Genomic DNA, 72,089 nt, shown 5'->3' on the forward strand with positions numbered 1-72,089 from the left:
CACTTGCCTTTTCTGACTGCACTTGGCTGTATTACTTTCTTTTCAAGCCAGTCTTGATATCTGGCCAAAGATCAAATTTGAGTCCTCTGAAAGGCAAGGGGGAAAAGTCTGCCACTAAACGATCAGTTAGCAGAACACAGGCCATTTCATACAGTCTGAAAACATGAATATTTGACCCTTCATAACTTCAGAAATACAAAAATTCAGCACTGAAAGACACATTTAGCCTCTTAAAAAAGGCAACAAAATAAATGTTACAATGTTACCCACTTTAACTGTGACAGTCATCCAAAGTCCAAATCTTGGAGGGCTTAGGGGGATATTAAGAAAAAAAAACCCATTGTTGATTATTTTGAGAATAAAGTTGAAATTTTGAGATTAAAGTCCAAAATGTATTTTGGACATTTCCTTTTGGGCAAATCCACTCTTCCACATTTATGTGTATTTTCGTCTTACCAGATGCCGCTTCGGTCACCATCTTTTCAATGTCCGTATACTGATCAACACACTGTGTTTATCTGCTAAAAGACAAACTATTCCCTTCCTTGTTACTGAAACTGATTCTGAAGTACGCTGAGGATATAGCAGCCGTGGCAGTTTGTCTTGAAACAACAACTGTAATCTCCACAAAGGTACTGTTTATAAGGTTGGGCAACCTGCAGTCAGCTGAGACTGAAGAAGTCTCAATGTTTTACCGCATTGGCAGCAAAAGCCTTTAGAAAGACACGTTAGATCATTAAGAAGGACCATCAACTTCTACCATGATGGGGAATTATTTCATGTGACACCTTTTCATGTGAAACCTTTTCTCCTCTTCCCAAAGAATTTGAAGATTTGCTACCAAAATGTAACTGAGCAGCTTAGTAGAAGAACAGGGATTACAATGGGAAACCCGCCTAGTACATTGTTTTACTTATTAGACTTTAATTTTGTCAGTAAGTGTATGCAATATAATGCATTAATTTTTGCATGATAGCTTTGGAACATGACAATGAACAATGACACTGGAGCACAACTTCAGTCCTCCTGCTGCTGTGAAGTAAAGAAAATGTCTTTAGAAATTGGGATGGCTATAACTAAGGAGGTAGTGCAAGTCACCTAGAAATCGGAAGGGTGGTGCTCTAGTCTGTATGCCAAATATCTTTGGCAAAATACTAATGCTAACATTATATAAGCGCTCTATAACAACCAGTCCAAATTTATTGGGCCAAATGGCTTATTCTGTTTCATCAAATTTCACGCTCTCTGTAAATACTAAATGTAAAATGCCAATTCTGTTTATATATATGTATATATATATATATGTGTGTGTGTGTGTGTGTGTGTAGCACTTAATCACAATATATAAAAAAATCTAATATTTGCTTTTATGTTTAGATTTTAATCTGTGCTGATTTCTCATTAAGCCTAGAAGCTTCATTTCCTGTCTGCCATCTCACTAACACAATTTCAAAGCACTGCAGGTAACTGGAGGCCCATTACACAAAACAACCAATGCCAATAAATAAATGACGTAGTTGGTCACAGCTGAAAGATCCATCTGTGATAATTAGACGGGCATTACAAACAGGGATGTGTCTGTGAGCCTTGCTGTGCTGCTTCCACTTTCTCCAAATGACTGATTGGAGTTGTTTAGCTCCTGAATCACACAGACTTTACATTTGTGGGGGGTTTTTTTTGGGGTATTTTTGTTTTTATTCATTATCTTTTTTTTCTTTTTTTTTGCGAATGCAATTCCCCGCCATCAGACATAAATATATTTTGAATGACCATAAACATACAGGCCTTCATTAAGAACTACACTTGTGTTAAAAGTAGCACAATACAATCAAAACTTTTTGTAATTAAATAGTTGCTCTTGTCTGATGTGGTGCCAGCAGATAGATCGTGTACTTGAACAAGAAGTAATTCTTAATTTTGTTTTGTTTTTTGGGAAAGGTACACAGCACTAAAAATTAAGTGACATAAAACTAAAATTAGAGTTCACACATAAATATAAATTCGAGTCTGTAATTTGGGATGCAGCTGGTTCGGTTTATTTATTTATTTTTTAAAATTTGTATATATATTTATTTATTGCCTCACAAAAACAGCATGAGAATATGGAAAATAGACTGTAATTATGTCTACTCAATCTTCCTCTAACAGGACTGGATGCCAATTTATAATAGCTGTTTATTGGAAGAGCCTTTTAAGAGTAAACCAATTAGGCGAAAATGAATGAAATCCCCCCTCCAGGAAGACACAAAGAAATTTGTCTCTATAGCCAACACAGATAAGAGAATTAATGGTTCTTTACAATGAAAAGTATGGGGTTTGTTTGTGCCATGCAATGCTACAGGTCATGTAATAGAGTATATTGTCTCCTAATCAGCGTTTAGCAATCTGATCTCCTGGTTCATCCACAAGGCTAAGCATAACATGTGAAGTTGCTCCTAATGCTTGCCTTGCATGGCTGCTCCGTGTCTTTTTGGGTGTGAGTTAAGTGGACATATAAGGCAACACAGTAAAGCAAATTCGAAAAGCTAAGGTGAATAAATCAAAAATGCTTTAAAGATACTTTTTTACTATTTAGATTTTCGACTACCACAGTTTATATTGCACAGCAGTGCAGAAACTCCCAATGTAGTTGTTTGCTAAAAAGCATCACACCTGGTGGACTGTTTTGCGATGAAGTGGTGCCAAAATGGGAGCGAGTTTCACATCCCGAGTGATGGGATGCATCTCATCCAGATGACAGTTTTTAGTTTCCTCAACAGCTGAAAAAAAAATTTGAGATTTTATCAGATGAAAATTTACATCATTGAAATGTAAAGGACATTAAGAGACAATTTATGTCATTGAATCCAAAGAAGGAGTACAACTTAAACTCAAACAGAATATATATTTTAAGTTTCTAAATGTTTACACACATTAAAAAAAATTAAACATGTGAGTCTGCCCCTGTCCCCCAACTTGTTGTAAAGCAGATTGTACCATTTCCAAGTGAAATTGACAACCATAAATAATTATTATTCATACTTGCCAGGAATTCTACTGAGCTCACACATGCACTTTCACAAGTAAGTTAGACTTTCTGTAGGGTTTGTCACTGTACCTGCTCGTACTCCTCCTCCTCTGAGATGTTATTAATTATTCCATCATAAAGGTTTCCTTCCCCTGGCTGCTTTATTTTAAAGTAAAGATTCAAACTCTGATTCTGCTCTTTGGTCATATGAACTAACACAGACCCATCATCCACCACCCTTTTTTAATTTCTATCTGGTAAGGCACAGCTGTATTTGATGCTTACGTTGTAGCACTGCGAGAGCTGAACACAACGCCAGTCAGAGTTGACTGAGGAAGTTATTGATCAATCTGAAGCCACATCTGATTTGATTTCTCTCTGGAGGTTGCAGCAGACTTGAACGTATTTGATTTATAAATAAAACCAGTGGTTTACACAGCTTGTAAGGTTTTGACCATCATGTGCCAGCTGTCCAGTCTGGCAGGTTGCCTGTGACAGCAGCTCCGCAGCAACAGCAGGTGAGAAATTAAATTTAAAAAGTAGACAAAGGGTGGGTCAGCTGTAAATGTTTTAATATGGTGAAAATTTACTTGTGGTAAGAGTAACATTTTTTTAAACTGGTGATGCTACACGCCAGTGCCGTGATACAGTTTTACAGTCATGGTTTCAATTTATGCTACATGAGCAGCTGCCTCGTAGCAAAATAAAACTTTCTGATTTAGAAATCAACACATTATAATTAGCATCTTTATCAATGCGGGATTGCTGATGTTTTGCAGAGATATAATGGTGTGAACATAATGAAAGAAAAACAAAAACAAAAAAAGAAGAAAAAAACAATAGAAAAACGATATTAATTAAGCAAAATTACAAGAAAAAAACGAAATTATATATTTGGAAAATCACCGTTTCCAAATGAATTTGACTGTGGTATTCTTTTTTTCACATTAGGCTCTACCAGGCTCGCAAATGCACAAAAAAGGGGAAAATACAAAAAGGGATTATACTTTCCCTTAAAAACAAAATCATACATTATCATCATGGTCCCAAAGTAATGATGGTTTTCTTATTCAGACACAAATCTTATTAGGATGTGCTCAGGCCCCCGACATGCTAAGAATAAAATAATCACAATCTGCCTTTGCCTTTTGATAAATGCAATTATGTGTCCTTCACATCCATGTGATTGAAAATGTGATTTAAGCTATTATACAATAAATCACTACAAGGCAATTGGTGGAGACAGATTGGAGTGGTGTTATTGTATCCTTTATTCAATAGCACATGGATTAGACCAGACAGAAAAGAGTAGGGTAAGACACGCAGCAAGGGACCCCTCTAATTTATTGACACTGCATTTAGCCTTACGGCACACGGTCACCTGATCATCTTCTGAGTTAAACCAGCACTTTTCATAAAGTATATCTTTTCCTTTCTTTTAAAAAAAGACAATATTTGCATTACCTCTAAACTGGAGTGATTGTTGCTGAAAACCTGCACAGACAGTATGAAAAGAGATTATGTGACAATTCAAATTCTAGATTTATTTTTTACTCATTTTTCACTCAATAATATTGTGCAAGAGCACAAAGCCACTGGCTGCGAGCACAGCTGCAGCTGCTCCACCAGTTCCGTTTGAACTGGTTGTGGATTGTTGTGGATGAAGGTATTCCTATACCACAAGCTGTTTTATTGTTACATCTGTAGACTACTGTGACTGTATTTACTGCTAAAATAAGCACCACTGTAAAAGGCCCTGTTAAACCCCACAGTGTTTAAATATGTAGTTTTCATATCAGAATTATTTTACTGATACAACACATGAAGAATATTGTAGCTTGTCTAGTATGGTTTATCCTGATCAAATGTGAGTTTAGATTAGATTAGATTAGATTAGATAGAACTTTATTAATCCCTCGGGTGGGTTCCTCTGGGAAATTCGATTTCCAAAAAAGCACAGCACCGACAGAAGTTACAGAGTTACAGAATATTATATATATATATATAATACACACACACACACACACACACATATATATATATATAAATACAGAGACAATATAAATAAAATATACGAAGGGGATAAATAGAATAAATAGGAATAAAAATAAAAATACAAGTGAATTGCACATTTCAAGTATTGAGTCTATTGCACCGTTGACTATTTACAAAAGTATTGCACAAAAGGTATTGCACAGTGAGGTGAAGAGGCACTACAGCTTAGTTGTTCCCCCCTCCTTTGTCCTCCTGTTTCCCCTCCCTCTCCCCTCCAGAGAGGAGTTAAACAGTCTGATGGCGTGTGGGACAAAGGAGTTTTTAAGTCTGTTAGTTCTTGTCTTTGGGAGAAGCAACCTGTCACTGAACAGACTCTTCTGGTTGTTTATGGCCGTGTGCAGAGGATGTCTGGCATTGTCCATAATGTCCATCAGTTTCTTTAATGTCCTTTTCTCTGCCACTGTCACCAGAGTGTCCAGCTTCATGCCGACCACAGAGCTAGCCCTCCTGATCAGTTTCTCCAGCCTGGATGAGTCCTTCTTTGCTGTGCTGCTCCCCCAGCACACCACAGCATAGAAAAGTACTCCAGCAACCACCGACTGGTAAAACATCCTCAGGAGCTTCCTGCAGATGTTAAAAGACCTCAGCCTCCTGAGGAAGTACAGTCTGCTTTGGGCTTTTTTATACAGGTGCTCTGTGTTGCATGACCAGTCCAGTTTATTGTCCACCCACAGCCCGAGGTACTTGTACTTGTTGACCACCTCCACCTCCTCCCCTTTACTGTTTATAGGAAAGTAATACTAATCAAAGCACACCACGTTATTATTTTTGTGTTATAATAAGATCCACATCAGCACTGGCAACAGTCCATAACTAGTTAAACTTTGAGGTTGTGCCGACTGGAACAAAACTGAAAAGAAAAGTATGTACGTAAGGCACTGTTTAGACATTTTTTATTCTTATATTCTTTTATTCTTATTCTTTTTATTCTTATTCTTTTTAGTATACTTCTTCTGACAAAATGTGATTGATTAAATATCTGATTGCTGATGTTATACACCAATAAATTTCATTTTAAGGCTGGAAATCCAGAAAAAAAGTCTGTGTAAGTGCTGAAGGTTAGATGGATGTGGTCTTCATGTTGACTCAGCTACTGTCAAAACCCCCCCCACAAAAAAAAAGTTATTTTCTGTTTTGAGAAATGGATTCAATTGGAAATAAAGATTTGTTTTCAATTCAGACTGTCTCTTACACTCATTTTCACTCATACACACAAACACACCCATGCACCACAGTAGGATTGCCCTGTTGGAGATCAAACCGTTGGGACATGCATGTTCCATGCTGCCAAATGAGCTCTCATAAAGCAGTAAGTGTTCTGGGCTGTAGACCACATAGAGCTCCAATTTCAAAGCGAGCATAGATCAGTAATGCCTTTCATTCAGAGAATGACAGACATGCAGAGCTGCAAATTTAGTTAGGTAGATTATGTTAAATTAGTGTTTCCTCCAATACACACACACACACACACACACACACACACATATATATATATATATATATATATATATATATTAGGGGTGCAACGATACACAAAATTCACGGTTCGGTTCGGTTCGATACTTTGGTGTCACGGTTCGATATTTTTTCGATACAAAAAAAATGTTCATGCCTTTTTAATTTGTCATTTATTAAAATTATAGATATATATTTTAACTCAAAAGTACAGTTTTTAAATTTAACCCTAACCCTTGTGCGTGTTTTTTATTTTGACAGCGAATGCGCACCTGCGGACCACTTATGTGCAGCCCTGGTTATTTAGCTCGTCATATTGCAGCCACAGAAATTCTTTTGTCCATGAAACCATAAAGCTGCACTTTCTTTTTGCCTTATAGTCTGATTTGTCATAACTTCTCCGTTTTGTGGTAAGCTTTTCTTTGGCTGTCACTTCTTCACCCTGACCTGTCTTATCTGGCTCAGCAGAACTAAAATATATATATCCTGCTGCTTTTACACACGCACTCACATAAGCTCAGCGATTCTCTGCGCGATCAACCTCTCACATGTTTAAGCTGCGGGAGATTTCACTTGTCATGTTTGCATAGTAATCTAACGATTAATAAGACGATGTCAGAGGAATTGGTGCACAAATTATCATCACTCACAGATCAGTGCTGTCGCTCTCTATACACAGTTCGCACGATTGCAAAGTGAAAGCAAAAAAACAAGCGCAAATTCAAACGCGATTGCAATATGTCACATATTGACAGTGGCTCATCGATGCCAATGACATAATTACCCAGCTACATTTCTGAAAGAATGCAAAAGCATTGACATATATTTTTCCTTCCTACAATAGCCCGACGGGCAGGGTAGCCCGTCTGAAAAAAATCGCTAGCCCCGGGACGTCGGGCTAGCGATTTTGCGAGCCCTGTATCTGATTGAGGAATCACTCATCTTTGGAAAAGAGAGTTTATTACAGAAAAATGTCTCTTTCCAAAATAAAAGCTATACTATCCGCTTCTTCTGGGCTATATTCTCAGCAGCATAAGGAGAATCATGTGCTAACAGCTGTCTAAATGACTCGGCTAAAGTTAGTAGCATGCTTGCTTGTTTTTTTTCTGCTTCCACTTGTCTTTGCACTAGGATGATGTCGGCGTAAATGTGCAGTCATATTCGTTGTGTTCCCTGCTTTCAGGTTAATCTCGTTGAAATGACCTTAACGCCACAACACGGCAAATCTCCGTTAACGAGCTACCGCCGATCGCTCCGTGCATGGGGCTAGACGGCCAACACGTTAACGAGCTAACTGCGCTAACACACTAGTTCCCACCCATGTCATTGAGCATTGCATGGCACATCCAACATACTGTTTTACTTTAGTCCATGACTCGCTTACCTTCAGGGTCATACGTCACATGAAAACCAAAATAATTCCAAACGCCAGATCTGAATGAGAGTGGGGGAGGTCCATGTTGCAAGGAGAGCTTAACTTCTGTCTTGCTAGCTTGCCCTGCGCTCTTCCTTCTGACTATGCTGTCTGTGTTGAGCGCTCAGTGAATCTGCGCTCCACAGTGCAGCCTAGGCGGAGTAGTCGAACACAGATTCACTGAGCGCTCAACACACACAGCATCGTCAGAAGGAAAGTTGATAAAATAAATTACAAATGTTGTATTGTTCGATACATATGCGTACCGAACCGAAAGCACTGTATCGAACGGTTCAATATCGATACGAATATCGTTGAACCCCTAATATATATATATATATATATATATATATATATATATATATATATAGAGAGAGAGAGAGAGAGAGAGAGAGTACGAGAAGAACTTTATTTTTAGAAAAGAAGGCAAGAAAAAAAAAGATTGTGAGAGGCAATATGGTGATCTGCTGGTTAGCACCATCATCTCCAAGTGACACACTTCAGCGTGCGAGTGTGACTGGTTGTTTCCATGCGTATGTCCTGGAACTGACAGTCAACGGTTCAGATTGATGATGCATGGATCCATCCATCATGAGGGCAGCAGAGTTGCACAGTTCTCCTTGTCACCTGCAGCTCCTGTGAGAGGCATTTCCAAGTCAGTTGAGAAACAGATCCTCCCTGGGGCCTCTTCCCCACTGAACATGCCCGAAACACCTCCTAATCGCATCCTAATCAGATACTAGAATCATCTGGTAGCTGAATCAGCTGACTCCTTTCAATGTGGTAGAGAAGCAGTTTTATAGTTTTAACTGAATGGCTGAGCTCCTTACTCTCTTTATTGTCAGACACCCTTAGAGGAAGCTCATTTGAATTATTTCTATCCATGATTTCAATCTTTCAGTCATTACTCATTATTTCTTTACTTGGGACAGCAACTCATTCACAACAGCAAGTGGGCACTCCACCTGTTTCAGAGGTGAAGAGATTTGGAGTTGCTATTTCTCATCTCATTCAACTGAAGATTGCCCCAGTATATCTACCAGTTATCACTTAAATAAAAAGAATACAATCACAATTTTTCTTAAATATTCTGATTTTTTTCCATGTTAAACAGTTAGAAAGAGGGACAGAGACAGACAGCTTATAAATAAAAGCACACAAATACAAAGAAATGTAGGAATGACAGTGACTTGCATGTGAGAAATGGATACACCCACAGCCCACAACAACCTGACAGAAGCTAACAGAGAGCCTTGTCCTCGTTGTGTCATGCAACCTTGAGTCAGTGTTATTGGGCTTTTTATTTCTTTATATATCATATATATATTAATTATAGTTTCTGCTTTTGATACCCTGATATATCCTCTTACTGCACTTGAACATTAGTGATACTCACAATACTTATTCTCACGTTATCTTTCTTAAAACATCTTAAGGTTATAGTGTAATTTCAGTATGAAAAAATAGAGGGGAGAAGAGATTGTGAGAAAGGGGGGAAGAAAAAACAGAAGAGAAAACAAACAAAAAAGAGCAACATAACAAATACAACACAATCACAATAAACTAGCTAACAGTAGATAACAGTAGATACTAATATTACATGTTATTGTGCAGCACGCAAGATCGACAGCGCACAAAGTGCTTTGAGGTAGCAGCCAAGAAAGGTGTAGATTGTGTCTGTGAACACCCATGTGTACACCCGTGTGTACACCTGTGTGGATCAGCACGCTTGTATTCAAAAGGTTTCTCCATGTAACGATATGCTAGGGAGTGTGGGGAGCCATAGCCCGTACCCCAGGGCATGAAGCAGGTATGGAGGAGATCCAGGCCCCAGACATCCAGAGGCCTCAGAGTACGAGGACCCAAGGAGGACCACCACAGGGGGAACCATGCCACCCTCCTGGGAAGAGCTGAGGAGAGCCCCAAACGAGAGGTCACCCAGCAGCCACGGAGCAGAGGCCAGAGGGGGTTGCAGTGACGTGCCCGCGGGCTCTGCCGGCAGCCAGCTGTGCCAGAGAGGACCGAGCCTCAGGCCCAGAGGGCTGAAGGCACCCCATCCCATGGAAGGGGCCCAGCCGGGCCACAGGCGCCAGGCCCCGCCAATTGGCCACCAGGAGTGAGTCGGTGCTTACATGAGCCACCAGCCCCAGACACCAAGAACCACCAACACACCAACGTCTGAGGGCATCAGCCACCGGCAGGGAGTGTGGTGAGGGGAGATAGGCCTCCATACCTCGGAGAGCCTGAAATGTTCCCAGAGAGGTGGTACAGCATTAGTTTCTAAAAACTGGTATTGTGAATTTCAGTTAGTGAAACCAGGGAGATAGGTGTAGTCATAAAATGGACTCTTTCATAGGTCCCAGGAGACAACAGGCCAAACCAGCCCAAAGGTTTAATCGTCAAAATTGGTCTTTTTTGACATTTTCACAAAGAGAGACATTTCTGTGCCTTTTTGTGAAAATTAGTTTGACACATATTAGGGTGAGTAGACAGGTAAATCCAAAAGGACGAGTATTTGAGCAATTTTTGCTAAGGAAAGCGTATCAGCTCAGTAAAAACATGTGAATGACACTGGAAATGAAGCCCCTCTTGAGCCACACATGAATCACTGGAGAAGAGAAACACAAGGAGATTAGTGCAGGAGCTACTCCGGTTAGTCTTAGCACTATAGAGGAGCCTGATTACTGCTCGGGGTATGACAACAATCTGGTGGAGACTGAGTGCTGGAGCTGGGCCTTAAGTACAGCAGGCGATAGAATAGTGAGGCACAGGAGAGCGGGAAACTGGGAGCCCTGCCTCCTAGGTATGCTGAGCTCATTCTCATTGGAGCAGAAAATGTTCCAAGGAAACAACCAAGGGCTGACCAGTACACCCTGTGACAATATTAGTAGTTGAAAAAAAAACATCACTACCATCAGATTCTTCACCCACCAATTTCCCTCTCTCTTCCTTTCTATAAGGCCTCAGGTAATAGGTTCATGACCTCTTCCTGATAACAGAAACATGTCTCTGGGTTATTACTGAGATGGGACTTTATTGTTGAGCTTCAGTTTTATTGTAAAGTCCATGTTGCACATCAGAGGTTTAAATATATTGTTTTGCTGATGCATATTAACTTCTTATCAACTATGAGAATAAATTGTAAATTGGAAAAAAAAAATTGATCTAATGTCAGTAATGCACCACTTGCTAGTTGTCCCTCACGGGGATGTTTCATTTAAATGTTGAATGGTAATGATGATGTAAATATGCACACACTTGTGTGGCTGTCTCACTCTGACACTAATGACTTTGGGACTTAGGTTTCATTCATGTGTGTGTCTCTCCTTAATTAAACACTTTGATGTCCATTTCTAGTGATTCCATCCCACTGGTTCCAATAACATCTGACCCACAGCTGATTAACTGTTGTTCTGCAAAGAGCATTGATATATGGCTGTAATGTTCTTTCTGTACTTGGGCCATTAGGTTATTTGGTCCAGGTCTCTAGTTAGCCAGACTACAATAATTACATTCTATAGTCATCTTTTACATATGTGAAGCTGTAAGTATCAATATTGTATCTTTGAAGATGCAGTTTTAGGATATGCAGAACATTCTTCATGCATCTCTAAAAATAGAGCATTCACTCCACAAGCTGGTTGATAGTACTTTGTTTCCTTTAGCTGTCATTAATGCAACATCCTTATCAACTATGATTAAATGCAATAAACAGTCAGTCATAGTGTATCACTTGGGCACTTTTTCAACACTAGGAGTCTCTAGAGAAGATATTTTATATCTGTAGTTACTCGGGCATTATAAAGTAATAACTTTAGCTTCTAAACATGCTCACAAAAAAATGCTAGCACAATAATGATGTGATTTTGATGGTGTGGTTTTACTATGTTGAAAATGTATAAGTGTTTTCCTGATTTGTTATATGAAATTTATGATTATTCTTGAGGTGAAGTGGCTCATTAAATTCCCATTTAGTATTTCTGAGCATAAGGAAGGTTTTTACCTGTGTTAAAAAAAGAGAAATAGCCATGGTGGAAAATCTTTATTTTATTCCATGAAAGAGTTTCCAAACATTTTCACTGCACTATGAAAGAATTAAATAAAAACAATGGCATTTATATGGCTTTAAGTGTAGTTGCCCTACTAGTGATAGATTTCTAACCCATCAAGGAAGAATGATAGAGGGATATAATAATGCCTATGGAATGAGTAAGAGTTAAGACTGGGAGGGTTAAACAACATTAAATAGATCAGCACTGTCTTTCAGTGGAGTGAAAGAGGCAGGGAGTTATTCAGAATTCAGTGGGCCAGAGCCAGGCCTTTGCATTCCTGCTCTAGATATGCTCCACTGGAATAAGTGGGCAGCTATTGGATCAGTCGCCTCTGGAGGCAAGAGAAGTGAACAGAATAAATGTTAAGTAAAGGCAGTCAGGAAAATGAAATTTAAATTTCAGAATTTGCATATGTTTATTTGCATTTGCATCCTGTTTCCTGTGTTCAATAGAGTGTGTCTTGTTATCACTCGGGATGATGATTTGAGTGTTTTTTCCCATTAAGACTTTAAAAGAAAAACTTTTCTAATATTTAGTAATTAAACTAAACAGAAAGAAGGAAAATCACCTTGTGTCACACACACTAGTGGCTTGATACACAAGCTAGGATTTCTTGTTCCTTGTGATTTATTAATACTCCAACCTGAAAGCTCAACAGGCCATTAATCCATGAATTATAAGAGCCGTAAGGCAAATTTCATTCTTATGGATCTGATCTGGCATTTCTGTGTCACAAACTATTTTCATTAGTCACATTCAGGGTTTACTTTCTTTGTATTTCTACATTTTCCCTTATTCAGCGTTGTATGTGAACGCTAGCTGTTTGTCTTACAGTAACAAAGTCACAAATCCATAATACTAGTACCACATCTATTTTGTTTTTTTCATGTTATGAACCCATATGAAACTGGAATCGTTTGTTACACTTGCTTTTTCACCGGTCAAAATGTCCCTTAACAAAGAAAGAGTCTAAAAGAGACACAAAAAAAATGAAGTCACACCTCTCCTGGCTTTACAAAGGTCTCTTTCTTTGTGAAACATGTTGACATGTCACATTGAAAGAGGTGCAAATTATTAAATACAGCATGGCTAAATCTTTGCTAATTGCCTAAAACTACCGTACTCATGAAGAGTGAAAAAACAGCAAGGAACTGTTAGATATTTTCCAAATGAACAGCTGTACAATATATTTGTCTGTATTCACTCATTAACCACTTGCACATGTAGCACTATGTACCATATAGTCTGTATGTTAGTTAGTGTTGCTACAGGATTAGTGGTCAGTCATTTAACCTACCTAATTAAATGGCATGGGCAAATCACAGAGCAGTGATTTTTGAAGGTAAAAAACTACATTTATAACTCTTCCACTGGACTGTTCCACTACTGAAGTGGCTCATATGCTGATAAAACGATGTAAGTTGATGAAATGATGATGGGTGCTTGATTCATAATATTTGAGGATTCCTCATCATCATGTCTTCTCTGCTTACACCCTCCAGTAGCTGTGTAAATGTCTGAATATTTGTAATAGGAATAGCTCTTTTTTTAAATAGCTTTATGGGAACAATAATGTCATAAAGAGTGGCTGCCATTCAACCACTCATGTCATACTGTAATACAGGCTGCGCATCAAGTTTTTGGAGAGACTGAGTTGGATAGACAGACCATATTTCTAAGTTTTTCAGGGCCGAGTACAATAACCTCAGATTTATCTGAATTAAGGAGCAGAAGGTTAGCGGTCATCCAGGTCTTTATGTCTTTAAGACATTCCTGCAGTTTAACTAATTGGTGTGTGTTATCTGGCTTCATAGGTAGATAGAGCTGGGTGTCATCATTAATTTTAACTTGTATGTCTGATTTTATTGTAAAGCACTTTGTGATTTTTATCTGTGAAATGTGCTATATAAACAAATTTTACTTACTTACTTACTATCAGCATAGCAGTGAAAATGTACACTATGTCTTCTGATGATACTGCCCAAGGGAAGCATGTATAATGTAAACAGAATTGGTCCTAGCACTGAACCCTGTGGAACCAACTAACTAAATTCAGTGTTGTCTTAGTTCAGTCCTCTGAGGCCCTATGGCTCAGTGAGCATGTGGCTTTTAGTGAGGTATTGTTGATCTAATCCGATGACTGTCGGTGAATGTTTAGGATGGAAAGAGTGATTATTTTCCAATATTAACATTTTAGTATGCTTTTTTGTAACTAACTAAATAAATATACTGTTTGATCAGACATAATTTTCTGAATTGTCCTTATGTCCTTAAACCTATGATGCAAAAAATGTGCGTAATTTAAAAATGTACTTTACATTTAAAAAAGGAAACTCTCATTATGAAGGGTGTCTCTCAAGTAATTTGGATTGTTGGCTTTGCAAGTGATGGTGTCGCTGCTGTGCGACATTGAATGACATCACAATGTCATTCAATGCATTGTTAAAGTTCCCGTCCATTTTGCTGTGCCTCTTGGGGGACACTCCCATAGGGCTTAAAATCTGGGACTATCCACCAGCTGCTCTTAGAACTAAAGAAGCTTCTCGGATGCGAGGTGAAACATCTTCAAGAAACTTAAAGAAGATGCTTTTCTTTCCAAGCTCCTTTGACTACGATGACCTGGATGACTGAGAACCTTCACAGACAAGGAAGCGGTAGTCAAAATTGTTACATAATGTATACGCACATATCTCTTATACAACTGCAAGCTTTTAAAAAAATCCACAATTCAAAAACAATAGTATTTATATACACTTTCCTATAAATATATGTTTTATATAATTATTACGTATTTCAAGGTTTCGTTAAATTTTAAAAAAATCCATATCTTATTTATATACCAGAGCTAACCAATCAACATATAACATTTTGCAAAACATTTGCCTCAAGTTATGTCACATTGGCAGTGTTAAAAACAAAAAATACGGAGAGCTATTTTTATTAGAGGCATTTCACATACCAGCGAAATCTCCACCCCTTCATCCACAGAGGATCTCTGCCATCTCTGAACTGAGTGGATAGGCAGCATCAGATTTGAGTGATGTGAAATGACTCCTCCTGCTGGGCCAGAGGCTGATAAGAACAAATAAAACATGCTGTCAGCAGTTCTGTAGCTATAAACTTGTAAAGAGAGAACAATGAGTCAGCAGGACCACCGTCTACTTATTGAAAATACCTGTAGCATTTTTCTGCACTGCTGTGAAGATGTTAGACCATTAAATCAGACGGTAGTTGCTTCTACAATATTGCAAACATTATTTCCAGGAATAATGTAAAAGCTTTATTTATTTTTGTATATTCTGTTGAAATACAAGAGCCTTAAATAGATTCTAATATTACCCTTTTTCATGTTCTGCTGTATTTGCTCTTAATATTTAAAAGCTTTTTAAGCTTTACTGAATCAAAAAAAGGGTAGTACCCCAGTGTAATACATAAGCGATAAGGAGTTTAGAGCTCATATGTAGGTTAGAGGAGGAGATTTTTGACCAAACTGCACAAATAAATTAATGCAGATTTTTTTTAAAAGAGCATCTGTACATTTGTCATGTTTTTTTTTCCTGTTTGTTATATTATCCTGTTTTTGTCAACTGTGCCTAGCCCTTTAGTAACTGGTTTTCAATTTACTTATGATCCAGTGTTTATGTGTAAGAGGAGAGTAACAAACAACATTAAGTTCACTACGTAAATAAATAAATAAACCAGCTTGTCAGTTTCTCTAATTTTGACTCTAGGGTTTTTTGCAGAAGTATTGCATAACTATTCAGGAATTACAGCCATTTTTATACATAGTTAGCTGTTCAGTTCAGAACAAAGTAATAGGCTTAACTTAAAATAAAAAAGTTTAAATTGTTTTTAACAACTGAATTAAAATCCTTTGTAATCAAATGCTGCATTTCTTCCCTGAAGATGCTCTGCCAAGCCTTTACTACTGATGCCTACATTTCATGCTTATTTGTGGGTCGTCTTTTTACTAACTGACAGCCGTGTGCTGCTGGGTTAACATCAGGTGACTGATTTGACCATTAAATAAACACCCAGTGTGTTTGCCTTGGGAAACTCTTGGGTTGCTTTTAATTTATGCATTGGGTTGCTATTAATGTGTACACAGTTTTTTTTTGTTAACTATAGCATCCTAAACACAGATAAATTTCCGGCGTGGTCACTCAGTTTTACGCTTTCATGCTGAACTAAAGCGCTACACTGTGGCCATAAACTTGTTAGAGTTAATAGTCAAATATTTTTAACCGTGAACTATTTTACATTTTTTGCTTATTTTACTTTTTTACTTTTGCATTTGCACTTTATTTATTTTTTTATTTAATACAGTGAAAAGACAGGAAACAGAAGAAGTATTTAGTTGGATCATTGCCATTATTTAGCCTGTGCTGTAACCTTTTGGCTTCTCAGGCACACGTTTTGGATTTTCAATCTTCTGGCAATACTGGGAGGTGAAAATTCATGAGCCTCAGCTCTTTCTTGGCAAATTTAATCTTTTATTCAGTCTTTGCTTTGACATTAAATTTCTTTCTGTCTCAACATCATGATCTGTGCTGGTAAGAAAACAAAACAAAAAAATATATATATATATAAAATAGTTAAATATTGAACGCAATCATTGGCATGGGGCAGTAAATCTGGGCCCAGTGTACAGTGCCTTAGAATTTAAGTGGGCCTTACAGTGTTTAGTGTTTAGAGACAATGCAATTATAAGAACTTGCACAATAAGTGCAAGTACAGAAAAAAATAAATAGGCTAATCTTTCCTCTGTATGGTAGTTGTTATAGTTTTCTGCTTGTAGAGATTAAGTTGAATATCACTGATTAGTGAAAACTGATGCACGATGCAGAAGAAAAATGGCTTGTGTAAAATATTTCCATGGTTTTTGCTTTATTCAACTTAGATTCATTCTATTTTGAAGTTAATGCTCGTGCAGATTCCTTGAAGGTTTCTAGCTGGCCGTTGTTCCAGTTCTGCAAGCTATGCACTTTTTTACAGACATATTCAGTATGCATAATTTCTGCAATAATGAGAGCAGTCCAGCAGATAGTGTTATCATGGGGAAAACTCAGATATTGAATAATCTGAATTATTTAAATTAGCAATGTGACTAAGTAATACTCAGAGACAGTCATCCATTACATGCATTCAGTAAAATTCCCCCAGAGGCAAAATGCAGTTTGACCAATACACTGCACAATTCTTCATGCAGGAAAGAAGCTGTTAAGTTCTTAAAACCAGAACCTGTTAACTATATAGTATAATCCCAATTTACATCAGTAATTTCATGGCTGTAATATTTTCACTGAAAGTAATACGGCTGTCGGTGTACAGGAGAAGCAGAGGTGAACTGGGATTTCTGGCCCCGTGCCTCTTGTGTGGTCACTGTGGTGTGAAATGTTGCTGTGCTCTGCCTCATCTCTTCAAGAGCAATGATGCTTCATAATCAGCAGCGCCCTCAGATATGAGCTGAGCTCCGAGTCACAGAGGATATGATGATATCCACATAAGATGAGGGCATTTATAAGAGACAGATAAAAGAACATAAAACAAAGGGGTGTTATTGTCTTTAATATAAATTTTCTTTCCTACTTTGTTTTTGTTTGTGGTCCTCTCCTTAGAATGACAGTTCTTCCTGTAGCCTCTTGTGAAAGGTCATTTCTATGTAGTATTTAGTATATAGTTATCATTGTAAGTATCAACAAGCAAAATTAATTGGTAGCAATTTTGAATATAGTTTTATGGGGTTTTTAGTGTCTATTTGGTGCAGCATATAAGTCACCTGGTCAACCCAGTGAATCAAACCTGCTCATCGGTAACAATTTCTTTATCAGTAAACATTTTTTTACTGAAACTGGTAACAAGTTGTCACTTCTCGCTGTAGTTGGTGACGGTGTTAGACTTTCTGACGCAACTGTGATCAGGCCACATGACAACCTCCTGATGGGTGATCTGGAATGTTACTGCTCATATTAATAGGACTGCATCAGCAATGGGATAAATGAATCAAGAGGTTTATGGTGAAACAGTGATGTGTACTGAAAAGGGCAAAAATATGTTTTATGATCATAAAACCTCAGAGAAGATCTGAAAATGGCTTTCAGTGAAAGAGGTACAGGAAGGGATAGAGTCTACATTATCCTTTAATGACGGAAGTCATTTGTTTTCAGTGGAGATTATTTTCAGTGAAAGCCTGGCTTCTCTCTGCTCTCATGCTGTGTGTTTGCCAGAGTCATTAGTTGAAAATGACTCGTGTCTTTTGAAACCAGACTCTATTTAGGGTGAGTAACGTCAATATGTTGGTGTTGTTTAGCTTTAGTCAACAAATGTCTGACTTTTAACTAGTCTAGATGGTCTCGAGGTTCACATGCAAAGACGAAGAAATGTTTCTGTACTCTGCACAGCCATGTTAACCTCCAAAATAGCTCTTGCCAATTTCTATTGGTACATGGGCACAGATGACTTGACCTATCTGTTATTTTTGAGGAGAAAAAAAAAGAAGGTATTTAGAAGGTAGTCTAACAGTGTAAGGATAAGACAGATTTATGTTCCAGATTAGAAAATCTCTGGAGGTGGAAAAACTCCTATCTCCTCTTGCTATACAACAAAAAGTATCAATTTCCAAAACTAGTTACAATTACCCATGGGTAATTGTAACTTTCAGTATCCATCCAGTGCTGCCTGGTCCTTGGCATTAGGAATGAGCTCCACTTGACAGATTTCGTTCTTAGTAAAAGGCTTGTACCTCTTCCACACTCGCTCAATTTTTACGAGGGACCACTCCTTGACCTTCAGAGCAGAATTATGGACTTTGATTGGTAGCTAATTCAGTTCATTTTCTTCAATATGGTTTCAGGGTATGCGTATAGGGAAATAAATCATGAAGGATAATAGTTCATCTGTGTTTCCCAGTCAAAGTTAACACCATCAGTGTGTTGTTACCACGAAATGATTAACCCTGTGACTGTGTATCATCAAACTATTTACTCTTAATGCATGTTTGCACTTTGTGCTTCACCTGTTGTACACATAGTGTAACATATGCAGAACAGTGTCTTTACTTGTCTTGGTTATTAATTTCTGTGGCCCAGGATATGTGGCAGTACAGTAGCAGTGTCTTCATAAAACACGTAATATGCCACTCAAGGTGTTTCCTCTGAGCTCATCTGTCTTATTGTCGAAGGACAATCACATTGTCCATGATGACAGCTGGAACAGCCAAGTTCTATTTTCTCCTCTTAACCTTACACTTAAATCTCTTCCTCTAGTCCTTCAAAAATCATTGAGTACTACAGGCCTCACTGTTGAAGGTAGAACTCTAAGCACAATCAATGATGATTTTTCCATTGTAATATAAGATAAAGTCCAAATAAACTTGCAAAACCTGACAAGGCTTTTAAATCACAATGAACAAGGAAAACGTAAAAAGCTGCCAATCAATACGGCTCAGGAAAAAAACCACAAGCTAACATGGATTCAAATTATATTGAAATTATATTTTAGACTGAAAGACACTAAGCATGTCTCTTGAGCTGATCAGTTTGGATAAAGGAACTCTATAACTACCAATTCTAAAGGAAAATAAAACGAGAAAAAGTATTGTTTTTTGGTATCATGGGTAACCTCATTAATGCCAGACAAGATAAAACTTTTATGCTTTGCCAAGGGAGAGGAAATTAAAAGGTCATGGGAGTGTTCCCTGCAAAGCAAGTGTCTCCTGATGTGTGGGACTGGCTGCTTCCTTGTATCTTTGGCCTCTCTCATTGCTCTGTTGTATTGTTTATTCAGAATAATATATGAGCAGGTTAAGCATCAATGTCTGATCAGGAGCAAAATAATTGGCCTCGGACAGCTGTTGTATTGTAGCTGTCTTGTTTCTTGTTAGTTTCAGCTAGTTGGTCCTGTTTTATCTGCTGTATGCTGAAATGTTCACATCATAAACACAGGTGCTGCTGACGGCTGTGTTTATTTATTTATTTCAAGATATTGTTTGTATCTTTCATCATCAACTTTCTTCTCTATCTTTAGTTGGCCTTCTTGAGCTGTACAAATACTTTTAGATTCAGTGGTGTGGGGTTTAGCAGCCACCAACTATGGATGAAGCCAGGATGAACATGGGGGAAAGACAGCTACACCCACTTCCATTCTTACATAACCTACATAGTTTCAGACTGCGGGAGGAACCCAGAGCACCCATAGTAATATCATCAAATCCCATAGAGAAAGGTCCCAGCCAGCTAACCACTGCATCACTGCATAATTTGTCTTGGTTTTTAAAAACAACAGTGATCTGAATTAACTATCTCCTATTTTACCATTTAATTCCTAAAGCGACAATAGACCTCAACCAGACACAATTCTACACGATGACTCAGCAGTGACAGATGGACTGCATGCAGTATTCACATTTTACAGTTTTTCTCTCGCATTAGCCATAGACAGTTCTTTGATTTTCATTTGCTTTAGTGTTGACACATACTGTATCTCACTAAAGATATTTGTTATTGTGTTTATGCATTTCTCATCTGAATCTCAGAACTCTAGATTTTTCACTTTCCTGAATCAATTCCAGCATTGCATTAATTTTTCCAAGCAAATTACTTCGAACTTGTTTTCAAATATGTATGAAAGAGCAAGGCGAGTCACTCAGTGCCAGCGGTAGCAGTGACAGTGTGTTACTATAGCAGAGTGTGCAAACAGTGAGAAAAGTTATAGTTGATGGGGAAATGTGTGACTGATTTAAGAACCGTGTTGACCCAATGCATCACTCTTCCATAAGTGCGTCAAAAACTAAAAATGTTTTTATTTTACCATTGTGGTTAAAAATAACCATTTCTATTATATTTTGGTTCACACAAAGACGATTTAATGTTTAAAATATTTTGGATTTTTTTAAACTTTTTAAAAAAAAATTAAAACATTTAGAAAGTTGGAAAAGAAATAAACAATTACACAACAGTAATAGAAAGATCCAACATTAAATTTTGTGTTTGTGTGTGTGTGGGAGAGAGAGACCCCACACCTTCCCATTGCTTCAGTGATCAGGGTTTGCAGTTGGGGCAACCTTCCAGTCAACTCTTCATATTGTTGAGAGATCAGTGAGGCAGACCTGTCAATCATCGATGATACTATTCTTGAATTCAGGGTGCTGAGCCATGAAAAAGGTGTAGGCATGTAGGCCCAGGAGTGCAACGGCCATTCCTTTCTTGCTGACATAGCTGACCATAGTAAGGCTGCCATTAAATCCAAACTCTGTGCTGTAAACCTCTCATGACTCAGAAGCCTTAATCAGAGGAATGATGTCTGCCTTTTTCTGAAGAGTCCCCAAAATTCTAGAGCGTCTCGTGGAGACACTGTCCAAGAGGCATACTGGAGAAAAAGTTATCTGCTGGACAGATTCTTCACCCACATCCCTTGTTTGTCTCCCTGTGTGAACTATTAGAAATATTGTATAGCTCATGCGGGCGTCACAGGTCATCAGGCCATACTCGACAGGCTTGCTTGAACCTACCCCTAAATGACACAAGCTGCTGGTTTACAGTGACACAATAACTGAGGATGAATCACTGTCTGAATGCTGGATGTATGCTGTCTGTTAGTTATTGCTGTGTAAAATAATTTTCTAAAGGGGTGACATGCTTTTTGGCCCACAGAATTTATTTTCAGGACAGTCACAATTTATAAGAACCAAAAGTTCCCATGAAATTCCATAAGAAATTAATGTGTGTCATTTTTGACCCGCTTATGGAAGTTTAGGGTAGTAATACAAATAGCTCAATGTATAAAAGGTAAGTTAAAGATTTAAATGGCATAATATCAAAAATGTGTTTTTAAGGAATATAAATAATTACAACTTTTATTACTAAGATATTGCAAGAAAACAACCTCACTGGGTCATTGTTGACCTACTTATGCATCTAAGGGTTAAGAACAGTGACAATAAAGTTTCTGATGTAAGAGCTGAACCAAAGCGACTGAGAAAAAACTGTAAAAATAAAGAAAGGGAATTACACTTTGTTCTTGAGGCTATAAAATGATTGTGACTTGATGAGTCATATGATATTAGAGGTTGGTTATCTAGATTGGCTGTTTTACATTGTATCAGTCTTCATTTCTTTTTCATAACTTGTAGGTTGTCAAAAGCATTTTGCTGTTCTCTGGAAGAGACAGGAAGTGGATTAGATAAGCACCATATCTGTATCTGTGAAATTCTTACAGTGACACACACACACACACACACAATCACGTTCCGCCTGCCTAATATAGACTGAAAGTTTCTATTTTATGTTCAAAAGCACAGCAGGCTGAACTTTTTTTTCTTTAGAAGACTAAATATGACTACAGGATTTTCCACTTCTGTTGGTCTTATTTCTCCTTTTTTAAAGTAGTTAGCTGGTTTAATTGCATGTTCCTGCTATCCTTTTTCAGTGATCACAGTGTTTGCATGGGATGTCTGCGAGACTCCTGAGTGCCAACATGTACTGTAAGTGTACTTCTATCAAAGTGTGTGGAATAATTGGTCCCACAGAAATAAGACTATTGTTAACCACTAATAAATCACAGACTGCCAGTGTAGATATTTGTTGGGTTTTGTGTCACATACAGAAGGGTCTTTCTACTGCCTTTTACAGTAGTGGACATAACACATTACAACAATATTTTAGGATTTTACAAACTGTAATTGGTACTGAAAATGTACACAGAGAATTCATATCGCTGAGCTCTTTTGATGGCATGCAAGGGAAAAACATATCCATGTAGACCACAGTGAAGAGAACAGATCTGGCTGCAGAGCTGTGATGCAGTGTTTCTGTTCATGGCCCTCACTGGGAGTAAAACAAGCCACTGTATATAATTTCTTAAAGGACTTGACAGACTTATCAACAATTAACATTCTTATCAGTGGTACAAGTCGTGCATGTGACAAAAAGATGCATGATAACATTATTATTTAATCTCTTAGTGCGCTCGACTTGTCACTGGCTTAAAATCAAATTGTGTAATGGCATAGATTCAACTACAGAAATATGAATAAATTGTGTATTTTTGCAACAGGCTGCTAATAATAAAATAGTATAATATCATTTTGCTTCCTTGTTAAGTTGTCTGTAATGTGTAGAAATTACACATGTGAGTCTTGAGTGTTGTGTGTTTAACAAACAAAAGAAAAACATTACACTCTGAAAATGGTCAGGTACAAAGACTGGACTGAAGAAGAAGACAATGCACAAAGAAATATACTCAGAGACCTTCAGAAAGTATGAAGAACTACTGCTCAAGACCACCTTAAAATCTTAAAAATGACAGGTTTGAGCAGAGTATAAAGAAATGAGTGGATGAATGGATGGATGGATTAGCCCTCACAGCATGTGCCATATATTTGAATGTGTTATGAACGTGGGAAAATCACAGCATCTTCATAGTTGGTCGCTGCTGGTTTTCTCTAACAAGGCTGTTTCCTAATTCATCATAACTATTGTTGGTTGGCAGGAAGGCTTTTAATGAGACTGAAAGGAGAGCATGTAATTAAATGGGGCTTTTTTTTAAAGCCCTTGTTTTCCGTAACAAACCGCTGCAAGACTTCTAGTATTTTCATATAAACACATGACTGACAAGTTTATTGGAATTTCGGTGAAGTTTGTGAAAATAGCAGTTACTGTTGCTCCGTTAAATGTTTAAAATGACAACAACAAACGAGCATAACCAAAACATTTTCAGGCAGGAAAAAAAAAGAATAAAACAAAAATGCTTTAGTTATTCGTTCAGCCCTGCAGTTATACAAATTGTTAATCCCAGTGGGAACTCTGCTCAGAAAATCTCACGGAGACAGAGCGATTTTCACTCTTCCAGTGGAAAACAGTACTTAATAGTGCTTAAACATTTGTTATTGCTGTAATCTCATAACTGATATTGTATGTATCTGTATGCATTCATCCAGTATATCTTTATATGCAGTTTGTGCAGCATGTCTGAAATAATCACAGATCATGTCAATGCAATAACTTTCTACCTCTCTTCATTTTTTTTCAATAACATTTATATAATATGCTCACAGTGGGAAGCAATAAGTGGCATTAAAACACTTCTCTGGTGAAGTGATGTATTTATCAATATGCTGGAGTGGCTTGGCTCCTCTGAGGCAGATACATCTGTGTGTCTCTTCTGTGTCATTCTCTAACCTCATCATATCAGATGAGTATAAAAATGCTCTGCAACACAGATGTCAGGTGCACAGCGTGACTGGTCGATGGGTCTTTGTTTCCTAGAGGGGAGGATGAACGCGTATAGTATTCATGCAGTTTGTTCGCCCTCGCAATTGCACTCCTCTCTGTTAAAAACAAGGATAATGATAGGGCACTGCAAAGCAGAAATGTTATAAAAGTTGTTCTACAAAGACTTACTACATGGTGGATTGTGATGTAATCCTCTACACTGAAGGAGACACTGATGTCATACTGTACAAAACACACACATACTGTAACAGTACAAACCGTCAAACCAAGTTAGTTTGAAAGAAAATGTGGCAAAATGTTTGATTTTGATATCAAGTAAAACAACATTTACATATAATACAATTTTCAGACAAATTTCACGGTTCTGTCACGGTTCAGCTACATGGTAGGTAGGGAGTGGATCCAAATGCTGGACTCTGGAGACTAAATGTAACTTAGAAAGGCAGCTTTACTGCTGACTGTCTTACAAACTCATATAATAAAGGGCTTTACCTTCTGAGGTCAGAAGGTAACAAGGCAGAGTGGAGACACCTGGAGAACATAACTGAACAGAATCTAACTCATGAGATCACTGAAGAAAAACTGAACATAACACATACGAGACGAGGGACTACCAAAATAAAACAAGAAACAATACACACACACTGAGACCCAGACTAAGACATACGAAAAGGTAATCAAACCTTGAGATATGACTGACTGGGAAGATAAGACCAACTTCACACAACTAAACGGAGAGACGCCTGGGGAAACGGAAAAAGAATGCAAAAGGTGATGAACAAGAAGATCAACTGGAATGTAAAGAGAGACTACAGAGGCTATAATAAATGCTAAAGGAAACTGTGAAGCATGCTAATATACAGTCCAACAAGAGCTGAACTACAATACAAGGGATCCTCAAAACCACATAACCCTGAGTCGATAACTCTGGGACCCTGACAGCCTCTTTCTAAGTCACAATAATAAAATGGCTGTATTAAGTATTTGTCCTCTATATAAAGTCTTACGATTAAGGATGCCATGCCATATCAAAGCACTGATCTGATGGCTGCCATCCATCAGAACATTTAATGGCTCTGCAGCTGTAAAATACTAAATAGATCAGGTTATGGAGTTGGCTCTTTGAGGCTGTCCTAATAATATGAAGTGGCTGCTTCAATGGCTGAATGCTTTGCTTCCCCCATAAAATGATTCCAGATTCTCTCACTTGGTGGTATCATCCTGATAGAGAGAACTAGGTTAAAAAGCCTAGATATCTGTGTCTCTCTCTATCTCCATACATATGGTTTAAAATGAAGTTTTTAATATTTCAGCAAGGCCATTTCAGTTTAAGATGCACTGAACATCAAGACCTCTGACCAAGACCTCACATCAGATTTTTCCCTTAGATGTAAAGCCCTTTAATCCGAGTCCAGACAATGTTGACAGCATCTCATTTGTACAACAAAGAATAAAAGAATAAAGATTTCAAAGGGAGCTGTTTTTTCTCTACACATAAAGGGCTGTCTGTGTTTTTACAGCTTTGTGTTTTCTCTGTCCTGTCAGAGAGGTGAGGCAAACACTGCTCACTCTTAATGCACCTACATGGTGGATTGTGATGTGATCCTCTACAGTGAAGGACACGCTGAACTCACACTGTACAGAGAACAAAACATGCCGTCCACAGACGTGGGCACTGTCTGCTGTTCTGTTGATAAATGTCAAGCTACAAGATGCTGGTTGTGTCAGGAGAGGCTTCAGGAGTGATGTGATGTAAAAACAACAACAAAAAAAGGCTAAGGCAGACAGATCAGGCAATAAACCAGGACACAGAAAGAGATGGAGCAGAGCACAGATATGATTGAGATTTGAGAAAAATTTCACTCCAAGTGCTGAGAATCAGTGTGCAGTCCAACAATTGATAAACCTTTAAACTTAATTAAATCCAATAAGCTTAATATAGCTTTAGAAATGCATTTGCTGTTCCCTTGAATGGTGTAAAAAACTGTCTAAGCACTATCTGTGTGAACCTGTTTTCAGTTTTTTGGAGTTGTATTTATTTTAATGTTATGCAGTGACATGCTGGCAGTGTCAGGAGAGGCTCCAAGTGTAGATGTGACCCTTGAAAAGGTTAAGAGAGACACAGCAGGAGAGAGCAGTGTAACACAGCCCTGTCTCTGCCAAGGTTACACACCAAAACTGCTTCACTCACTGCTGGTTGATACAGGTTAGTAAACTGGCTCACAGACAGATTTGTTTTTCATCATCGAAACAACTGCCTAGATTTTAAATTCTCTAGTCAAGGCAGGAAATATGTAGCAGTCTGTCGCAGCATAAAATACCATAGCAGGAGCAGTGGGGTACACGCAAAGTCTATCCCAAAGGTACAATAGATGTCTGACACCAGTGATAATGGAGGTTTAAAATGATAACTTGGCACTTTGGATCTGAGTCAGTCAGAGGAGAGAGGCTGGGTAGATGACATGTGGAGACAAAGGAAGATTCAGTCAAACCGTAAAATGAGGGGGAAAAAAAACAACTTAATACACATTTAAAATGAGAAAGCTGATAGAAATGAATCTACACCAATATAAGAATCTGGACAAGGGAGGCTGTGAAACTCCAGAAATTGATGCCCTCGATTATATTTTCCAAAGCAGTCCAGCGGGCCAGATTGGATTCTTTGCTGGGCCAGTTTGCCTCCCCAGGGCTTATGTTTGACACCCCTGATTTAGACCCTTGGATAGGGAAAGGCAACATTCAGCAACATTTTTTGTTAGAATTTGAGCAAATACATTAATTTTGTTGCATTTCTCTAAAATCTAGCTGAATTAAGGTGAAGGTGTAAAAAGTGGTCTTCAGCCAGTAGAACATTCAACAGACTTGAAATTTGGTGCTTACAAACAGCACACTCTCATTCCAATGAAAACAATATTACTGATGTTGCTCTCCCTCTCTGTCACCCTGAGTGACCTGCTGTAACTGATGCTACTCCGTACACATCCATTTTTCTTTAATGCTCTACATGACTTTTTAATTTTTTGGGAAAAAAATATTTCTCCCTATTTTGGGGGAGCTTTAGGGTCCCTAATAATATATATTAGGGACCCTAAAGCGGATGTGGATGCCCCCCCAAAACAGATATTGGTTTGTTGCTTCAAGGCAACACTGTGCGACAAGGGTACACAGCAAAATCCGAAGTGTTGATGTGAGTTAAAATTACTGGTGTTAAAAATTTCGAGTTGAAAAGTGTTGGTTTGAGAGTTACAGTAACACTAACGGTGCTGAAAAAGCTCTGTAGCCGGAGTTATTTCAAAGAGTCAATACTATAACACTCATTTGGAGTTGATTTCCACATCCGGGTTTTTCGCGCTCATGGGCATGAGGAGTCCGCCAGAAGTTTGCTGTCAAGATCGAGGAGGTTGTTCAGGTAAGAACTATACAACAAGACCTATGTTATTTTATCATTATTAAATATTGTAACTAACTAGCCTATAACATTATTTATCAGAAGCATGCAATATTTTCCTAATGTGGAGTGTATTCATCTGCGGTAAGAGATGGGATTCGTTAGCTTAGGTAGCTAAACTATCCTCTATAACAAGTTAATATTGCAGCGAAAATAAATGCGTGCTTAATATAATTCTCAATTCTAGTTAGTTCTAATGTCATAAGAGAAATGCTTTCCAGTGTTCAATGCTTATTAAATGAAACGAGGGAGGAGTTAGCTATCCTCTGGATATGTTAAATGTAATGTTAAAATTTGAATTTGTGGTAGCCTAGCTGGCAGCTAAGACAAATGCGTTTAGCCCACTGCTTTTAAGGGAAGCGAACATTCGCCTCAGAAATATCCTATTTAAAAGTGAACTAAACAATCACATGGAGACGTTCAAGTCAAGTTTTGGAAAGCGTCAAGATAGGCTAATTACACGTGCTACCAGCGAGTTTAGCAGTAGCCTAGCCTACAAATCTTTGAAGTGACAGGGGGTTATGGAATTCTGTTAGATGTTAGTGACCAAGCAAGGCGCGCTGCGTTTGTGCATGGGTTGCTTGCTAACGGTTAGGATATATCATACATGTTGTAGTAGGGCTGCTCAATTAATCGAATTTTAATCACGATTACGATTTGGGCTTTCAACGATCATTAAAAATGACTGAGCCGATTATTAGCCCCTCCCTCGTGCTTTACTCTCGCACTGCTCCGTGTGGCAAATCGAGCGCACCGCTCTGCATTTCGAACACGTGTCACAACAATTAAGAGGACCCGAGGGAAGCTCGGAAAGCTAAGCAGAAGTTATTTGGAGAGGAGAGTGACTGCCGTTGGTTGAAAAGAGAGGTAAAAAAAACTTCAGTGGTGTGGAAACATTATGGGTTCGCAGAGTCAGACGTGGATCAAGTAGACACAGTGTGTAAACTTTGCTACAGTGTTGTAGCTGCACCACAGAGCAACACTGCAACGTTCACTAAACATAGATGTTTACATTTTTCATTTATTTTTTATATTGCAAACATTTGCACTGTTATCAGTATTTGCACACTATTTTATATTATTTTTTGACAATCTTTAAAGTCATTATTCAATACATTGTTATTGTTAAATAAATATCGTCAAATAATCGAGATCTCAATTTCAGTGAAAATAATCGTGATTATCATTTTTGCCATAATCGAGCAGCCCTATGTTGTAGTAGGCCTAATCTAAGGGAACATTTTCCCCTTTTCTACAGTTTTAGTGAAATAGGCTACCATCCAGTGTTTAAGACAAAGCGGTATAACGACTGAGGGTCGTTGACGTCGCCTCCACTGATAATCCTAGCATGTCGTGTCACAAAACAACCACCACAAAGTAGCAACTAGCCAGACGGCTGTGCATGTGTCAGAAACTCCCGATATAAATGTAAGACTTGCACTCATTAATTTACAGTATAAGGGATATTTGTTGTCATAAGTGAAAGCGTGATGAAGGCAGGTGTGCGTTCAACAGGAAATTTTATGTGGATTATCATCCTGACATGGTTTAAACAGAGATGCTTTTCCCCAAGTAGGCTACAGCGATTTACTCGCAACATAGCAGAACTAAGTATCTAGCCTGCGTGCAGACGAGAAGATCGCCGTTGTCGTCTTATAAACATGTGGATGGGTGGATAATTCATTGGATGCTATTTCTGTGTACCCAAGTTCAGCTATTTTAGTGCGCAGGGGGAAGCCAAATTATGTTCCTGAGGTTGAAGTGGTCTGTCACCCCTTCACAGATCATCACACAATGTATAGCCTAATATTTTCTTAAAGTTGTCCGGATTTGTTGCCACTTAAGCTATGGTTTAAATATATGGTAAAAAATATTCTGTGCCCCCTTCTCTCCACCAGGTGCTGTTGTAAGACATGTTGCTGAAAGTGAAATACCTCAATGTAAAGAAGTACATTAAATTGCACGCAGGATTCACTTATCTAGAATTCATCAGTGAAGGTAAGATAACCTGGCAGAACAAAATTTGTTGCACATGTATCAGTTCATCATGTTTGCATCTCATCTATTTAAAAAACGAATTAAATGTTAACACATTTTATTTTAATGTGTGACATTAAAAACAGTACAGAGCAGTAGGCCTAGGCCTATATTGTTGCTGCAGACTTGTCTAATTTAACCATTTTAAAGACAGGTAAAACAGCTGTTAATAAATATTAGCTAAATAAAAAAGTCAAAATTAGTTTTTAAAAAAGTTTTTCAGGCGTTTTAGGTGACATTATGCTTATCTTTTTGTAAAGCCAAAACCAAGTTTGGACTTCCGGATGCTGCTGACCTTGATATTTTCGATGAAACTGACACAGCTGTCGAAGAAGACATTTTTCTGGAGTTACTGGAGGCCCAACCAGACCTATGCCTGACAATACGTGAAAAGATTTCAGATGAAGGTAAATGTTATCATAACTTAAATTTTCAGAGTATAGCCCACTCAATGTAGAGCCAAGTTCTTTTGCTCTTGATGCAGATGACATTGACCTGTCTTCATGCAATATACATGACAGTGGACAGGGCTGGGTCATATTTGTATAGAATGTTGTCTGAACATGAACATTGAAATTGTGTTATTAATGGCATTGTGGAGTAGCCTAAAGAAAGTTAACCAAATCATCTCTCCCAAAGATTTTTGTCCTTTAGCTCATTCCACACCATCCTCCTCGGATACATTATCTTCCCTCACGGACACTATATCACTTTCATCAAGTGACAGTGACCTCAGGGAAAAGGGCATTCCTGCAGGCCGCAGTAGATCCAGCAAAGACAGTTCTGCACCAAATGTTTCTGTGTCAGAGGCTGCAAAAGAGGTAATTGAGAACAGAAAATGTCTTTTGTATTTTTGAGTTGACACCATTTATACTGTAGATTGTTATACAAATTGAAATTCAAAACATGGTGGTTCCCAACTTGCCCTGTATGAAAAAATGTTAGTAGAAGTTAGTGCTTCTTGCTAGATATGTCTTTCACAGGTTTGTTGACATTCCTCTAAACTTTCACCTTTACTGACAAACAAGTTTTTATTGTTATTATTTTCCCTTTTATATGAGCAGATGGTTAAAAATGCCTTGACTAGGAAACCTGGTGGAGAGGAAATTCTTGAAGAATACAATGCCGAAAATTCACTGAGCCACCGCACCCGGCGGCAGCTTGTTAACATATTGGCAAGTGATATGACTGAGAGACATGGGTAAGAGTAATAGTACCTAATAAAAAAGTAAAGATGGGCCATATGGAATATTCTTGTAATGTATACTGCAGTAAAGACACATACTTCTGATTTAACATTGTCAATTGTATTTCCTCTATAGCAGAATTCCCTCCCGTAAGCAAAAGGAGAAATATGCCCTTGGAATAATTACACTCTTTCCCTCATTGAAGGATCCATTTTCTCCAAACGGCTATGTAAGTCATGCAGTGATTGTAAAACAGCACATTATTTAGTTTTCATCATGGAATAATTACATCAGCTAAATGATTTAAAAGAAAAATCTTAATTCCTCTTTCATAATAACTATTGTCATAAAACTGTATTGAAATTGTGGATGTTGTTTAACATGTATTGCACCTGTTACATGATAATAGTCCTTGGGTTTCTTTTTGCTGAATCTGCAAAGTCTGTAAGATCGCATTTGATGTTTATTTTTCATCTATGTTTAAATGTGACAGGAGCATTTCTACGACGGAGTGAAAGGCACTGGATATATAGCGTGGCGCCTCAAAACCATGTCCAGGTCTACAACCAAACGGCCAGTGAAGGAAGTCCCAGTGCATCAAGAACAAGGGCCTAAGCGCAGAAGATTAGCAACCACATTGCCTCAGCAACTTGATGGAGATGCCTGCAAGGAGGCCATCTCATTTCTTGTTCACTCTCCTGATGAAGCAAGTGTATTTCAGAAGATGAAAATGACGTTCCAACATCGCCAGGATCTGGTGCATGATCCACAAAGAACTGCAGATGTCTTCAAAACATTTCCACGCTTTTTGGATGTCAAAGGACTAGTAAGTCAAATCACTTGATATTTTCAACTGTTAATCCTTTTTTTTTTGTTTTGCTGATGTGGATGGCAACAGTAAAAGATGTGATCATTGGTCATCCCAGTCAGGCTATATCCCATATTGGTCAAAATCACATTGCAATGTAAACAATGTTGAGCACTGTCTTTATGTCCTGTGTGTATGATGAACAGGTCAATCAAGACTTCCTGCTGCTGTTTGGTGCTGAAACAGCCACCAAGTTGCTTGAGAAGTGGGACATGTCATTCAAGCCAAAGGTTATTAAAGAAGCCAAACAGCTGATTCAGTCAACTGACCTGTGTCGTTTGATAAAAGCTGCTGAGAAACCAACAGAGAGTGATGTAAATGGTAGGCGTCGCACCATGCTTGTTTGATTTTAATAATATTTATTTTTACCTGTCATTTTGAAATTGTTTTATAAATTCAACCATACACAGACTGGGACAGTGACATGGCCTCTCTGCTGCTACTCCTTCAACTTTTGCCACCCACAGCTGGACGAAAGAGGAGAACCAAAATAAGTCCAACTGATGCAGCACACAAAATGGTGCACTTTCACAAGGTAAATATGTTGTCTCACTTTTTAAAATCCTACAAAACACTTTTTCAGTTTTTGCACTTTTTAGTTTTCCTCTCCATGAAGTATGTGTCTTAGTATTTTGTAATAAGTTAGCAAGGCACATAATGTCAAACTGAATGAATGGTTCATACTCAGCAAGTATAAGCTAGGCCTATATGTCAATATCTCATTTGTTTTTAGTCATGCTGCAGCATTGATGAACACTTGCAAGCAAGAGATGGTAAACAACCATACATCCTCGCTGTTGGTCGAACCCAGAACAGCATTGACACCTTCTACATCGCAGTGGACAAACAGCTCATCCCCTGCCAAGCCACCAGCTCACTCAGTGCTTTTGATGAACTTTTCAAATCCCACTACGTGTTCAACTTATCTTACGACGAGTCACTGGTTCATCTCTACAGTTTTGTGCAGACCACCATATTCAACATTGATGCCACCTCAACAGATGAGTCACCACGTGTTCGTGAGTTGCGTGCCAAAATGTTGAATGAGAACCATGTTTAAATGTTTTATCTGTCAAACTCTGCATAGCACCAGTCAGGCTTTGATAAGTCATTTGCGACTAGGTCACAGTTTTTATCCAAGCACCAAATTTAAGTTGGCTTGTTCACAAGATGGTTGCAGCCGTCAGTTCACTACATATTCTGGTTTAAAAAAACATTTAAATAGTGTTCATGATGAAGATTGTTGTCAAAGTGGTGATGCAGAACCCTCAGAGTCATTTCAAGCTGATTTTGACAGATTACAAGATACAGACATAGCAGTTGCAGGAACAAGTGTTACTCAGAGCCTAGAGGTTGGGTGTTCTGAAAACAATGGGTCAGGTCAAAGAATTAAAAAAAATTCTGAAGCAATTTGCACTAAAATTATTGGTAAACTCAATGGTAGTGGTTTGGCAAATAGTTTTGTGTCATCACTTGTTTGTGATTTGGAAGATTTTGCTGATGGACTGCACTGTGAGTTTAAACATAAAGTACTGAACGTTGTGCCAACAGAAAATCCTGTTAGATCTCCAGTGGAAAAATGTCTTGAGACTTTTGACAATCCAGTTGAGAAGTTCGACACTGAAGCTAAAAGAAAGTCATATTTCCGTGAAAAATGGGGAATTGTGGATCCAGTGGAAAAGACTTTAGGAATACGCTATGATACAAGGTTAAATAAAAAATCAGGCACTTATGACCAGGTACCAGTAAAAGACACTTTTGTGTACATTCCAATTTTGGAAACAATCAAATTTATATGTCGCAATTCTTATATTTGCGAGCTGCTTGCTAAACCATGTGTATCAAAAGAAGACAGATATGAAGACTTTTGTGATGGGAGTTACTATAAGTCTCATCCATTGTTTTCAAAACCACAGACTTCTTTGCAAATTCAGCTTTATTATGATGACTTTGAGACTGCTAATCCACTTGGTTCCAAACGTGGTGTTCACAAAGTTGGTGCAATCTATTTTGTCCTCAGAAATCTGCCTCCAAAGTTAAATTCTGCATTGATGAACATTCATTTGGTTGCATTGTTTCATGCAGAAGATGTGAAAAAATACGGCTTTGATCCTATTTTACAGCCTCTGATTGATGACATAAAGCTTTTGGAGAGCCATGGCATTGATTTACCCTTCTCATCTGAAAAGGTCCATGGCACTATATGTCAGATAACTGGGGACAACTTGGGGATGCACTCAATTTTGGGTTTTGTTGAGTCTTTCAGTGGACGTTACTTTTGTCGTTTGTGTTTAATTGCAAAACAGGATGCACAGAGTGTGTATACTGAGGATGATCCAAAGATCATCTTACGAGGGAAAGAACTTTTTGAAATGCACTGCAGTGAGTTGCAATCTGATCCTCAAAAGCTACATGTGTTTGGCTTAAGAAAGAATTCTACACTGAACACTCTTCAATTCTTTCATGTTTGCCAGAACTTTTCCTTGGACATTATGCATGATATTCTCGAAGGGGTAGCACAATATGAGATAAAGTTACTGTTGGAATATCTGTCAGACAATTTTCTGCCGAAACCTGCTCTTTTGTCACGGATCTATGCTTTTGACTATGGCTACTTGGAGAGCAAAAATCGTCCAACAAGGGTGAACTTAGACAGTAGTGGTAATAGTATAGGTCTTAACTCCATTCAGACTCTTTGTCTGATAAGAAACATTCCTTTAATTTTTGGTGATATTGTGCCAGAAGGAAATCAGAACTGGACTATGCTATTGCTATTGTTGCAAATAATTAACATCATATTCTCTCCATCTGTTACACATGGCATGACTGTGCTTCTAAAACATTTAACAATGGAACATCATGACTTGTTCAAATTGTTGTATCCAGGTAGGAACATGATTCCCAAACACCACTTTATGTTGCACTACCCAACTTGCATCAGAAAAATTGGGCCATTATTGCATGTATGCAGCATGAGAGGTGAGGCTAAACATAGGGTGTTCAAAGACACCCTTAAGAACTTTAAGAACATCACAGTGTCACTTGCCAAAAAACATCAAACATCCATAGCATACAAGTGGGAGACATGTCCTTTAAGCCATGTTGAGTATGGGCCCTTGAAATCATTTGATGTTGATAGTGAGGAAAATAGTGAAATGATCTCCCTAGGCTTGCCTGCTGTTGCAGAAGAGGCTTTCTCTGCTAATTGGGTTAACATTAATGGGACTGAGTACAGAACAGGATTGGTCATTTGTTGTGGTTCTGAACATGAGATGCCGGTGTTTTGCAGAATAAAAACAATAGTTTTGGTCAATAGTCACACCTACTTCATAGTTCAGAAGCTTGTGGTTGAAAATTTCAGTGAACATTGCCATGCTTATAAAGTGTTTGAAACGGATGAAAAAGATGTTGTTAAAGCAGACTGTATTGAAATATACAAGCCCTTTGATTTGCAAAGTGCTTATGGTGATGATGATGGTCTGTACATTGTGCCATTATTTTTGTTGTGAACGTATGCTGTATGGTGCTTGGAATTTAATATTTATTAAAATTCTTATGTGACCAATTTTATGTTTTCTCCTTTTATCCTGTAAAGGGACTTAACAAGGACTTTCACTGAATGTAACACAGTAGTCATACAGTAATTGCACTTTAATGCATTTTTGTATTCAGACAATTAATACAGACTAGTATTTAAAAGCTCATATATGTCACTTTAAAGTGCCAAAATAACACTGTAAAAGTTACAGAATAACACTCTAAGTGAAAACAGTCAACACAATCCAGTGTGAAAATAAACACTTAAAAGTGTCATAAATAACACCATAGTTGTTGTGTAGTAACACCCTCAGTGAAAAGAGTTAACCCAAGCCAGTGTAAAAGTGAACACTTATCAGTGTCCTAAAACAACACTATAAATGTTAGGTAGTTACACTCTGAGTGAAGACACTTCACACCATACAGAGTGAAATTCTAACACTATGGGTGTTATATTTTTAACACTACAATGGAGTTAAAATAATAACACTTTGCAAAGTGTTACTTTAACTCTAAACCAGTGAGAATTATATAAACACTGGAAAAGTGTTAACTTTAACACTATAGGAGTTGAATTAACACTGGAGATTTTGCTGTGTAGTAAAATACCAAGTTATTCTATAATAAGTTGTATTAGTACAAGGATGAACAAATAAATAAACAACAAATAAACAATGCAAACATTTCACAGAACAATAAAACACCAAAATACATCCAACATTTGACCCTAACCCCATGCACGCGTGTACACACACACACACACACACACACACACACACACACACACACACACACACACACACACACACGTTGTGTTTCCATCACTTTTGGGGGACATTACATTAACTTACATTCATTTCCTGGAGACTTATCCTGACTCTACCCATCACAAGTCCCTGCCTGAACCTTACCCTAACCCTGACTCAAGCCTTCACCCTAAAATTAAATGATTTACCTTGCAATTTGTCCCCATAAAGTAGGCGAGACCTCACAATGGGAGTGTGTAAACAAATTTGTGTCCCCAAAACAATAAGTAATACACGTCCACACACACACACACAGCAAAATTGGTATGGCACGGATCTGGCCCACACAATGTGCTTACACATGGCCCACGTGCCGCAAAGAATGACAGCCCTTTGGTGGCCCAGACCTGGTTTGCCAGAGGTGGCCCACACATGGGCCATCACAAGGCCAGTTTCAGACACGCTGGTGGTCCTGTGCTGGCCCATGTGTGGATTACCTCTGGCAAACCTGATCTGAGCCAGCCTAATGTGTACCTTAATCAAGCCATGCAATAACAACATGTGCCAGAACATGCAAAACAGTTTCTTAAGTCAGTGCATAAAACATAATTTAATATCAGGTAATATGGTAGCTTTGTCATGCTGTCATGTACTGTAGTTATGGTTTCTCTTTTGCGACTTTTAGTCAGGCTTTTTGCCTCCACTGGTGTCGTGCTGCATTCCTGTTTTGAACTAAAGATTGAAAAAAAAATGAGGAAATAAGTGATAATGAGCTATCGGAGCGTGAAGTAGGTGTAGAAGAAAAGCAGAGGTGAGTGTGTGGTTGTTACAACCACACACTCACCATCGCAACTCATTAAAATGGTGACATTTCCACTAAATATCTTTATTATGTTCCAGTCTGATGTGTTTAATACAATTATGAAGTCATTTTAATAGCTGATTCTCATGCTAAAATCTGCTTTAGTAACCCACAGCTGTAGTTATTACAGTTGCCAGTGATGCAAATATGAAAAGGGTTATCTGATATTCAGATTGGTCTATTTCTGCACCATTTGGATTAGTTTTGTGTCACAAACTGAAAGCAGTCACGTAATGCAAGTTGCAAATGGAACTAGATGGAATGGTAGATATAAGTGATAAAGAGACTGGCTTTTGTGACTGTTAAGAAAGTGAAAATTAGTGCTAGGGTTTTTTTTTTTCATTTCAGAGTGAAGAGCATGGGATGAGACAGATAGTTGAAGGCACTTAGAAGAGGGAAGATGGGAGAGAGGTGTTTAGCCTAATGTCTCTGCCAGATAATACAATTTTGCTTTCCAGTTTGGTGGGTGACAGGTCTTACTGTGTGCCACACTGATACATTTTCAGTGTGGATAATGGTTACATGGTTTGATACACTGCTTCCCCCCCCCACCCCCAGTTATTTATCTTCCGTCGATACCTCTATTGTTCTTCAGCTTCATTCCCAGAAACAGTGGGATGCATAAAATGTTGAAAAACTGCTGTGATTTGCAAGCAGTTTGTCTCCAAATATTTAACTGAAAACATGTAGTATATCAAATAAACAATTTATTGCAAGAAGTTGAACGTGGGAAATGGTAGTGTTTACCAAAAAAACAAAACAAAAACAGAAGCTAGAAGCTAATTTGAAATGGGCCACTGATACCATATGAAATTGGTGTTGGCTTCTGTTTGTGCTGTTTGTGTTTCTTACGGTGTGAAAAGTAAAAACAAGACTGTTGTGCAGCAGTAAAACAACACTTTTGAGTAATGGATATTAACCACAGATACTCTTCTATCACTTCTTATTGACATAGGAAATTAAACTCTGTGAGAACTGGTTGTGTTGTAGATTGGACTTTGCTGGGGCTAAACTCAGTGGGCCAGATAATGAGAAAATAATACAGATGCGATGTAAAAAATTATGTCTTGTTTCTTATTAGAGGGCATGAACAGGAACACTAGATTTGTGCTTTAAAAGCATGCTTTGAAAATAATTGGTGAAGTTTCAGTGAAAACAAAAGTGCTACCCCTGACACGTTGACCTTGGATGGTGAATATTTGGCTTAAAAATAGATGGGCAGATGGTTGAACTGTAAGAGAGCAATATTACAAAGATGACCATTTAAAATTTTGTGTGACTGCTCTTTTATCCATACAATTGTAGTTTTGGCACATTTGAAACATGCACTCAAAAAAATGAAATTGGGTGGTTGTTACATGCATAAGATCCAAACTTGTAATTTGAACTAAATAATTCCATGTTTCTATGGTGAACGTAATTAAATCATGTAGCATCTGCATGAAATTCAGCAACTTAATTTGTTCTTGTTGAGATGACATCATACAATCTAGTAAGAGTGATCCAGGCAACTAACCGCTCTTACTAGATTGTATGATGTCATCTCAAAAAGAACAAATTAACTTGCTGAATTTCATGCAGATGCTACATGATTTAATTACGTTCACCATAGAAACATGGAATTATTTAGTTCAAATTACAAGTTTGGATCTTATGCATGTAACAACCACCCAATTTCATTTTGGGGGTCGACTCACGAAATTCACAAGATCACATCAGATGTCAAACCACAGGAAAATCAGTGGGGTTACAAGAGGAAGACAACCACACCACGTGTATGCTGTTACTATTTCTTATGGTTTAACTTGTCAAGAACAACAACATAAAGCATCATCAAGCATAGCTTTCCTACTTTTGTTAAGTCTGTATTGACAGATTAATGCCATGGTGGTTCGTGCTGTTGCCTCAGAGCAAGAAGATCCTGGGTTCAAATCCACAATGTGGCGAAGTTTGCAGTGGGTTCTCTCTGCGTACTCTGGTTTCCTCCACAGTTAAAAGTCATGCAGTTGTAAGGGTAACTGGTTATTCTAAATTGCCCAAAGGTGTTAAAGTGCAAATGATTGTTTGTCCCTGTATGATTGACTGGCGACCTGTCCAGGATGTACCCTGTCCCTCTTGCCCTATCACTTCCGCAGCCCAGATAAAGCTAAGAAGATGGGTGGATTGGAAGTTGCTGTAAATCCATTGATTTTTTTTTTTTTGGTTGAACATTACTTAATATGAATACAACATGCACTACAGACATAAGTTACATTTCATTAATTCAACAAGATTATCATTGGTGTAACAAACAAATATTTTACTAGTTCATGTAACAAGACTGATTTTTGATGTGCCAAAGTGTTTAAACAATATAAGATGGATTTAAATAAATTTAATTAGACTAACATGGTGCAAACATGTTGAGTGAACAAAAGTCAAATTAACTGAATGTTAATGTTAATATTATGTTAAACCTACACACATATATCGTGTTGACACAACACAATCAAGATAATATAACATGATTTGTTTAGATGGAATATAAGTGGCAAGATAAAATTACGTTCATCCAATGAATTATTTTTTTGAGTGTGGTCCACGTCCGTAATTACTTCCATGTCCTAATGTTGATAGAAGACGCTTTCAAATGCATACCTCATATATTTATTGTTCACTGGCATTTAATCTTTTGACTGGCCACTGGTATTTCCCCACCCCTGTTTTTTTTTTTTGTTTGTTTTTTTTTTTGGGGGGGGGGGGGGGGGGGGGTAGTGTCTCTACTGGTATCAAGTGATAACTAGACTCTGACTATCATCAGGTATCAGGATGAAATCCTTGGACCCCCTGTGCAACTCTTGTGCAGTGGGTCCTGGGTCCCGGGTCCCTTCTGGTGCACGGTAATGCCTGTCTTCATGTGGCGAGAGTATGCAAACAGTTCCTGGAGGATGAAGGATATGATACCACTTACAGGGCTCCACACACTCACCTGACTTAAAACTTAAATGAGAACATCATATTTGGGACATTATGTTTCAGTTAATCTGATGTCATCAGGTGCACCTCAGATTATCCAGGAGCTCATTAATGCCATAGTCCAGATCTAGGAGTCTCTTCAGGGTCTCTTTGAATTCAGCATTCTGTAATTCAGCCTTCTCTTAATTTCTATAAAATGATGTCCTTATCATTTGTGGATGATCAGTGTTCACTGTTCTAACACTGAAGAAGACGGCTACTATCAAAGTTCAACAGTGTGCACTAAGAGAGCCTGCAATGCAGGAGAATGTTGGAAGCCAACAAATACACCAGAGAAGCTGTAAATTTTCTCCAAAGACTAATCAATGTACTCCCAGCTGCAAGAGAACAACAGCATAAGGACAGACCCACTCAGAGAATATACTGAGGAATACTGGAAAACACTGGGAGAAAGACCTTTCACACAACACCAATGCCATGTGAGTGACAGTCAACACCACAAAGGCATTCATCCATCAGCTCCATAGAGCCAGGAGTCTGCCACGACTGAGCATATAGTAACAGGATATAAGATGCAAGCCAGAACAGCGTGAACTATGAGGGTCAAACAAGTGGTTGGGATAGTGTACAGAAACATCTGTCCTACATATTGACTGAAAGGTATCTCAGAACAATAGAGATAAGGTTCTGTGGATGCCATTAATATATTTGAAAAAAAAATTTTTTGGGAAACACAAAAAATAGAAAGTCATTAGACTCTGTCTATCCAGTTTTCACATTATGTCAGAACTACTGGGACACACCCACCTGGTGGACAAAAACTGTCCTGTGGTCCTTTGCCTTTCCTAACCCTGCATTAAAAGCCACATCACACTAATCCCTGCTTCTCCACACCAACCTAGTCTATCACTGGAGGCTAATTTAAACTCTAGGAACGATTTACTAACATCAGAAACTTTACTGTTATGAAATGCTATTGATTTGACAAATTAACAATACTTCTCTGACCCCACAGTCCAAAAGTCCAAGTCAACAAATCGTAAGCTAGCTATGTAGTAGTTACCTTTGCTTTAACAATGAATACTTTCGTGTTCTTCACCTCCATTATTTACCATTTCAGATTGAAAATACACGTAGCTGTACATATTTTGAAAGGTTTCATCCCGGGAGTAGTGTAAGGTGAGTCATTGTCTACAAGATACTGTACACATAGATGTCACTGAACTGGAGCTCTGTGAGTACTGTTTTGCCTGCCTGGGTAGTAACTTAAGGTTGAAAAGTAAAATTGTGTTTATGCTTGTGTTTTTAAGGCATTAAATATCTTTGAATTATTGTGCCAATTATTGTGTGCATGTCAGTTTAATGTGTACAACAATTATAGATATGTAATGTAAAAAAAGGAAACAAAAAAGATACAAACTTGAAATCCTGTTTTTCACTTTAAAAATATTGATCTCAAATACGATTTCCTGATATCAGAAAACCTGTTAAACTGCTTGTCTGCTTCAGGTGCTATGTGACCACTATAAAGGCAGCATTTACATGAAAGAAATATAATGTATGGCTCCAATACCGTTTGATGAAAATTCCTCTATCAGTCTAATGGCTGTGTCTGCGCATGATATCTGTATCTGGCTGTGTCCTTTGACTCAAAGACAAAGAAATGGATATTTGGAGTCAGAACTGTGAAATTAACACGTTTTCAGTCATTTTCTGTGTGCACCAGGCTGTCTTTAATGGAACACCATACTGAGTTCAGACACTGATATTCAACATTTTTCTTATTCTGGTGATTTTTCGCACTATGAATGTGAAACAGGACTGAGTACAACACATACACGGCTTTAGATTAAAAGATATTATCTGGAGCTGTCTTCTTTTCCAAGCACTAATTACTCACTTACGCTAACTACTAAGTATCTCTGTGGTCTGGGGATAGCTATTATTAAGGTAATCATTTCCATTCTCTGACAGTTATAGGGGTTTTAAACTAAATTGGGGTGTTACCAAGGTCTGGTGTAATTATTGTATTAGGGTGGTGAAAGTAATTCTAAAAATTTAAAATGAGGAATTAAGTGATTTGTTGACACGTGATACAATCTACACGTGCTTGATTTTATGATTTCTGCTTTTATTCTTCAATGTAATTAAATAACTGTTATTATTCAGTTCTAAATTATTTCTAAACATCTGCAAACTATCCAGGAGGATGATAACAGTATGATAACAATACAGGGTTTCTTTAAAGATAACTAGTAATAGTCCATTGTTGCTGGGATTACATTGTGGGATTAGATTAGTACCTTTGTAGAAGGTAACTGAACCTTGGGCTGTGTTAATATAAAAATAAAACAAATAATATTATATATACAAGTGAGTACAGTCAGGGATTACAGTGGGATTGAGCAGTTTGGAGAACCCTAAGATCTGTGCAGTAGCTCTGCATAGGGAAAAGAATCACAACTCACAATCATTTCTAATGTTAGCTTCAGTAGATTTTCTTAGTGCACTGGCTGTGATCAGCTGATCTGCTGCTCTTTGTGGATTTACACAACTGAATTCAATAAGATGTTTGACAAGCTATGCTGGCTGATGTCCATCCCCTACACTGACACTGACAGTAGCACCATCAACTTAAATGTAAATTCATCTCTGCTTCACTTGATGTAACCTAACTCTGACCATAAGCATCACTGTGCACCAGTCCAACCCAATGCTTTACTGTAATTCACCACAGCACTGCAGACTAACCTGTTTATACTGGGCTAAACGACTCAGTATTTTTATGCAACAATTTAATAACACAAAGTTAGTATAGCTCAGCTTTGTTTTGAAGCATGTTTCGAAATATGAAAATACATAATTTATCTAAACACGTCATATAAAAATCCAGTATCTGATTAAAATTATGACATAACATGTAGCTTTAAATTTGCAGTTTATCAAGTGTCACTGAACATCCTTCTCTTTAAACCTCTCCTGTCTGTCTAATCCTTCGTTCTCCATCTCTGAGTAAAATTATCTCACACTCTCTTGTCTTCTTGTGAAATACAGCAGTTGGACCTTTAGCTAGCAATACTGTGTGACAAACTGCACACATGTTATGTTATGATAAAGTGGTGGGTTTTAGCTGTCTACAACTCTCACTTGTTTCCTGAGCGAAGTTCCTGTAGATTCTATCTATCTATCTATCTATCTATCTATCTATCTATCTATCTATCTATCTATCTATCTATCTATCTATCTATCTATCTATCTATCTATCTATCTATCTATATATATATATATATATTAGGGGTGCAACGATACACAAAACTCACGGTTCGGGTCGATACTTTGGTGTCACGGTTCGATATTTTTTGATTTTTTGATACAAAAAATGTTCATGGCTTTTTTAATTTGTCATTTATTAAAATTATAAATATATATTTTAACTCAAAAGTACAGTTTTTTAATTTAATGTTGCTGAAACAACAAAATAATAATAAAAAAAAAAATCTATCTGATAGAGAAATCACTCATCTTTGGAAAAGAGTTTATTACAGAGAAATGGCTCTTTCCAAAATAAAAGCTATACTATATGCTTCTTCTGGGCTATATTCTCAGCAGCATATTAAACATGCATAAGGAGAATCATGTGCTAACGGCTGTCTAAATGACTCGGGTAAAGTTTGTAGCATGTGTGCTTGTTGTTTTTGTCTGCTTCCACTCGTCTTTGCACTAGGATGATGTCGGAGTAAATGTGCAGTCATATTCGTTGTGTTCCCACTAGTGCTGTCAGCGTGCCAGTGAGTGGGGCTGGACGGCCAACACGTTAACGAGTTAACTGCGCTAACGCAGTAGTTCCCACCAATGTAATTGAGCATTGCGTGGCACATCCAACATACTGTTTTACTTTTGTCCATGACGCGCTTACCTTCAGGGTCATACGTCATATGAAAACCAAAATAGTTCCAAACACCAGACCTGAATTAAGGTGGGGGAAGTTCAATTTGCCATGTTGCAAGGAGTGCTTAACTTCTGTCTGGCTAGCTTGCCCTGCACTCAGTGAATCTGCGTTCGACTACTCCGCCTAGGCTGCACTGTCGAGTGCAGATCCACTGAGCGCTCAACACAGAAAGCATCGTCAGAAGGAAAGTTGATAAAATAAATTAAAATTTTTGTATTGTTCGATACATATGCGTACCGAACCGAAAGCACTGTAGCGAACGGTTCAATATTGATACGAGTATTGTTGCACCCCTAGTATATATATAATATATATACTATATATATATATATATAGTATATATATTATATATATTTTATATATAGATGCATCGGAGGTTAATATCTTGCCGAAGGATGTGTAGACTAGAGGAGCCTGGGCTCGAACCCCACCTTAGTAAGGTTTTCTTCCAAAATATTGAGAATTTTTTGTTTGTCTTTTTACATGCCACTGTTTGAGGGGAAACTTGTGTCTCTTGTGTTATGCAAAGTGTGATGTTCATTGAAACCATGAAAAACTGTCATGTCAGCTCCAGCCATTTATGACTGACCACAATGATGATGAGATTTCCAGGTTGGTTATTACAAAGGTTCAATGGTCCATGAGGAAGCTATTATGTAGTGAAGAAATGGAAGGAAAATAATTTCTCAATACAATGTTTCTCACAAGCATTTTCTCACTCCCTCTAAATATCACTTTTTATAAATATATGAACCTTTTTATATATATATTGTATCGGAAAGCAGTGAAGCCAAAGATAGTTTTTGCCTGTTTTTTCTGGTGTCAGTAAAATTATATATTACAGATTTTCACTTAACCCGCTCTGGTCACTGACTTGGCAAAACTACATAGTGTAAATAAATATACAGGTTTTATATTTGATCTTTGTGAACAGAAATTGGAGCTCTGTTTGATCTGTTCACAGCACTGCTGTATTTGAAAGGCATAGTGTTGTGCTGAAATATTATTCTATATGAATACAGCAGAAAAATAGTCTTCTACTCTTCTGAGATCTATGCTTCATTGGGCATAATGGCAGATGGAGGCTTGGTAACAACATATACAATATATTAGCTTCTAATATTCATCCTATAATGTACTCTGTCAAGGAAGAGAAATATGTTTGACAGATGGGTCTTCCTCGGTCAGTCTCAAATTGACAGAGGTCTCAAATTACTCTTTTACTTTTACTTTAGACTGGGAAAACTAAATAACAAACCTAAGCATGAAACGGGGAGCGGAGAATGCAGAGAGCCGCAGTTACACCGAGAAACACAGACGATCCGACGATGAACAGAAGCCAACACACACTATAAATACACACTAGGTAATGAGGAGATGACATGCAGGGGTGGACACAGCTGACACTAATGGACATGATGAGAGGCAGACCTACAAAGTAAAACTGGAAACACCCAGACTGTTTTGCAACAAAAACACAGGGACCTGAACGGAGCACAGAGGGGAGACACAGGTAGGGATAATAAACACGACAACCAACCCAAAGAATTAATACAGAATCAGAATAAACACCAAACACAAGATGAACCCAAAAAGAAACACAAAACGATGGGTCAACGACCCAGAATCATGACATTATGACTGTCTGTGTATGCTTTATATCATGGCATGTACACTGATATGTTTTGCATTTTTCTATGTCAAGAACACTGAATGTGTCTGAGTACCACTTTACAAATAACTTTAACTTGATTTGACTTGTCATGATCTACTGGGATCTATTTTGTGTAATTTCAGTTGCTGCGTTGTGTCATATATTATAGCCAGTTGGTTTACAATCACTTTAGTTTGTTACAGTAATGTCAAGTCCAACCTGGTAGAGGAAACTAGGTTTAAAAAGCCCACACATAGTAGTGGGAGACCAGAGTGTGTGTGTCTTTGATGGGGGCACTTTAAGTGTCTTGAATGAATGCTTTCCTCAAGCAGAATTGACTTATTGTAGTGGACAAAGAGAAGGGTGAGTTCCGATCTTTGTCACAGTTCACCAGCTTTACTACTCTCTCCACACTGTCACCCTGAAGTAGTCGTCTGCTGAAGAAAGGACTGCTGTGCATTAGGCTGCATGGTGCAGAAATCAAGTTGCTCTGCATGGATATTGTTTTGAAACTGAAATATTATAAAGCCAAAAGTTACAGTCCTAGTTTGAGTGTCTTTGCACATTTTGACAGCTCTAGTTATTATGATGAAAAAATAAATGGCCATAAATGACTTATTTTGGTCTGGATAATGAAACCGCCTCGATTGTCTCATAGCAAAAACATGCACGCACGCTTTTCATTATTTGTTTGCCTGTGTTCCTTCCTTAGGCTGTTTTAAGCCTGTTTGTACAGCATGAACAAATTCAGGTGAGGAATATCTGTGCACTCTCTGTGAATTAAATCCGTGTTTGGATCATTACAAAAGTAATATAGCTAAATCACTTTTGCTTAACTCTGCTGCAATGTCTACAACTTTCACAGGATATGCAAACCTCAGGGCATAGTTAAAAAACATGTCTTGCTTTAGTCTTAGGAGCCTGTGAAATAGTCTGCAATACAAAATATTTTAAAAAGACTAACTGTTATATTTTTCCTTTTTCTTTCTTTCTTTAGTTATTTAATTTTGCAGAACAGACTAGCTTCAAATTAATTTTAATTCTATGTGCTCAGTGATCCCTGTAGACACTGCATTTCTTCAGTTCTATGCCAATATCCACATTAATTATTTTAGTTGTCATATTATAATCATATCACTGTTAAAATGCATATATTTTATGTTACCACCATATCTGTGTAGGCTGTCCTTCCAGTTCTTAATTTATCTAACTATTTATCCTGTTCAATCCTGCTGCAGATTTGATCTGAAAATCTGATGAATATTGTTTTTAAATATTCTTTTGGCTGAGATGAAGTGAGAGAGAGATAATCAAAGACTAGAGGAGCTGTATCTGTTCTGATAAGACCTGCACTTATTCCTGCGAAACTGTTGCTGACAGTTATTGTCAGAAAAGTACCAATGGTTGGTGTTTGATCTTGGATTTTCATCTCCCTCATGGCTGAATGTCTAGTTTTAGCTTTCACTTAAGTAGGTAAAGTAAGAGAAAGTAACTGCAGACTGAGAAAATCACTGACAAGTTTCTAAATCAAAACAATGTTTTTTGCTATGGCAGATGAGAACAAAAAAACAAAAAAAGACATATCAACTTTATGAAAGCTCTGTTGCACAGGCAAGTGCTGGCTGCATGTGGATGTTCTCCAACACATGCAGCCTGCTGGTTTTGCGTGTTTGGATTTAAACGTCACAACACTTTGTTTTCAATACACATGGAATAAAGATCAGATCCTGATATTTAAGAGACAAAGATAACCCTCACTTAAAGCTAAAAATACAAAAAAATAAATAACAAATATTGAGTGGAAAATTATTATTGATTTTGATCTAGGACATCACTACCTTCATCTTCTCCCCAGTCCAATTTCTCCCTGTACTGTCATATAATCAAATATATAATAATAACTGTTTTAAAGATTTTTTAACAACATTAACTAACGCTTGAGTGCAGAGGAACCTAAGAGGGAGGAAAGTGATGATGATTCTGAGTGCGAGCAGTGGAGCAGTTAAGACAGTAGGATGGCTTCATTAAAAGTAAGGTCTGTGTTTCAAAAAAGAAAAGCGAGACAGGTTGATATTATACTCATAGTGAAGTCCAGATGAAAGAAAATTCTTAATATTCCTAGCAGTAGTTAGCTTATTTCATTTAGCAAACAAGTAATTGGTACAGGCACAACCTTTGTACATATGTATGCTGAATCACTTTTCTAATGACCTGCTGCCAGGCCAAACAGATCAAACCTCTGGCAGAGGCTTAGCTGTCCCACTCCCATAATCCCCAAACTCACACTCTTAACATTGAACCAGCGCCACTGATATCTGAAGAAGCAGGTGAGTTCTTTTACATTAAAAAATGTGTCTAATTGCAGGAGGCACCTTAGAAAATGTATTTATTTTCAACACACTATTATCATTATAATCCACATAAACAGAACTGTCTGGACGTATTTTCCACACTGCGTTTGACTGTTGCAGATGGTGAGAGTTTTCAGTTAACTAAATCAGATTAAACCTGATTTCAGTTCTACTCAAGACAGACACATATTTTAGTTGTGTATATTCTGAAACTTGATATCCAAATTATTTAAGATATATTTACCAGTACTTAATGTTATGAATAAAAAGATCAAAATTTTAAATTTCTTCCATCCAATCAATGTTAAAAAAAAAGAAAAAAAAAAGTGAGACCCAAAGTGATATGTTCTTTCACTGGGCACCAAATTCCTGCTTGAGTAATAGCACAATTAATTTTCTATTTTGGGAGAAGGATCACTCAATTTCTCTTGTGAGCTCCAGTAGATTTTCTTTGTGTACAAGTTGTGATAAGCAGACATTTGCTGCTGTTGCTGCTCTGTAAGCCTAATGTGTACCTTAATCAAGCCATGTAATAACGACATGTGCTGTAACATAATAGTGCAAAAATAACATGACAAAGCTCCGTTCAGAGGGTGAATGGACTGTGTTAAGAAATATATTCTAAAACACTTCTTCAGTAAAGACTCAGAGAAGAGAAACACTCATAACTTCTTGCTAGCAAGGGCAGTCTCCAGAACTGAGACTCGCGCTGAGAAACTGCCCCGGTCTTTATTTATACTTCAGTGGGTGCTTGTGTGTGTGTGTGCGTGTGTGTGTGTGTGTGTGTGGGGGGGGTCAGAGTGTGACCCCATAAAGATTTCCCTAAACCTGCTGGTCTCGAAGTCCAGCAGTTCATCAAACCAAAAAGCACTTAGGCTAAAACAGATATACAGTGGGGCAAAAAAGTATTTAGTCAGCCACCGATTGTGCAAGTTCCCCCACCTAAAATGATGACAGAGGTCAGTAATTTGCACCAGAGGTACACTTCAACTGTGAGAGACAGAATGTGAAAAAAAAATCCATGAATCCACATGGTAGGATTTGTAAAGAATTTATTCGTAAATCAGGGTGGAAAATAAGTATTTGGTCAATAACAAAAATACAACTCAATACTTTGTAACATAACCTTTGTTGGCAATAACAGAGGTCAAACGTTTACTATAGGTCCTTACCAGGTTTGCACACACAGTAGCTGGTATTTTGGCCCATTCCTCCATGCAGATCTTCTCAAGAGCAGTGATGTTTTGGGGCTGTCGCCGAGCAACACGGACTTTCAACTCCCGCCACAGATTTTCTATGGGGTTGAGGTCTGGAGACTGGCTAGGCCACTCCAGGTCTTTCAAATGCTTCTTACGGAGCCACTCCTTTGTTGCCCGGGCGGTGTGTTTTGGATCATTGTCATGTTGGAAGACCCAGCCTAGTTTCATCTTCAAAGTTCTCACTGATGGAAGGAGGTTTTGGCTCAAAATCTCACGATACATGGCCCCATTCATTCTGTCCTTAACACGGATCAGTCGTCCTGTCCCCTTGGCAGGAAAAACAGCCCCATAGCATGATGTTTCCACCCCCATGCTTCACAGTAGGTATGGTGTTCTTGGGATGCAACTCAGTATTCTTCTTCCTCCAAACACGATGAGTTGGGTTTATAACAAAAAGTTCTACTTTGGTTTCATCTGACCACATGACATTCTCCCAATCCTCTGCTGTATCATCCATGTGCTCTCTGGCAAACTTCAGACGGGCCTGGACATGCACTGGCTTCAGCAGCGGAACACGTCTGGCACTGCGGGATTTGATTCCCTGCCGTTGTAGTGTGTTACTGATGGTGACCTTTGTTACTTTGGTCCCAGCTCTCTGCAGGTCATTCACCAGGTCCCCCCGTGTGGTTCTGGGATCTTTGCTCACCGTTCTCATGATCATTTTGACCCCACGGGATGAGATCTTGCGTGGAGCCCCAGATCGAGGGAGATTATCAGTGGTCTTGTATGTCTTCCATTTTCTGATGATTGCTCCCACAGTTGATTTTTTCACACCAAGCTGCTTGCCTATTGTAGATTCACTGTTCCCAGTCTGGTGCAGGTCTACAATACTTTTCCTGGTGTCCTTCGAAAGCTCTTTGGTCTTGGCCATGGCAGCGTTTGGAGTCTGACTGTTTGAGGCTGTGGACAGGTGTCTTTTATACAGATGATGAGTTCAAACAGGTGCCATTCATACAGGTAACGAGTGGGGGACAGAAAAGCTTCTTACAGAAGACGTTACAGGTCTGTGAGAGCCAGAGATTTTCCTTGTTTGAGGTGACCAAATACTTATTTTCCACCCTAATTTACGAATAAATTCTTTACAAATCCTACCATGTGGATTCATGGATTTTTTTTCACATTCTGTCTCTCACAGTTGAAGTGTACCTCTGGTGCAAATTACTGACCTCTGTCATCATTTTAAGTGGGGGAACTTGCACAATCGGTGGCTGACTAAATACTTTTTTGCCCCACTGTAGCTACGTTAATCCTACCGTAAAACAATAAGACAAGGTACGACCTCTTCTCATACTCCTAGGATGTGGGGGTGAAGCCAGAACACCTTAGAATGTTACAGGCCCCCTAGGATGAGACATTCTTTCAATATGTTACCAACTATATACTTCTAAACACAAATGATTACATGCAGTATTCTACCATATGCAAACTTATATCATTAAAAGATTATACTGACTACTAAGTACAATTTCCTATTGACAGACTGATTCTTATATAGTGCTTTTCTACTCTCCTGGATTACTCAAAGTGCTCTATACAACATGCCACATTCAGACACTTTCTCTAAACTGAGTGATTCCTAACTACATTCATACACATTCACACTCTTGACATCCAGAAGGGAGGAGCCACTAACCCTCCGATTAGTAGGTCACCTGCTCTACCTCCTGAGCTACATCCACCCAGTGGTAAACATGAGTAAACCCTCACTAGGTTTTGGATAAAGTGTACACTCACAAACCTGTCAAACCGGCATTTGAAATGTTGGCTACCATAGCAGTATAGTATTTCAACATGGCATTTGGGTCTTCTAACTAAAATAGATAAATAGGAACATAAATAGTACCAACATTGCCAGAACTGGCCCACATCTGGTTGACATACACCCTGCCATGACACCAGTCAGTCAGAAGTGCCAGCATGATGCCAGATCCGGGGAGGACCTATTTTCTATGAGCCTGGGCCACATAAACCAAACCACAATCGGGCCAGATGTGGCATACCATCACGTAAACAGTGCCATCTACACCAGACCTGGCCCATATCTGGATGACATACCACTTACCATGCCAGAAGTCAGCCAGCAGTGCCGGCTTGACACCAGATCCGGGCCAGACCTGTCTGCTTTGTGGGTATAAAGGTTGAATTCAGTAAATTAATCAAAACATTATCAGCTTACACCTGATGTAACCTAACTGACCATGAACATCACAGCTGCTGTGCACCAGTCCACCACAGTGCTTTTTCCCTCAAATTTGATACAAATGTTCACTTGAGTTATTGTGAATGAGTTATTGCAGGTCAAAGGTCACAGTGATCTAAACCACCCTCCACCCACCCACTTACACACATACACAATATTATATTATAACTCATGTTATGCTAATAATATGCACATTTTTCACATTTGGTCAGACCGTAAGTTCCACTTTAAAACTGATGATAGTATTGCGTGTGTGAAGCAGTTATGAGTCTGGATAGAAATTAATGCACACTGCAACTTCACTTGCTGGTAAGTGGTCAGGGAGGCAGTAATTTTTGTCTCTTTTACAGTCTCTGTACACATTAATGACGCTTCTGTCACTTTTTATTACAATACTTTGAACAGTGTGTTCATGTTGTGTCCAGCTGTGCTGCTCTTTTTGTGTGACCGTGCTGATAGCGTCTCAACTCTAGTACAGTGGCTTGCAGTTATTTATTTGTAAAAAATGTTTGGAATCATGTATGATTTTCGTTCCATTTCTCACGTGTACACCACTTTGTGTTGGTGTTTCACGCGGAATTCCAATAAAATTGATTCATGGTTGTGGCTGTAATGTGACAAAATGTGGAAAAGTTCAAGGGGGCCGGATATTTTTGCAAGCCACTGTAACTGTTATTTGGCTTTTCAAATCAAACAGCCTCCCTTTCAATAAGTAGTCAAATTTTCTTTTTTTTCAGTTTTACATCCGCTAGGCAAATCTTCTGTTTTAAGTGAAAATCGTGTGGAATAAGCTGCATAATGATGCCCTGCTGATAGAGCTGCGAAGAATTCCATGAATACAGCATGAATGAAAAATCCACAGGGTGCTGTGACTTTTCATTGTGTATGAGAGCACGACATAATACAGAGAGCATCAGTTTTTCTACTATAATTGACTCTGCAATGATCCAGACAGATTCTCTGACTCTGCAGGATTCTTGCGATAATGTCACAGCTCACTGAGGAGTGTGTGAGAGTCTGATTGTGTATTTGTTAGTAGTGCAAACTCATCAAAAATCAAGTCGGTACTAGAGAATAACTTTCTCATATCACATTTAATTTACATTATTTAGCAGCAGTATAATACCATCTGGATTATATATTAATTATTAACACTAGTGGAAAGGGTCTTATTGTCCAGTAAAGACACTGATATTCACTCAGTGACACTGGTCTTTCCTACAAAGAGCTGTTCTCATAGCTCTTTCAAAGAACAAAGAAGCAAGTTCATCTTTCAAACATCAGCATAAAAAAGAAACACTTATTTACTCTTTTTCTTCTTTTAAGTGAACATCTCCATCCAAAGAGTTACAGAGAATCTTAAAACTTTGTAATAAGATATATAATAAATATATAAACAACACTAAAAATGCAATATTGTTCTGACCTGGTGTGGTAGGTAAACCCATCACGATGATTTGCTAAACCATGATATATTGTTCTGCATTACAATTTTTAAGTTTTGTCTTTTTACAAATTTTTGTTGAGTCACTCTGAACCTAAAGTTGTCATTTTTCTTTCCCTCTTTATTCTTCCACTGTGCTGTGAGATCTCAGTGACATGTTGCACCTTTTTTTAAATTATTCATTTACAAATTGTAGTAGGAAATACAATTTGCACAAGTAGCCTGACATCTATCTGTAAAAAAATGACAGAACCAGTTCAGAAGTGTGTGTGTGTGCGTGTGTGTGTGTGTGTGTGTCCATTATTTCTGAAGTTTGGATGATGTAATGCAGTAATTAAAAATGTTTCTTTATTTATCTTTGTGTGAGCTGCTCGTGTCTTTATTGAAAGAGCAGAGTGATAGTTCCAGATTCACAGGCCACTCCTATTATTATTACTTATAACCTATATTACCCTATTACTGTTAGTGATTTATATAATTTGTGTACTTTTTAGCATTGGGTACTGTTGGACTGTATCTTAAATACTCAACTTCTTCTAAAATATTAGAAAACAAATCATTACTCTTACCTGCCGGGATAATCAGACAGAGTCTTAACCATGTGTGGACCACATCTTCTTACCCTATCTTACCACAGGACACATAGTTAATGAGTCAGTGACAAAGGCTGTGGTTGCAGATAAACACAACAGAGCTGATGGTCTGTGAGCTGAACCAAAAGCCCTGTCAGTTTATAGATGTCTAATTTGTAGCTAAATTGTAATTTTACAGATAACTCTCCCATGAGAGCGGTATCCAATTTCATCTGCTTTTTATGTCCCAGCAGCCGATCAATTCTATATCTTTTTACTTTTTCCCCCTTAGGCTCACACTTGTACCACGAGCTCTTAAAAATTGTGTGGCTGAGATGAGCGCTATAACTTCCTGTCTCTCACTTGGTGCTTTGTGTTGTTGCTTAATTTAATGATAAGCTCAAGCAATTTCACAAAGTTAAAATATGAGCTGCAAATGCACACCGTGGAGTAATAGTCACAGCTGTCAACTTAAAAGATGATATGTGAAGAAAATGTCAAAGCAGAACATTATATGATTAGTCTGGGAGTTTTTAAATTACAACCAAGTGTGTGTGTATTTTCTCCAAAAAGTATTTTCAATAAGGGGAGAGCATTTGGAAAAAAAATGTGATTAGACTCCAATGAAGGGAAACAGCAGAGCAAAGTCCCAACAGTGGCAGGAAGTAGGGCAAAACCCCCTGGAATTGAGATTTTGCTGCTGGTGGAAATGAAGCAGGAGGAGGCGTGGATAATACTCTATGACTGACCAGGATATTGTGGAGATAGGGAGGAGAGGGTTAGCACAAGTGACAATCTGGAAGACTGAATGGCAAAGAAACCACTCAGATTTAAAGCACAGGGAACAGAGGCTGATTGACAAGAAAATTACTAGATCAGAGCACTGACGGAAAGGAGCTTGACTGGCGTGGAAAGTGAAAGTGATGCAAAGAATGGGCTAGCATCCCAAATGCTCAGGGATGCAGGAAGACTAGCGAATGCAGATCCTCCTGACTTCACTTTTGTATAAGCTTCTGTTTTTTATAAATATTATAAATAATATTACTAATTATAAATAATAAAAAAAAAATTACAATGACTTGAAGTTACTCTATATGTGGCTATACAGGATTCTTGAAATGCTTATACAATTTATTTGGACTAGGTGAATTCACTGAACACAGTTAGAAAAGTGGCTTGTAGGTCTTTCATTATTTTATTTTATTTATTTATTTTTTAATCAATTCAAACTAAGTATTTTTTCTAATCTCCAGTTTTGAATCATGAAAGAATGTGGGACACTTAAAGTGGTTTAAAAACTTTACAAATTTATATTTTAATTGTATTTTCTCTTTGCTTAATGTTTCATGACTCCTGATCTTCTCCATCTTGAATCTTCCACCACTGGTCTGGAAATGCAGGTAAAACAGAATCATCTCTTTTTATTAAACTATGTGTGCATTCTTTTTTTTTCTGGTTGTTATCAAGTCAATGACGTGTTAAGCAGCCTTGAAGTGCTGGTGCATGTTGATAGTGTGAAGAATCCTGAATTGTTTAAAGGCTGACGTAGTGGCACATCTTTTGAATAAACAGGTTGTGAGTTTGGCTAAGGTGAAGCATGTTAACATGTAAAGTAACTAATTATGACACTCTTGAAATAGAGGGAGAACGATTATTATTGCAGCAACAGAAAAGGTGTTGCTCTGCTGAATATGTGCAGATATAGACAGTGCAGTTCATTGTTCAGGACGACTGTAATTATATTCTGGTGCTGTTTACATTAAGGCAGCTGTTGCTTGTTTTGCTGAACAGCTGCAGATTTTTGTGTATTTGTACAACTCTAACAAATGCCAACACTACTGTTGATTGTATTGCTAGGGCAATTAGGTATTGTTTGTGTGTGTGCATATTAATGTATGCATAACTGGTTAAAAAGCTTAATGGTGGATACTTTGAAATTGTTTTTATGCGTTTTTATTACACACGTACACAATAATACAAACAGGGGCTGTTTCCCTGGAGAATCTTTGTCATTCAGTTGGTGTCTTTTCCCAGCAGACACTGCGGCATCAAGAAAATGTCAATACACAGACACACGCATGCCTCACTTGCCTGAGACCTCTGCTCTTAAATAAACCAACGGCTCAGTGTCTCTGTTCTCTTCAGGTTGTGCTGTGAAGAAAAAAAAAAACACAGTCTGCTGACCTGATATGTCAGTGAAGTGCTGATGCTGACAGGTATGCTGTAAGCTGACAGGCTGGGTATCATCACTGATTTCTAGAATCCATTTGATTCCGATTCACAAGGTCCTGAATCGATTCGATCCACGATTCGATTCAATTCGATTCAATTCGATTCGATTCAATTCGATTTGAATCTGGGAAATTTTGCCTCAGACAGTCAGAAATATTATAATTCACAGAAAAAACATGAAGGTGATTTTCCTGGCCTGGGATTTTATAAAAATATTCTGCAGTACATCAAAAACGAAAGAAAACCATTAATCAACAAATGAACATTACCTCTGAAGTTACAGCGGTTTTATTACAGACACGGCTAAGCGTTTTGAATTTTGTATAATTTTAAAAAGTTTAAAATTGTTCAGCAGCCTATTGAACAGCAGAAATTAGGTATTCTTTTCGGAAGTCAGTAAAAGGAAAAAAAAACAGCGGCCGACAGCGCTGTAAACAACGGTAGACTTGTGCATAACAAGCAAGCAAATAATGAATAAAACAGATTTTTAGACGGGAAACTGTTCTTGAAGTACAGAGAGAGAGAGAGAGAGAGCTGTGTATGAAGTGTGATTTTATCACGGTGGAAGCAAAACAGCAAAAGTCAGAGGGAGTCCATGACGATGTTTATGTGAAGCTTAGTTTGGATCTTCTTTTGCTGCTGGTTCAGTCAGTATTGTTTGGAGAGAGATAAAACTAACAGCTTTAGAATCAGCACAAAAAGGGCGTAAACACAAAGCGCGGACCTGCCGAAACATCAGAATCAGCGAGCTGTCGGCTTGATCGGGTGAGAAAGGCGACATCTCACTGATTCTGATCCGCGGGTCCGCGCTTTGTGTTTACGTCTTTGTGCAGAAGTCGTGTACCTGCTCTCATTTACTGTTTTAAATGTTTGGTGGTTGTCAAAATTTTGTGACGTTTCACCTGAGATTCTGGAATTTTGGGCAAAAGACATTTATATAAAAAAATCGATTCAGGATTTTAATGAATCAATATCACGTTATCCAAGCCAGAGTCGATTTTAATCGATGAATCGATTATTAAAACCCACCCCTACTGACAGGGTACTCAGTTATGTTAGCACGGTCAGGTTAATCAAACTTTTCCCAGGAGTGTGGTTTCAGGGTTTAGATAGAAACTCATCGACGTTGGCATAATAACAGAGCCCCCTTCCAAGAGAATGTCAATGAGTCCAGCAGGTTTATGTATAAACATGTCATACTATTTTATGTTGTATAATCACAGCTGTATTGGAGATGAAAATTTAGTGGAAGTAGTGACATAAATATTCCTCCCTGTAGGGCAGTTCATCCACAGAACTCCCAGGGTCTGAACTTGAGACACAGCCCATACTTTTCTTAGATTAAATTAGATTTAAATAAAAAACATGTGGCGTGGCTATAATCACCATTTAATATAGTTTTGTTTTAGTTATTCAACATGGTACAATCATGAATTTCATTCACATGTGTAACTCTGTGCAAAGAAAGTGACAACACTCCTTTTAAACTGTGGTACATATTTTATATACACTCAATAAATCTTACATTGTAGTGTGTGTAAGCGTTGTGTTGTGGGTTGTGTTGTTACAACTTACATTATTTTGGTGGTATGAAATGCACATGTAACAAACATGATCTGTCATAAGTAATAAGAAGTAAAGCCTGAAACCACATTTCTGTTAATTTAAGGCGTCTTTATTATAAAAGTCGACTGTCTGATATTGGTGATTCCTCCATAATCTGGAGATTAAGGCAAATTGTAATTAAAATAATGCATACATTATGATAGACTACAAATTCTGCTATTTGTAGTCTTTGTACTCTTTATATAGTATCAATTTTAATATCTGAAATACCTCTTTGTTTTTTTTTCTTTTCTTAGGTTTTCAGTCTCTTGTTAAAGCCATAGAATGTATGGAGTATGAAGTCAGAGGTCGCTTTTTTGCTTTACTTTGTACTTGCTCTACAGTCTTCCTCTATGACTGCTGTGGCATGAGGATCAGAGGTGATTTGTGCTGCTTCACAGATCCTTGTAATAAGGTCTGAGTAGAGTAGGAGGCTGTTAGAGTGCCCTTGGTTATCTGAATGTCCTTATTGCAAAGCAGCTGTAGCTGTGTCATTACAGGATGGTAACATGCTGCTGGTAACATTTTGTGTCTTGTAAAATATCTTTATTCTGGTACGCCATCTATGTGTAAGCAGTTACTCAGGTTATCTCGAAGTATGAGAGCATGTGCTGTCATGACCAAATCCTGTAAACGGCATTATTAGACTGTGCAGGGATAGTACAGTGAGTCATTTATACGGAAAACACAGTCATCAAATAAATGCAGGACACATTCGATTTGTGCTCGTTGTTTACTGCGTTTGGGGCAGCACATTATTTTACTTACACAATGGGAGTGAAAATTTAGAGTAGACAAAATCACAGACACAGCAGAGATGTATGTACAAGTAATCAGATACTTCAGAAGACCTCCGGGAAAATAAATCATTGCTGCTGTTCATGCAAAGACTTTAAAGTTAGTATTTAGTTTGCGTGAACAGCAGCAGTGATTTATTTTCCCGGACTGTATCTGGATCTGTATCCATGTGGTGTTTGCCTTAAATTAAGATTAAGTTCTACATTACCTAGCAACTGTTCTTTACCTTAGATGTGCTGTGTTTTTGTCTCCTGCTGTGGATTCACGAGAACTTCCACTTTGATATCTAACTGTAGATAATCACAACCAAAGAACAAAGGAAACCAGTATGGAAGGAGGAAAAAATAATCTGATGCACACAGTTATGACTGTGTGAACCCACTGTTGGACCTGTACCTATTATGTGTTCATTTTAGAGATGGACCGATCCGATATTACGTATTGGTATTGGTCCGATACTGACGTAAATTACTGGATTGGATATCGGAGAGAAATAAAAAATGTAATCCGATCCATTAAATATCAAAAAAGCACCTCACAAAACTTGCGACATGGCATAACTTGGCCCATAACCTTAGCACGTCGGAGCAGTGTGCATCATGTGATAGAGCGGCTGTGTGTATTTGTATCCTCGCTACCAATCCAGCATTTCATCTCCGAGAAAGTTATCCCAGAGAGAAGTAAAGCAAGTGTGTAAGTGCATCTCTGAATATTTGTAAAGCATTCCCGTGTTAAGCTTAACATCCTATATATGGAGCGACTGCCTCTTCTCTCCCCCTCTCCTGCTGCTACTTCAATCATGAAACTGATCAATGATCAGCTGATCGGCTTTTCTGTCGTGAGTCCGTCTCTCTTGTTTGTTTATCGCCCACTTCGCGCCAGAAAGAGGAAACCAGCGGCTGAACAACAGCAGCACGTTTAAGCTTGATAAGCTGTTGTTAGAATTTATTTAATATTACTTTCTACACCAGGATCCTTTTATATGCAGCTGACGGCTGGTAACTGTGCAGGGGCGGATCTAGCAAAGTTTAGCCAGGGGTGCATGAACAGGGAAAAGGGGGCACAAAGACATACTTTTCTTTCTTATTCTCATTTAAAATGTCTCTTTTAATAAAAAAATTATTCTAATCTTACACCCAAAGTTTTGATCTGATGTAAAATGTATAGAAGTCCATTACTGTATATAGTAACTGTTAAGTCTAATATACCCTAGTAAGCTATAGTACTTTTTCCTTTGGGAAGGTACCATCTGTGCAGTCTGCAATTCTGCTGAAGGAAGATGTTGAATCTATTTAATTATTCTTGAAAAATAATTTATTTCTGTGCATTTTTTTCCACACTGCATCAAATTAAAATTGATTACGTTGATTAAGCATCATGAGGTGGAAGGGGGGGTTCCCTATTTTTTTTTTTTTTGCTGGAAGTTTTAGAACCCTATTAGTTAGGTTGCTTACTCTTTAAAATACAAGAATAGGGAGGATGGAGTAGGTTTAAGTTTATTAGATTGATCAGTATTGCTGAACTATTAAATATTTTGGGTATTTTGGGTTGGTGTATTTTTTGCATACAGGTATAACAGAATAGCTTTAGTGTTTTGTTTTGTTTTTAACTTGAGTTTTAACTTATACAAAAAGCAGCAAGATATTTAAAAAACTGTTTTATTGATCAAAAAACACACTATATCGGATTCATATCGGTATCGACAGATATCCAAATTTATGATATCTGTATCGGTATCGGACATAAAAAAGTGGTATCGTGCCATCTCTAGTTCATTTATGTAATTAATCAGTGGGAATGCACATATAGCTGCTTTCCACAACATGTCATCATAGCAACCAAGCTGAGTAGGCACAACAATCTAGACAGTTCAACTCAGTCTCTTAAGACCAGGAGCCGTTGGGATTGACTCCAAGTAAGCCTAACAACTCAATGCTCCATCCATGCTTGCCACTGTGCAATGCTAATAGAGAACAATAACATCCATAAGAACTCAATGGGACTGTGGAGGACAACAATAGAGGCCAACTGTATGGCAATGCTACAAGTCACCATGAAGTGTTTGCGTGTGTGAGAGATAGGTAGGTCATGGATTATATATATATAAATAGATGTGTGATAGATACCCACCTACAAGGCATAGACATAGGCAGATATTTTTATACACTTTTCTCTTTCAATTTTGCTCTATAGTAAGAACACATTTTTTATGTGGGCAGTTTGTAGAATAAATCTTTCTGGCATGACTCCCATTGGTCAATACTGAAAGACTAGGGGATAAAAAAAATAGCCCAATAAAGGGGAAAAAGGGTGTTGTTAAAGAAGACTGATTGCTGTATTAGAGAACTGGATGTTGTACAGTTTTGCTTTCTTTATTCCATCATTCCTTCCAGTAACCTTGAGTGTGTTTCAAGACGTATTTGTTCCATTTGTATTCAGTGTGTGCTGCAGTAATGTTCTTGCAACATATTTAATCAAGAACAGAAACTCCCAGGTGGCATCAACACGTCTTTGTGTTAATACTGCAGGTAAAAATACATGCGAAAACTGTCTTTTTCTATTTCAGACAATCTTGGTGTCTTGAAGTGTAAAATAGCTGATTTGTTTTGTCTCTTTGATTTCCTCATTATCACTTCTCAATTGTGACTTTACAGTAACAAAAGTTTAATTTAGGTTTTTAAGCTGGTTTAGCAATTTTTGTTATTAGGATAATAACCAAGTGACCTTTTGAAGACCCTGAACACAAGTTTTTTCACTGCTTAGCTGATTGCAGCCATCTCAAATGACAGTAGGAGTGTTTTCAAGGTTCTTTGCATCAGTAGCCTCTGTGTGCCTTAGCTGCTTGAGCAAATGTTTATTCAGATGTGGCAAATAATTTAACAACTAATTACAAAGTCAAGGACATTGTAAGCTTGTGTTATGTAACCTCATGTCACTGTTATACCCTATGGAATACCTTAATAGACAGTCGTGGGTGGTAGAGATCTTAGTCCCCCAAAGTACAAGGTGTTCAAAAGAAAAAATGGAATTTGCCAAATCTGCAGTCCAGATTGCATCTCCCCTTTTTTGTCAGAATTTGAGACACAATGACCTCCTTTGTGATCCTGAGATGGCCAAACGCAGTGATGAGAAAAAGGTGGAAGCCATTAAAAAAGCAATTTCTTTTTTTATTATTATTAAATTCAACATCACAGTTAATTTTCCTTCTATGTCATCAGCTGCCATCACATCTACTACTAATTGCAATTTATTAAGAAAATAGAAGAGAAATTAGAGCCCAGTTATTGTTTTCTGATAAGGTCATGATACCAGGTTGACGTTATTGTATGGAAACTTGGGGGGTGAAGCTTACATTGTGGGTTTTATTTTTCTTTCTTTTCTAAAAAGGGTGATACCAATTTCAGTTTCATTTGTTCAGTTTATTTACATTCGTTTTGTAGAGAAGCCTGAATGCAATGGCCTGCTGTTTCTCTTTATTTTGAGAACAATATTTCTGTTTTGATCTGTGTATATAATCATAACCGCAACATCATTACATAAAAAAAACATAATTGAAGTGCAGCAATATTATAGCATCTCAAATGTTGCTTCCCTTCGAGCGGCTGACATAGGAGCCATAATCCAATGTACATAAACCTGTTTTTTACTTCTTTACAACTCTCTTTTTTCCTGAAAGTTATTTTGCCCCATGATGTGAAAATTTTTTTACATTTCTTCACTTTTTGGAAATAACATGCAGACAGAAATGAGTGTTAACTTCTAACATGATTTTTTCCTTTGTGCTTTTGGCAGATGGCATACATAACAATGCTACTACAAACAACAAATACCTATAAGTCAAATTCCAAACATACTTTTAATTCAACTTGTAAAACTGGAGAGTCAGCAGTGATAGACTGGGGTTGGTGTAAAGAGACATTTTTTTTAACAATTCTCTACAGATTAATGTTCGATATAAATTAAAACATTTATTTGATTAATTATTAAAATCAAATCTTAATCTTGACAAAGTTAGACCTTGGAATTACCAACTCTACACATCAGGGTGAATGCAGACAGAAATGGAAGCAGTGTGGGAAAAGATGTCACACACCTTAAATAATTAATCTGTTTGTCTGAGAGATTTTTCTCTCTTTCAGTCTATGCTGTGTCCTGCTTTCAGGCGTCAGTCACCCTTTATAATTAGTAAGTACCAAGAAAGTCTCCCCTCTATAGAAAACACAGACCTCCCAGAGCGGCTTTAGATGGTGCAGGTCTCCTCAGGGATAGTAATGCCTTCTGTCAGAACAACTATATATTACTCTCAGTAAAAGGTAAAATAGTTTATTCAAGATGGCTCACATCTTCATTTACATTTGTAAAGACAGTAGCTAATGTACTTTCAGAGGATTATAGTAGAAAATCTAATTAGTGTTTATTATTGTCCTTTTGAAACCATTGTCTCTAGCAGAATGAGCTTATGTGATTAAAGTGCTGGGGGCTCAGATGGTCATGGACTCAGTTTGGTTTAGTTTCTAAATCCCATTACTACGTTGCTCAAGGGTTGAAACTATCACAGTTTTTTTTAAACAAATAAACCTTAGTTTCCCTTAAATAGTTTTCCCCTAAATGAATTTTGAAATACAGAGGAAAGTTCAATGTAATTTCAAAATATACATGTTTAAATGGAGCACTGTACAGTATTCATAAATTGTTTGCAGGGAAGAATGGAAGTTGTTAGTAACACATTTTTTTATTCTTTACTTTTTCAGATGTCTCTATCCTTTATCCCAAAACAGAATTTCTCACTGGACTGACAAACACGAATTACTAACAAATTATTCAGTCACCTGTTTCACTTTAAGAAAGGAATAAGAAAAAAAAATGCAAATTGATTTTTCATTTATACATCTATCCATTCACCCAACATAGCCTTAAAAACATAATCTCTGAAACAGGGCATTAGTATTTCAATATTTTATATATATTGAAATATATTTTATAGAAAAAGACTCCAATTACAGTGGGAGAAATAATTATTTGGTCCCCTGCTGAAATTGTCAGTTCCCTCACTTACATAAATAAAGAGTCTTTAATTTTATGGCAGTATGATGCTACTGGAGAAAAACTTTCAACAAAAAATCCAAGGGGAAAAAAAACACCTTACATAAAAGGTATGAATTGATTGCATGTTATTGACTGAAATAAGTGTTTAAGCACTTACAGTTAAGCACTTACAGCCCAGGCCGACTCTTGGCTCCTGATTACAATCAATCAATCAATCAATCAATCAATCAATTAAAGATACTCTTGATCTCAACTCATCATGCATATAAAGTACAGGTATACAACATGGGCAAGTCCAAAATGCTGTCAAAGGACATCGGGGACAAAATTGTAGACGTGAGCAAGGCAGGAATGGGCTACAAGAAATTGCTATTATTCCAAAATGAAAGGAATATAAAATGTCTATCACTCACCCTCAATCTGGAGCTAGATGGTGCCTTCTAAATGATTCGAAGAAGGATTGGGAGAAAGTGCTATGTTTAGATGAAACCAAAATCTTTCTTTGGCATCAACTCAACCTACTGTGTTTGGGTAGCGGTGAAACCAGTATGCTTTGATTCTGTTTTCATGCTAAGGGTACAGGATGACTTCTCTGCATTGATAGGCCAAGTCTTGTATGAGAATCTATTTTTCTTAGCCACAATACTGAAGATGCTTTGTGAATGGGTTTTGCAGAATGATAATGACCCAAAACACACTTCCAAGACAACAAAGCAGTGGTGAAATAGGACACATATTGCCAACAAAGGCTTCTCCACCAAGAACTAAGAAATGTTTTATTTGGGGATCAAATCAGTCTTTGATTGATATTCTGACTCTCCATTAAAATTAAATTGCCATAAAAATTAGAGACAGTTCATTTATTTGGAAGTGAGCAAACTTAAGCAGAGGATCAAATAACCTTTCCCCCCTCTGTAGTCTTACATTGAAGAGGTCATCACTTCCCACAAACATGTTATATTTAGGGAGAGAGGTTTGGCCCTTTCTGCTCAGGCTGATATATATATATATATATACACACACACATATATATAAAAAACACCCAGCACGCCCCTGCGGACGGTTTATCCTTCAAGCTCGGGTCCTCTACCAGAGGCCTGGGAGCTTGAGGGTCCTGCGCAGTATCTTAGCTGTTCCCAGGACTGCGCTCTTCTGGACAGAGATCTCCGATGTTGTTCCCGGGATCTGCTGGAGCCGCACCTAGTGCTCCGATTACCACGGGGACCACCGTTACCTTCACCCTCCACATCCTCTCGAGCTCTTCTCTGAGCCCTTGGTATTTCTCCAGCTTCTCGTGTTCCTTCTTCCTGATATTGCTGTCATTCATCCCAAGAACACCATACCTACTGTGAAGCATGGGGGTGGAAACATCATGCTATGGGGCTGTTTTTCTGCCAAGGGGACAGGACGACTGATCCGTGTTAAGGACAGAATGAATGGGGCCATGTATCGTGAGATTTTGAGCCAAAACCTCCTTCCATCAGTGAGAACTTTGAAGATGAAACGAGGCTGGGTCTTCCAACATGACAATGATCCAAAACACACCGCCCGGGCAACAAAGGAGTGGCTCCGTAAGAAGCATTTGAAAGTCCTGGAGTGGCCTAGCCATTCTCCAGACCTCAACCCCATAGAAAATCTGTGGCGGGAGTTGAAAGTCCGTGTTGCTCGGCGACAGCCCCAAAACATCACTGCTCTCGAGAAGATCTGCATGGAGGAATGGGCCAAAATACCAGCTACTGTGTGTGCAAACCTGGTAAAGACCTATAGTAAACGTTTGACCTCTGTTATTGCCAACAAAGGTTATGTTACAAAGTATTGAGTTGTATTTTTGTTATTGACCAAATACTTATTTTCCACCCTGATTTACGAATAAATTCTTTACAAATCCTACCATGTGGATTCATGGATTTTTTTTTTTCACATTCTGTCTCTCACAGTTGAAGTGTACCTCTGGTGCAAATTACTGACCTCTGTCATCATTTTAGGTGGAGGAACTTGCACAATCGGTGGCTGACTAAATACTTTTTTGCCCCACTTTATGTATGTATGTATGTATGTGTGTATATATATATATATATATATATATATATATATATATATATATATATATATATATATATATATATATATATATATATATATATATATTATTTCACTTTTATAAAGGAAAACTTGTCTCAAAGTCACTTTCAAGAGAAAAACAGTAAAAAAAAGAAAAAAAGAAAAATTGATGTTATTCCAGTTGTAATTGTGTTTTCATTCTAATGCAAGTCCTAACATAACCTTCACTCGATGTTATCTTATCTCAAATAATGAAAAGTTTGCTAACTAGCAAAACATGCAGTCCTAGTACTTTGTTGAATTTCTGACTGTTAAAACAATACAAAAAACACCAATCTAGAGTATATTAAATCAGATGTTAAAGCCTTACAGTGTTATCACCGATGGCATGTAGTTAATGATATTTTTTAGCAATTGATCATACTTGCATTTTTAATTTAGTATTTTAACAAACTATTCCAACTGGAGCGCATGACAAAAATAGTATTAGAATATGCGTTATACTTTCCAATGCTACAAAACTTGTTCTGTTGTTAATAACTTAATATGTGACAATGGGAAACCACACTTCCAGCACTGTGAAAGTGAAGAAAAAGGCACTGTGAAAAATCCCTGGCTGTTTGAAACTGGAAGTCACTGGGAGGGGCTTTGGGGAGTTCTTACAGCAGTCACAGAAACCACTGTTTTACATGATTAGGGCTGTGCCTGCTAATGTGTCATTATCCAGTCCACTGAGATTGCTGAACGAGTTGTTAAAATAGAGATTTTAACATTTAATGAACAGCTGAATGGATTATTTTTCTTTTACCTTTAAGTGATTTTTTTCAGTTGACTGGAACATATTACTTCTGAATCCCAAAAGGTTGATTCTGTTCATCTGGACGTAGCGTTTTCAGCGGGAGAAACGTTTCGTCACTCATCCAAGTGACTTCTTCAGTCTCAGCTGACTGCATAATTCCCCAACCTTATAAAGAGTACATTGCAAAATGACTGAAACTATCACCACTGCTTGAACAATGGACTGGGAGGTCAGTTCCTTGATCATTAATATGCAGATGACCATTGAATTACTGATCAAAGTCCATTGATCAAAGACTTGGTACTAATGAGTGGAATTCACAGAGAGTTGGGAAATGGCTGCAATCACAGCATTGTAAGATGGCGAAACGTTTCTCCCACTGAAAACCCAGAGGAACAGAATCAACCTTTTGGGATTTACTTACCTGGATGATTGAGCATGCATCAAGACATATTACTACTGAAGTAACTGTCCTAAGAAGGCTTCTCATTGCAATACGGTCATCTAGGAATCATCACGCTAATATGCTTTACCTGAATTCTTGGAAGATCAGTGTTTTTGTGAATGTGGGATTCTCTAATAAGGAGGTGACATTTTGACACATCTTATTACCTTGACAAACAGACTGAGTGATCTGGGTGGGATGTTCAGGTCTGTTTAGAGTGGTTTTCATCCTACATGTCTGGTAGGAGTTTTAGTGTGGCTGCAAACTAGATTATGACTGAATCTAGAGAGCTACTATGTGGAGTCCCTCAAGACTCCATGCTGGGACCTATTTTGTTTTTCATATATAGTCTTCCGTTAGACCAGATAATACAGCAGTTTAGTGATATGTCTTGTCATCTTTTTGCCGATGATATTCAGTTATTCTGCTCTTTTAAGCCTTCTGAATATTACAAACTGGTCGCTTTGATTAATTGCTTTACAAACGTAAAGCAATGGTAGAATAGCAACTACTTAAAGCTAAACCCAGATAAAACGGAAACTTTGATTATCGCGTCGAACAGTGCAATATCCGATATTAAAGACCAACTTTTGATTAAGATTTGTCCTTGGAGCATAACTTAAAACAGATTAAGTTGGTAGTAAAAAACAGCCTTTTTCATTTGTGGAACGATCGTGGCTCAAGAGCTGGGAGTTTGCCTTGTAATCGGAAGGTTGCTGGTTTGAGCCCCGGCTTGGAGAGTCTCAGTCGTTGTGTCCTTGGGGAAGACACTTCACCCGTTGCCTACTGGTGGTGGCCAGAAGGCCCGGTGGCGCCAGTGTTCGGCAGCCTCGCCTCTATTAGCGCGCCCCAGGGTGGCTGTGGCTACATGTAGCTTGCCATCACCAGTGTGTGTGAATGGATGGATGACTGAATGTGTAAAGTGCTTTGGGGTCCTTAAGGACTAGTAAAGTGCTATACAAATACAGGCCATTTACCATTTACATCTCAAAGCTTAGATAAATGGTGTCAACTCATGCTTTTGTCTCTACAAGATTGGACTATTGTAATGATCTTTTTACTTTTGCTCAACAAGAAAGGGCTTGCTAGTCTACCGGTTGTCCAAATCTCTGCCGTGAGACTACTGACTCAATGTAACAGAGGAACTCATATAACCCCTGTTAGTCCACTAAAACCTTTAAGTGGTCCTCCACACACGCTTCAGAACTCGAGGAGACCGATCCAAGTTGTTGCACCCAGACTGTGGAATGCACTGTCTCTATTTCTAGTTTGGACTCGGTGGAGACTTTTAAAAAGCAGCTAAAGACATTTTTATTTCACAAAGCTTTTAATCAGACCAGATCTTAAATGCTTTTATAATGCATTTATGCTTGTGTTGTGTTTTGCTTTCTATCGTATTACTTTTCTTGTGAAGCCCTTTGTGACATTTGTCAGTGAAATGTGCAATATAAATAGACTTCACTTATTTTCTTGCTTACTTCACATGCACTTAGTCATTAGACAAAGGAAGATGCCTGATGGATGAGACATGGCTGATTCTGTCCAATAGAAACACAATATAGGAAAGAATAAAGACAAAAAAGAAGACAAGAGGAAAGTTAAGTTTTAGCAGCATATTTGTTTTATTAAAGCAGAGGGTTGTAAAACAATCTTTATCTTTTTTTTTTTCTTTTTTAAGTGTTTGTCTCATTCTTTTAGAACTACAATCAATTTAAAAATGAAAAAATATGGATTGGACTCATAATACTAATGTAATTAGTACTGGCACAATATCGTTTGGAGAAAGATGCAGAAGGTCTCCCAAAGTCACAGCTCTGATGTACAAGACAGATGATCGATAAGAAATGTTGTATTTATTCTGTCATGATTTTAAACACCAGGTCAGTACATTGCATTTAAAATTTCAACAAATAATTGTTTTCTGGAAGGAAAGATATTTGCAAAATAAATGGCATAATAGATAAATTATAAGCCAAACAATGTGTTTTCTGTTCAAATTAATGCATGTCTGCAGATTTAGATGGATTATTCATTAAATGAAGCTGGGTACCTTAGTTCTCCTGATTGAAACAAAACAAAAGAAACAAAAAAACAACAACAACATAATGTTAAAACCTACAAGTAAATTAATTTTGCACATAATCCCAATGTCCTAAACTAAAGGCAAATGTGTTGAGCTCATTTTTTATAATCAGCTTGGAGCACAAATATAATCAGATATATAAATAGATATATGGATATATGAACAGTGTTTGTTAAAAAAAATAAACCCTCTGAAGTTTCTTCAGATATGTTTCTTTTCTATAATGACCATAGATCAACAACAAGATAATTCCTTGTTTGAGGAAACCAGGGGGTTGTAGGCAATCAGATAAGCCTTCTAATCAACAAGCTTAAAAAGCTGACCACTCAGTTGCTTGCTGGGTGGTGGCAATGATTTTCAATTAGCTTAATTATAGTGTGCACTGAATAACAAGTTGGTGATAAACAGTAAAGTTTGACGTGTGATACAAAGTTATTTGTTTCCGCACTGAATTAACACTACAACAGTGTCCATACAACACACAGCAGAACTTTTAGAATTTTTTTTTTTTTTAGACTTGAGAAGTTAATCACTTAATCAGAATTAATCTGTGGAAAACACAGTCTATTTCCATGTCCATTTCGAATATGATAGTAGGTAGCATAAAAGTCAGGCAATACAACCTCATAATAATATTTACAATCCACAAGAGAACAGGTCAGATGCTCAGGGTTTAGCAAAAAACCCCAGAAACTGTTGCTTATAGATCTTATATATATAGACTTCTCCCAGGCTCTTAAGTGTAAAACAAATGTCTTTATTCACAGCAAAAGCTGAGCTATTCTTTCTCACAAATAAAAAATAATTTCAAGTGAGATTATCATTTTAATGTTTTGTTCTGCAATTATAGGTCAACAGGAGAGAGAAGCTTCTGCTAATGTTTTTTTTATGGTCTTGAAGATGCAACTAGAGTTTAATGTGTTATTCTTTTGAAATTACTTTCCTTATAAGAATAAAATTTTTCATGATGAGTCATCATAATGATGCTCTTGACTTTCTGTATCATAATGGTCTGTTGCTGCTGATACAATAAAAACTTAAGAAGAACATTCATATATATTTGACATAAAACAGAGACTCATGTTTACCACAGAGTATATGTACTCTGGAGAACATGCAAACACTGACAGACCACGGCCTGGTGGGGGAATTGAACTCAGGACCTTCTTGCTGTGAGACAACAGTGCTAGCCACCGTGCCACCATGCTGCCCTGTATGAGGACTCTGTCCTTGCTGGATTATAAAAATTCACATTTGGACCTGATTTTTCATTTAACTGTTCCAAATGCTGGAGAAAAACAATATAAATAAATAGTGAAGAAGATAAAAATATTGTGAGCTTTTAATGACAATGCCAGGTATTAGAGAAGCAGAGGTTCATTGACCTCACATATGTAACCCAGATTTGTTAAACCTCAGTCAAACTCTTCTCACTTCAAACTTTCTCTTCTATTCTTTGTTCTATTTTCTGTAGAAATTGTGTATGCTCCTTGGCCTGTAAATGCTGTTCATTAAAAACAAATGTACATAAATTTGTCTGTAGTGTCCACAGTCTAGACTGCCCAACACTGTTAAACACTAAAGTACACATTCCTGGGAACAGACAATATTATGCTTGCCTTTTTTATAATTCCTTTTTGATGCTCAAATTGTCAAGTTTTCTAAAAAGATTAAATAATAATAATAGTAATATTGATAAAATTATTAGCCTGAGTTTTACTCTGTAAAGGAAACATGCATTCTCATGTGAATAAAGGCTCATCTCTGTGACAGTGTACAGGTTGCAAACATTAATGTTGTCCCTCTTAGCTGATCTGTAGTGACAGCTTGCTGTAAACTTAGCAGAAAGAAAACAGATCCTATATGAAACTGCTCATGGCAACGTTTATGGATTTATACATTGTTTTCTGCACGATGCCTACTGATAAATAATGCAGTGCAGAGTGATAAGAGTTTTATTCCCAACCTCAAGTTCTTTTTTTTTCTTCCCCCCTCTGGTTAATCCAGCCAACCTGCCACATGATAGACTGTTGTAATATATAACACAACTACTGAAAATCCACTTACCCCAAGTGTCTGAGTAAGGTGTTCAGCCAACACGTGCCACCTGAACAATGTTTACTGTCACCTGGGATTTATTGTACAAGATCATCGTTTTCATGAAACAGTACTGCAGAGAGTGAGTTTTATTCTTACAGTCTCTCATTTTGTGCTTTGATGACGATAGAGGAGAGGGCTGTAAAATACATCAATGCCAAATGCTATTTAACTGGGTTGAGCTTTGGTGACTGTAAACGCTAAAGTTCACAATTTGCATCGCTGTCATGCTTGTTAAAACACTCACCTCTGAGGTTGAGGACATAGTTAGCCTGAAAGATGACACTCCCATCAGGATAGAAATGTTCATTGACAGAATAAAGTTAATAACTCTCATTGGATTTGGAAATATTTCCTATTGCAGCTTGTTAATGATGTGGTAATATTGGGGTAATTTGATGTAAACAAAGTAATAACATGAAAATAGCAAGTTATTACCACTCAATTAATAATATCCAAGTAATGATCATATATCAATAGCTCTTGATATAGTATTATATGAGTAACAGTGTGATAACCTAACAATAAGTGGGTAATATATATGCATTGACATTTTGATATACTGACTTGTGGTAGTAAACTCATAATAAAAAGGTAATATTTGCTGATGCTTTAAAATATTAGGATACTGTTATCATATTATGATGATGGAATTAATACTACCAAATAGCATTTTTAATTTTTCTTAGTTTATAGGTAACAATGTTTAATATTGGGACTTAATGACTGTAAACATGGAAGTTCCTATCTAACCCATCAAAGGTATCTTAAATAAATCTGATTACCTTAAAAGATATGTATTAGTTGACATGCAATAACTAGGAATGAGGGACTTAAAATGCAAAACTACACGGTTCTGCTACATTTCATTGTAATATTTCTTATTTGCACCAGAAAATGTGTCTATGGACATGAATGGTATAATCGTGACTCAAACATAGGTGTTATGGTTACTTAATATTACACCACTTGTAAGTAAATAATTTTTATACAGCTTTAAAGTGTGAATGATGGTATAAGTTAAATCATCATAGCTCACAAAAAAACAACACTTATTGATGTGCAAACACACATTTTTGCTCTGTGTACTGTGATCACGCCTCAATACCTATGAAGGGAAATAAAAACTATTTATTACAATATACTTTAGGATCATATACTTTAAGTAAGATGAACTTACTTATCTATTACTAATAAAGTAATTTATCTAAAAGTGAATTAGAGTGGTCATCTGCCTCCACTATGTGTGGTGAAGGGAATCCAATGAGAAAGAGAAAACATGAACACATGAAAATCAAGTCTTGCCACTATACATCCTCCTTGTATGAGTTTACAATCATTTTTAGAGGTAATTGGTCTTATATGTTTGTGATTAAATTTTAGAAGCTTGCATAAAGGCTGTTTATATCTTGCACTACTAATGAAACCATTCCAGCGATGGGAAACGGGAATGTGAGGTATTTAATATTCAGAAACTTGGTGAGCTTAATAAGGCCAAAGGCAAACAGCAAGTGTGATACCAGTGCTTCTCAAAATATATCAGAATATAATTTAAGAAATACTTCTTTATTTTGATTTGATTTAAAAAGATACACTTTTAAAATTTTTCTATATACGTTACATGTGATGTGAAATATTTCA

The 72,089-nt window shown here is 37.6% G+C and overlaps 1 protein-coding gene across 3 annotated transcripts; it reads left to right on the plus strand.

Moving 5' to 3' along the window:
• The first annotated feature begins 27,386 nt into the window (after nucleotides 1-27,386).
• Nucleotides 27,387-35,701, plus strand: LOC309687606 (uncharacterized protein). Of its 3 annotated transcripts, none has more exons than XM_082502699.1 (10): nucleotides 27,387-27,622; nucleotides 29,560-29,659; nucleotides 29,959-30,105; nucleotides 30,338-30,519; nucleotides 30,763-30,899; nucleotides 31,021-31,114; nucleotides 31,379-31,711; nucleotides 31,900-32,074; nucleotides 32,164-32,288; nucleotides 32,487-35,701. In XM_082502699.1, the coding sequence occupies exons 2-10, from the start codon at nucleotides 29,575-29,577 to the stop codon at nucleotides 32,811-32,813; spliced, it is 1,605 nt and encodes a 534-aa protein (XP_082358825.1). In that variant the 5' UTR covers nucleotides 27,387-27,622; nucleotides 29,560-29,574; the 3' UTR covers nucleotides 32,814-35,701. The 3 variants fall into 3 exon arrangements, with proteins under 3 accessions (XP_082358825.1, XP_082358827.1, XP_082358826.1); XM_082502701.1 differs by having other exon boundaries at nucleotides 31,024-31,114; XM_082502700.1 differs by lacking the exon at nucleotides 27,387-27,622 and adding an exon at nucleotides 27,629-28,528.
• The last annotated feature ends 36,388 nt before the right edge of the window (nucleotides 35,702-72,089 follow it).

The sequence above is a fragment of the Aulonocara stuartgranti genome (assembly GCF_965226115.1).
Source record: "Aulonocara stuartgranti genome assembly, chromosome: 14".
Lineage (NCBI taxonomy): Eukaryota > Metazoa > Chordata > Actinopteri > Cichliformes > Cichlidae > Aulonocara > Aulonocara stuartgranti.

Coding starts and splice junctions, on each gene's coding strand:
- LOC309687606 (XM_082502699.1), top strand. CDS start 29,575: ATGTTGCTGAAAGTGAAATACCTCAATGTAAAGAAGTACATTAAATTG. Junction 29,660..29,958: donor TCTAGAATTCATCAGTGAAG/GTAAGATAACCT, acceptor CTTTTTGTAAAG/CCAAAACCAAGTTTGGACTT. Junction 30,520..30,762: donor TGTCAGAGGCTGCAAAAGAG/GTAATTGAGAAC, acceptor TTATATGAGCAG/ATGGTTAAAAATGCCTTGAC.